Raw genomic sequence first — 71,005 nt, forward strand, 5'->3', positions numbered from 1 at the left:
TCAATGTAAATCACGTTTCTTCCTCTGCATTATATATGTTCAGGCTTGATCTGGAACTCTTGACAGTTTATTGTGAAGGATGGTAGGAAATATAAAATATAGGTCAAGTGTACAATTTGATAAGTTTTGACACATGTATACACCCAGGAAATCACAACCCCATTCAAGAATGTGACTCAGAGAGTGTGGAATTTTGTGTATGTCCTTCAGGAGCAGAGTTTCTGTTTCTAACAACCCCCCAGCTCTCCCAAACACAAGCTCCACTGGCCTTGTTTGAACATAACTTTTAACGGCTACATAATATTTTACTAAGTAGCTATGTTAAAGTTACTTGAAGATTCCACTACTTTTAAGCATTTATATTGCCAACGTTTTTTTTCTTGACATGCACATAACACATCCATGTTCATTTTTTTTTTAATTTTGAAAAAGATATTTTTTGCCTTCTTTGATCATGGTAAAATATATATAACATAAAATTTATAACTGTAACCATTTTAAATGTAAGGTTCAGTGGCATTAAGTACATTTACATTGTTGTGCAACCATCACACTGTCTCAAGAACTTTCTTATCCTCTTAAGTTGAAACTCTGTACCCACAAACATTAACTATCCACCCCACCTGCTCCTCCCAAATCCTGGTACTTTCTGTCTCTGTGAATTATTTAACTATTCTAGGTATCTCATGTAAGTGGAATCATATATTTGTCCTTTTGTATCTGGCTCATTTAATTTAGTGTAATGTTTTTAAGGTTCATCTATATTGTAGCAGGTATCAGAATTTCATTTCAATTCTTTTTAAGGCTGAAAAAAAAGTTTTATATACTGGACTTTTGGTAGAAGTGTTACTCAAAGGTGCAATTTCTTAGTCAAATGGTATGAATTTTGAAAGTCTTTTGTTGCTTTAAACTTGTTTTCCTCCACAGTTATATGGAATGTTTTATTTCACTATATTCTTGCTAGTAATGAGTATTATAAATTAAAAACAAAACAAAGCACTTTGCTATTTTCATGACCGGCTTAATTTTTTCTTTAATTTAACCTGCTATAAAAATTGGTTTGCCTTCTCCTTGAGGGTTCATAGCTGTATTGATAGCTAGGATATTCAATAAACATCTACTATGGGTGGGTGACTCTACCAGACATTCTGGGAGATAGTCATCAAGATGGAAGGCTGTCCTGGAGTGACATTTTTGCTTTGGATGACATACAAAATAACAAATCATTACATGGTTAATGGGGTGCTAGCTGCATTCCCAGAGGAAGACCCTAAGAGGGCTCTTGGCAGGAGGTGCACGTAGACTGTCCCTTGAGATTGTCATGCTGGCTGTGTGGCATCAAGGGAGATCAGGATGACAAAGAGATGTGCCAACTAACTCTGATGGTTGCCAATGAGTGCCTGAAACCCCGAGTTGAGAATAATTCCGAGGCTATTCCTTTGACCAGACATGGAGAGAGGATGTTCCTCAGTGGGCAATGGGTACTGTCATGGGCACAAGACTAGGGAGCGACAAGCCCAGAGATACCCCTTGGTTGCTATTTTTGATGTAGACCAGTCAGTTTTTTGGATGGCTGCATTTACTTGTAGTTCATCTGATGATTGTTGAGTATTGTATTTAAAAAAGAAAAGAAGAGGAGGGGAAATGAAAGGAAAGAAAAGAAGGAAGGAAGGAAGGAGTGGGGGGAAGGAAGGAAGGAAGGAAGGAAAGAAGGAAGGAAAGAAAAAGCACTTACAGGCTGAGCACAGCATTTTATCTAATCACACTGACCTCATCTTCTTCTCAGGTAGTATCAAAAGATACTTATTTTATATATATACACACACACACATATATATACATATATATATACACACACATATACATATATATACACATACACATACATATACATATACATATATATATATATCAGTCACCTGTGTCTGACTCCCTGGGTGATAGTCTTTACCCCCAAGGATTTGAAACATAAAATGCTAATAACCGAATTAGTTATAAGCAACACAAGACACAGGAAAATGATGCAAAGAAGTACAAGTGTCTAGTGAATGTTCAGACAACACATGCTGGGAGTACAGGATGGAGGAGCTCTGGGGTCTGAATTACCCTGGAGTTCTCCTCAAAGATGTAACAAGTTTCCCGTTTTGGTGTATAAAATAATTCAAGCATCTCTGTATCCTTCCACTTCACCGGCAATAACAGTTTGAATGACAACAAGTCAGTGATAGTGGGAGAAGAAGGAAGAGGGAAGGAGTGAAGAAAAGCATAGAAAGTTTGAATAGGTACACCGATTAAAAAGAGGGAAGAAATGGGTTGAGGGGCAGAAGAGTCAGAGAATAATAAAAGGGGGAAGAGAAGTAACAAAGAAAAAAGAAAAATTGAAAAGAGGGTAAAGGTAAAGGGGGAGGAGGAAAGGAATTGACAGTGTCGGGAGTAGGAAGAAAAATGGAGGAACAAAAGGAGAGGAGGGGGGAAAAAAAAGGGGAGGGGCGGGGGGAGGGGCGGGGAGGAAGAGGAAGATAGGGAAAGAGATCCTGAACCTCATTTCAAAGCAATTTAGAAATAACTCTAATATTGCTTCCTACACACTTTGTAAGCAGATTTTAGAAATGAAAAGAAATTCATAAAAATTATTCAATCATTTATCATACACATGCTAATCAAATACTTTCCAGTTATGTTTAAGAATGGAAGTTGTGTTAATAATAATTCTAAAAAATTTTTCAGCATTTATGGGAGAAGCGTGCGGACCAAAACTCTTTCTAGATTGTTAACCCATGAAAATTGAAATCACTTTTAGAATTGTATCTCAATTTAGTTAAACAAACAGTTTTTAAAAAATAATATACTGTTAGGCTGGGTCCCTTTCCTTTTACAAAGGAAAGGTTTGTTTTACAAAGACAGATTGAAGTGTTTTTAATGAGTATTTAGCTGATGAAATATTAGTGAAATAGTATATGTATTACTTTTTTCAACTTAATAAAAAATAGTAGCATCCCCTTTTAAGCACTCAGTAACATTTAAGACACCTCGTGAAAAAAAAAGTCCTAACTAGAAACAGGAGTAAAATCAATTAATTTCATCATCAGAAGTAAATTTTTAATGAAGCAAACAAAAATATTTTGCTTTCCAGATAGAAAAATTCTTTCAGTCTTAAAAAACATAGAAGTTATGCAGCTAAAGTCAAATTAACTCCATGCAGTTTGATGTTGTAACTGATTCATTTTGAATTAAAATCATTTAAATACCTAGAAGATATGTAGCTTTCAAGTACAAAATTGTCTTCCTACTATTCCCAAATAATATTGAGGTATGTATTCCCTCACTTTTGTTGCTTTTTACAATTTGTTTTATTTTGAAAAGTAACATTTATTTCCTTGTCTTTTCTTCAATTGTACAATTTCCCCCCAAACAAACCAATAATCTATTTTACATTTTGTGCAAAATAGGGACTAAACAAAGTTGTTCATTATCTTTTAACCAAATGATTTTGGAGTGAAATGCAGTATTTGTAATCTGAGGAATGTTATCGACCATCTCTTTCATATGTGTCAATAGGGGCTAGTGTGGTGCAGTTTAATTGACTAACAAATTGAATTTGGAAATATCCATTTTTTTTTAAGTTAATAAAATAAATGATTCCCTGCCTGATCCAAGTTTCTACATTGTAAACCTGGGCCAAAACCAAAAATTGAGCAGCTTTGTCACACACATTGTGTGACCCATACAAAAACAAATGATTGTTCTTCAAGTTCTTTTTCCTCCTTGAATCTCTTCTATCTCTGGAATAAATACATTTCTATTTAAGGCTTTAAACATTGAACACTTTTACATAATAATTTGAAGGAGGAAATTTCCTTTTCTGCTTAGAATTCTCTTACCTTTTATGAGTTATCTTAAACACATAGTTATCTTTATTTATTTGACAGGAGAAAATGCTGAATGTGCTTTAAAATTGGGACAAATTTACACTTTTTCAAAGTGTATAGGCATTGAAAAGAACCACACTAAGACTTCAAGTTGCAGGAAGAAATAAAATATCTGAAGACAGTAACAATGAAAAACAAGCAAACAACAACAGAATAAACAAAAACCAAGCAAACAAAAGACAAATTCTTTCAAACACTTTGAAGTCAAAGTGGCCATATATCAGTAAATGTGAAATTTTCTTTTTCTACATTTCATAGAAACCATAAGTTTATTTCAATATTGATTATGATTCATTAGAAAACAAAAAATGGAAAAATTATATTTTAATGTATTTTCCTCCTAACTGCTTTCCAGTTTGTGTGTGTGTCTTTTCTGTAAAACATGTGAACCTTTTAAAATAGAAAGTCATTGATAACTGTTAGATTTAAAATGCAATATATATTTTGAGGATTTATCCAAAGGAGCTAATCTAAAAGAGGAAAAAGTTATATGCCCTCAAATACCTATTCAGCACTAACAAAAGTAAAAAAAATTTGATGTAACATATATCTAAGAATAATGATTAACTTACATCTATTGGACTGATGAGAACATGCTGGCTAAAAATGATCATTATCGAAACTTGGAGGCAGCATGGGAAAATACGGCACAACAGCAAGTAAAAAATCAAGATATACAAATAAGATGACAAAATATAAATCTATTACAAATGGAAAACAACTGAAAAGAAATACTAAAATTAATTTTGTATGACAATGGTAGACATTGATTTTTTTTTACTTTATATTTAAATTTTTTAAGTTGTTTTATTCTCTTTTTTTCCTCTCTGCATGTATTTGTATGTTCACACTGAAGGAAAATGGATCAGAATCCCATCTTTAAAATGGAGTCAAGTTTCAGTGTTTCTGAATTCAGAGAATTGAATTATGTAACTAGACCAAACAGTTCTCCAGGAAAAAATAGAGAAGAAGGAGGAAGGGGGGAGGAGAACAACAAGAAGTATAATGATAATACTTTTAAAAATCATTATTCTTAAAGAAAACAATTTATCCTGCAGCTATATTTTTAACTCTCACAAACTAAGTTGAACTCTGCACTGAAGATTAAATTTTCCCAAAGAAGTTGTGTAGAAAAAAAAATATTAACAAATAAGTGTTGAGTAGTTGTCTTTAATTTTTAAAAAGCCAAAGAAAAGAATGATGATAAATTATGGAATCCCAAGTCATCCCATTCCTATCCCTAACCTGGGAATGTGAGTCTTGACAAGAAATAGCCCTTCTCTCAGGTTAATTTTAGAGCTGGACTCACTCAGAGGGGAGAGATGAAGCACCAATCAACATCATTCAGTCTCCCCAACCTCAGCCTAAAATAGCCAGGTCACTGAGGCAAAACTGATTTGGGGGCTGAAAGGGTCTGCATCTCAGCCCCAGCTGCCTCCTCTCTCTTGTGTTCTTGCAGCCTCTGACTATACACAGAAGCTCTTGGTGGGGGTGGGGGGAGGATTAGAATTCAGTGAACAGCTGATTTTTAAAAAGAACTAATCAGTTTCAATTTATCAGTAGTTGGTAAATTTTTAATTTAATACATTTATATTTTTTCCTCTGTCATTTTAAAACATTAAAGAAACTGAGTAATTTCAGCTAACATTTAGACTTCTATTTTTAAATGGAAAAAATCAACATAAAAGTGAACCGATTTCAATTATTAACTTAAATTTGTTTCCCTTTGAATTTAGGATAAGAAAAGGTGGGCTGCATTTTACAGGCGTCTAGAGATCTGAATGAAGATTTTTGTGGGGTGTAACTTGCTTTTGTTTTAGGAATAAAGAGTAGTGGACATGCTCCCCAGGGAGAAAACCTGAGAGGTGCTTCTATTAAGTCCTAAAGATTTAAATTAAATGAAGCAAACAGCACTTAAAGTTTCTGGGAACTGGAATGCCCTCCCAAGTACCCTCTTCCTTGTTCCCAGATACAACAGAAAAGGTTTCAGGAGATCGGGGTTCCTATATAGGGAAAGGCCAAGGAACACAACAGCCTTTCTGAGACCATCTTTTAGCCCTTTCAAAAGTACACACACAGCACCAAGAAGAGTCCCCGGGCAACAGACCCACACATTCTCGCCAAGATAATTTTTTTTTTCCCCTGGCCTCTTAATTTTCCTCCGAATGTTCTTTGCTCTAGTACAAAGAACATTTGTATTAGCTTGCTTTTCACTTAAGAAATTACTTCTTGAATACCTACTATGTGGCAGGCAGTTTCCAGTTCGTTGGTTTGTTTAAAATTGTTTATGGTCAAGAGCTGACTGAATATGAAGACTTAGAAACAGGGGGTAGAGTCGGAGGAGGTGTGGGGGGTGGAAGAGAGATATCGCCCACCTTCTTGGAGAGAAAACATTTTTTGTCTGCTCAGCAACTGATGGCTTATGGTATTTTAATTTCTGCAGACCCATGGAAAGAAAGAATATCACAAAAGTAAAAATCCGACAAACACGTGGCTGGCAAGAACAAAACGCGGATTTGGAGGGTGGGTTTTTAAGGTGGTGGAGATGGAGAAACCGAGTTGGAAGCCCTCCCCCACCCCCACCCCCAAGCCCCATTTCTTTTCAGCGCGCGGGGAAAACGGGGAGGGGGACAAAGGTGGAGCGTGCAGTTAACTCCTGACTTTTGAACGGTAGAAAATCTTCTGCCAGAAGGGCGGTGCGCCGAAGTCGGAATCGGCTCACTGACTCTGCAAACACAAAATAATAACAAGAAAAAAAAAATCTAAGGCATTCATATCGGTGCAGCCAACACGTGTTGCGGAGTCGGCCCGGGCCGCAGGCGACTGAGACAATGGGGTCGGGGACCGGGAAAGGGAGAGTGACCCCCTTCCTCACCTGCCCTCGCAGCACGCGTGCCCGCGACAGAATTATTTCTCCCTCCCTTAAAACCCAGAGCAAAACCCCAGCTTCCGCCCAGTTCGAAGAGACTCTGGTATGACTGGGGGTCCACCCCCGCCCCTTTCCCTGGTTCGCTGGGTAAGGGGGCTCCAGGGTCCCCTGGCTGCGCTCTCCACCACCCGCTGGCGCCATCCCAGCCCCCGCCGCTAGAAACTCGTTGGCCTCGCTCGCCCCTCGGCCTGGGATCCCGGGTGCTCGTGGACCGCACGCCCGGCTCTGCGTAGCGTAGCCGGGACTCCGAAACCCGCGGCCAACTGCCCCCTCCCCCACCGCCGAGACGGGGTGCGACCGCCCACATCTCGCCCCTTGCCCAGTCGGGTCCATCCCTCGGGTTCCCGGGGCTAGAAGATCCGGAACGAGTTGGTCAAAGGCGAGGGAAGGGACCAGGGCGGATCCGCTTCCCCCTCCCCAGGCGGGCGGGGGAGGGGCCGCCGCCCCCTCCTCCGAGCACAGCTCCCGCCCCTCGCTTCCCCGAGCGCCGAGCGGAAATTACCCCCTCCCCCTGCGGGTCTGACCTGGGGACGTGGGCGGGGCTTAGAGCTCGGCCCCCGGCCCTCGGCGCCTCTCCCGCCTTCCCGCCGGGATCCAAATCCCGCACCCCAAACAAAGTTCCGAGACCCGAACCCAGCGCTGGGAAATCTGCCGTCGCTGTTGCGGGTGGGACGGGGGTAGGGTACTCCACCTGTCTGCCCCCGCGTCAGGGAGGGAGAAAGGGATCATTTAGATCTCCACCCTGTCACTCCCTGCCTGAGACCTCCCCCTTTGGTTAGCCCGGGTCCGCTCACGCGACCACTCCTCTTCCTTCTCTCCACCCCTCCCTCTCTCTCGGGGTCATCTTGGGCCGGATCCGCGCTTTCCCCCAGGACCACGAGACGTTATAGTTCAACAGCCGAACCCCCGGTATGAACCCCGGGGGAATCCCGAAACATGATTTCCTGTGGATCCCTGGTTTCCAGCCACGATCCCCCGTGTTTCCAGCTTCCCAGTCCCGCGCTCGCCGGGCCCCTCGATCCTGTATCCCCCGAGGCGAGGGATTCTCCTAGCGCTGGGGCTGGGAAGGCCGAGACCCCCCCCCCACTTAAAGATGTAGGGGAATAGCGCTTTTCTTTTGAAATCATCGGCTCGCGCGACCCCCTCTTGAAGACCCCAAAGTCCTCGGCTTCTCTTTGTCTCTCTCGGCCGTCCCCCGCCTGTCAGTCGCTAGCAGTTAGCTGCGGTAGGGTGGGCAAACTCCCCCCACTCCCGGCCACTCGAATAAAAAATAACCGCACATTTTATCCAACCCATTAAGAGGTGGGAGATTCTGGGCCGGACCACTCTCCCCCCAGCTAGGGCCCGGGTAGGGGGATGGGTGGGGGGCGGGGCGCCTCCCTAGGGGCCAGATTCTTGCAAGGGGGAGGGGGCAAGTAGAGCTTCGGGAAAACAGCCCCCACCAGCCCAACTTACCCGGGGGGTGAGTTGAGAGGCACCCTCCCCCCGCCCCCGGCCGGGAGTTTGGTGGGCTGGGCCGTGTTGGAGGGCCCAAGGGCCCAGAGGCGTCGGGGGTCTTCCCCTGCAGGGTGGGTGGGGGCTTTCACCACGTGGCTTCGCCTTTTTTTTTTTTTTCCGCTCCATTTTTTTTTTTCAAGTCGATTTTATTTAGAGGCGGCGCCAGGGCGGCCGCGGAGAAACGTGACACACCAGCCCGCTTGGAGGGGTTTCGGACAGAAGGGAAGGAGCCGCGCCGCGTCGTCCGCCTCCCAGCGCGCCGCGGGCACTTCTCCCGGGCCTCCCCGAACTCTCCCGCGACCTCTGCGCGCCCTCCGGCCGCCTTCCCCTCCTCGGCTCCGGACAACTTCAGGGGTGGGGTGCAAAGAAAGTTTGCGTCTGCTGCCGCCGCCTCCCGCCTCGGCCTAGGAGGCTCGCCGCCCGCGCCCGCCCGCTCGGCCTTGCCCAGGACTGCGTCCTGCCCGAGACCGCCACCATGAACAAGCTGTACATCGGCAATCTCAACGAGAGCGTGACCCCCGCGGACTTGGAGAAAGTGTTTGCGGAGCACAAGATCTCCTACAGCGGCCAGTTCTTGGTCAAGTCCGGCTATGCCTTCGTGGACTGCCCCGACGAACACTGGGCGATGAAGGCCATCGAAACTTTCTCCGGTAAGAGTGCACCCACCTCCCCGGAAAAAGCACCGCGAAATGCCTAAACTACGGGGACCTGCTCCTCTTATTTCCTTGCCCGCCAACTCCTCTCTGCCCCCGGCCTGCGGGGCTTGGCCTCGGTACCGACTCCCATCCACCTTCTCCGACGCCCCCTGCGTCCCCTCGCTGGCCCCTCGCGCGGAAATATCCGTCTTTCCTCGCCCCTTCCTCTTAGCCCGAGATGAAGAGCTGGAGGCTTTAGTGAGGTGATTCTCCTAGCCACCAACCGACGGGGCGGGAGCCCCTGTTGGCAGGAGTTGGGGGGGGCTCGCCACCGAGGCGAACTCAGTCTGGGCGCCCTACGTCAGTCCCTCGGTGTCCGAGACTGGACGCCCCCACCCCGTGCGCACCCCCTCGCCTTCCTCCGCCGTAGGCCTTTCCGGGCTGGGAAGGGGTCCCCGCTCCGCTCCCGACCTCCAGGGTTTCCGTGGGGACGGCAGCCTTCGGGCCTGACCTGAGAGGAGCGGGGTCCCGCCTACCGCCCAGGGCCCGGGGCTTGAGCCATTTTGATTTGAAAGTGGGGCGTGAGCGGGGTGGCGCGGCGGCGGCGGCGGCGGCGGGTCGCCATGCTGCTTCCCGAGACGCCCAGGCTGGGCCGAGAGGAGCGCGCGGCGGCCGCCGGGGACCCTCCTCGCGGGGCCCAGCTCCGTTCCCCCGGACCTCGCCAACCGGCCGGCCCCGACAGGTGACCACCCCGCCGCCCGAAGCCCTTCTCCCTGGTTCGACAGGAAAATAAAGTTTCATTCTGCAGCCCCACCCCCACCCCCCGCCACAGACTTTGGGAGAAACGGGGGAGCCCTTTCTCGGCCCCTTCTCCCCACATCTGGGAGCCGTAAAGGCAGCCGGCCCACACGGACGGACGCCCTCGCACCTCCCCCAGATCCGGCTCCCAGAGCCGTCCACTACTCGGCTACCTCAGTGAGAGAACAAAACAAAAATTCAGAAAACACGGTAATGAATTTAGAGAGTCCACCATTCCCCAGGCGACCTTTTCGCATCCGGCTGCGGAACCCACTACCTGGATTCCTAGGAAGATCTTAAATCCCAGTAACTCCTGAATTACTCTGATTTCTCCTTCCTTTTGCCGCCCCCCCCCCCCCCCCCCCCCGCTGTCCAAGCTCTCATGTTGTCTTTTTCAATTTAATCTTTAGGGAAAGTGGAGCTGCAAGGAAAACGCCTAGAGATTGAACACTCCGTCCCCAAAAAACAAAGGTAGGAAAGAGCTCTTCTCTGGGGAGGGGGTCAGCCTGGGGGCGCTGAGAGGCTGTGTTCAGGGGTCCATAGTGTCTCCAGTGGAAGAAACCCATTACTGGCCTTCCCACCCCCAACTCCGGATGTTGGGGGCAGGGAGGGAAGATTGGCTAAGGTCTTGTAATGGGTGGTTTACAGCTTGTAAAAAAAAAAAAAAAAGCTGAGGCTGGGGTGGGCTAGGAGATGTTACTTGGAGAAGTAAAAGCGAGAAAAATCAATAGAGGAGGAACCTTGTGGAGTTTGTTCATGGTGTGTGGGACCATTTTTGCGGGGAAGCTAAAAATCTTTAGAGAGTTGAGACTCATGGACATTCAGCAAGTTTCTAGCAGGACTGTTTTTCCCCCCCTTCCCTCACCATAATTCTTAAGTGGATTGGGAGGGGGTCCCCTTTGACTCCCTAGGGGAAGTGGAATGAATTCCTGCCACCCAAAGAATTCTGTGCTTTATTTATATAATTTCTGCAACAGGCAAAGACATTATTTTTTCACAGACACCTATCTCTAGTCCCTCCCATCACACATCCTCCCCTCCCAACTGGATTTTGCAAATATGCTTTGGCTGTACTATCCTTTCTGAGCCCCCCACCCCCACTCCTTCAGTCCATTGTTGCAAGGGGACCGACCATCTGGGGTGAGAGCTTTGTGTTCAGGCTGTGAGCTGGGGCTCTTTGGAGGGTCTAGAACTCCCTGGATGAATGGGTGTGTGTGTGTGTGTGTGTGTGTGTGTGTGTGTGTGTGTGTGTGTGTGTGTGTGTGTGTGTGTGTGTGTGTGTGTGTGTGTGTGTGTGTGTGTGTGTGTGTGTGTGTGTGAGAGAGAGAGAGAGAGAGAGAGAGAGTGTGTTCCAATACCTTCCTATCCTCACTTCAGGAAAGGGGGTAACTCTTATGTTATCCCCAAAGCTGATTCATGGTTCAGATCTTTCATTGAACTCTGGCTGGGAAGTATAAGGGCAGTCTTTCTGCTTTCTCAGACCTGACTTTAAACATGTTGACAGTGCAGAGTTTTCTCTCATGTTGCAGCCCCCAGTAAGTCTTTGATCTTCTCCTCGCTTTCTCCCCTCATTTCAACTGGAAACTTGCTACATTTTAGAATAGTTCCTGGCCTTTTCTGGGTGGGAAGGTGGAGGTGGGTGGCTGTGTTTTTCTGAAGGCAGTTAAGAGAGTCTAGAAAGTTTAATGTGAGAAAAATCTGTTCCGTGGTTTAGCTTGAGACACTTAAGTAACTTGGAACTATTGTTTCTATAGATGATCAATATGGCTTGTAACTATGTTTATAGAGCTTGTGATGTAACCTCAAGTGCTTGAAATACTTTGTTATTGGAAAGGCAATTAGAGTTAGGAGTAAAGAGACAATAAAATCGGAAGAAAGAAAAAAAGTCTTATTTATTATTTGGAAGCATTTCCTGGAGATGGGAATGAGAGAGCTATGTACACTGACATCAGTAGATCTACTGAGAAGATAGTGGATATTTGACCTGAAAGCTAAGTGTTTGAAACATGTTGATGGACAATAACCAGAATAACTGGAATTCTGAAATATATGGAATTTTTTTCTTTTGCTCTAAAGGATGGTTTAAATTTTAAAGGGAATAAAGTGATAAGCAAGAAAATAGCAAAATGTGATGAAATGGAACGCAAAACATTTATATTTTAATTTTCATGGTGCACAGTGTTTATGGATCTTTTCCCCTAAGCCATCTGCTTGCTTTAAAGCCATTTTTAGGCTCCTTCTTGTTCCCTCCAAAATGTATTACTGAGGGCTCCTTTGAGTTGGGAAGGGGTGGGGTTTGTGAGGAGTGGGTACAAAATCTTCCCTTCCACACCCATATTCAATCTTTTGTGTATTCTCCCCCCCTTCCTGAAATAATTTTTGAGCACAAACATTGAGTCAGTTGTGTTTTTTTTTTTTTTCTGAGTGGTGGTAAGGCACTTCATTTTTCTAGAATGAATCAATTTTTGAAGTTTTAGGATTTAAAAAAAGAAAGTTTGTTTTCATGAAGTCAGTTTGCTCTCTATCATTTTGTGTTCTTTGAGGAAGCATGTTGTGGTGTGTGTTTTTAGTCTGTCTGAAAGTATTTCTTCAGTTGGTTTGTTCCTGGCGTTTTCAGTCTCATGATGTATAGAACAGGAACTAGTTAATTAATTATGACTAATATATTTTAAGCAAAATGAACAATGGTGCATATATATATTTTGTGTATATATATATTGTTTTTACTGTTTAAAATAGTACATCTTCTTGATGTACTCAGTTCCAAATGAATTATGACTTTTTAAACATTTCTAAGAGATTCATAAAAACCTGGCAACCTAAATGTTCCTCTTTTTTTTTTTTTAAGAAGGGGGTTATCAAGAAAATGATAAAATATTTTTTAGCAGTTAACTCTAACTGATTTTGAAGTATTAATATATGTTGTTTTAACCTTGTATCTATTTGCTAAATATAATTTATTCCTTTTTAAGAACTCAAGAGACTGAACTTTAAGTTGAAAAACTGAAAACATTAAGTTGAATTTTTAAAATGGGTGGCGTTAAATTTCTCTGAGATCACCTTCCCAAATACCCTCTTAGTCAGTGTTGGAATTTTGGTCAAGAGTTTCAGCTTATTGTTGAGAATTTGTATATATTCACTGTCAAGTATTAGGACAAAGGAGGAAAACCAAAAGCATTTTAAAGACAGTTGTGAAAAGGATTTGTATGTTTTTTTTGTTTGTTTGTTTTTAAGACACTTGAGTAGTTAAGGTAGAGGGGTATCATGTTAGTGAGGCTTGGGTATTTGGGGAGAAAATTCCTTAAAAGGGAATTAAATTTTTGTTTCATTTGCCACTGTGTGTGCCTTTTTCTAGAGGAATGTGGCCTAAAGATAGCATACCTCCTGTCCACTGGTGTCATCAAAATAAAAGTTGTTGCTGTTAAGAAAAGTAGTGAAGAGATGTACTGCATTTCTCTAGGTGAAATGTGTTCAAGTTAAAGACTTTGATTTCCTTAGGCAGATTAATGGTTGTTTTCTCTGACTTAAAATGAGGTGGGCTAATAACACTTTCCCTTAAATTTCTAAATATCAAAAAGCACACAAAAATTGGTCTCCTAGCCCTATAAGTGTGAGAACTCTCAGAAGAGAAGTATTCAAACTTAATTCTGATTTTATGGTTTAATTTTCTGAAGTTAGTTGCTTTAAAAATCTCTGCAAAGGGATGTCTCGTAAGTGGCAAAAATATTTTTAAGTGATTTGCGGAGACTCTGAAGAAATAATTGGATCACTAAATGTTTTCAAAACAGACAAAAATTTTGCCTTCAGAAATGGGTTTGCCTTTAAGGAAAATTGTTCTTATGGGCTGAAAATTAATTATGGGCGTTGTTAAGAAACAAGGGAATGTCTTTAAAAAACAACTGTAAAGGAGGACAAGTACTAGGGTGGGAGTACTTGCAGGCACTTTTGCCTTAGTGGTTATGGTTGAAAGATACGTCTGACCAGATAATCAACTAGTAAGTTTAAAGTAGAAACGGTTTGTGACACTTTTAGTAAAAAGGTTTTCTTACTAATATCAAGTTTTTGAATTTTAAATAAGTTGATTCTTAATTTTTCTGCGTTCTTTGGAGGAAAGGTGGAAATCAATTCACTTTACCCATTTTAATTTTCACCTAGAAAATAAATGTTTACAAATTCATAAATTAAGTTTTTTTCACTGCTAGAGAAATCTTTAACTTGTTATTTAGTGCTCAGTATTTCAAGGTGACTTTCCTAAAGACAGTGGTATATGATTATCCTTTGGAAGAGTTGTAGGTTTCCAGAACACTTTATTTTCTAACCCAAAGTAGAAAGATGAAATTTTACTCCAGTGGTTTCCCAGATGGAGAACTTTTGAGTAAAGAGGGGGAAGAATTGTAATTCCCATCACTAATTTATTCAAAGTATAGTTAGCTGTTTCAAATGTAAAGTTTTAATGGCATAGATTTTGCTGGAACAAGAGCAAAACATTCTTTCTTGTAATTATGTTTTAGAGACAAAATACATGACATTCCCATTGGAAGAATCTTGATTCAAAGGTCCAGAGCTTCTAATCTTTTTAAATTACCTTAATATATGTTATTTGAATCATATTTTATGTGTTTGGGTACTTTTAAGGCTTATTTTTTGAGCTTATTTATTCTATAATGTGTAACAGCCAGTTGACAAAGATACCATTGAGATTGGCTAGTGAGTATAAAATTTTAAAACATTAAAATTTTAGTTAAGTGAAAAGAGGGAGACCTAAGTGCTATTTGTGGAAGTCTAAGGGTTTTTGTGTTGAAGAGATATGTATTGGTTGTACCTGTGTTGGTTTTCGTGTGTGTGGGGGGGGTGGTAGTGTTGGTGATGTTGTTATTAGAATAAATGTATGAAGCAAAGGCGTTTGAAGAACAGACATTTTGCCAGCTGTTAGAATTTAAATTCAGTCTTGTTCGCTCCCCATCCTCTTAAAAGATTCTTAAAATGTGGCTAATGCCTTCCAGAAAGTGCAGCTTAGATTTTGGGATGGGAGTGTTTGGGAGAGAAAAGAGGAGGAGGAAAAAAGCAGCAGGGGAGACTGGAAAAATCAGACGAGTTAGTCCTGGGTTGGAAATTCCAGACGGGGAGAAAAAAAGAGAGAGAGAGAGAGGGAGAGAGAGAGAGAGAGGGAGAGAGACAGAGAGAGAGAGAGAGAGAGAGAGAGAGAGAGAGAGAGAGAGAGAGGAGAGAGAGACGGAGAGGGAGAGGGAGGGAGATGGGGGTTGGGGTGGATTGCCCGCTTCCCTTTTAAAGAGGAGCGGCTAGAGGCGCACAGCGACCCACGGGAGGAGGGGGTCGCAGACACCAGGTTTGGAAGACGGGTGGTAGATTCAGACCAGGGCAAGGCGATTTTTGCTTTCGGAGTTGCCTGCCTTCCCTTCGCTTTTTCAAAAAACAGAGAAAGTCGCGGCGGCGCTGGAGGCGCTTCCTGGAGAGCCCGCGCCGGCCCCGCTGCCCTTCCCCGCCCGCCGCAGACCAAGCCCAGCCCCGGCCTCGCAATCTCTGCCCGCTCCGCGCAGGGGCCCTCGCCTGCCTTTGAACCAGCCCCTACCCGGGAACATCCGCAGGCCTGGGTCTCCGACGAGGGCTTCCTTTCCCAGGGTCCCGAGACCCCTGGCTGCGGCGCGCCGGCCCACAGCCTCGCCTTCGTCCTGGGAGCCCCCAGATCCCAAACCTCGCCGCGGCTTCCCCAGCCTTCCCCACTGGGAGAGGTCCCAGGCCCCGCGGTGCAGACCTTCCAGCGCCCGCGCTGTCTCAAGCCCTTTACATTCTAAGGCAAAAGCTAAAGGCTGGAGGGTGATTGTGGAGTGAAGAGTCAGGGGAGGGAGGAAAAGAGCAGGTCAGGGGAAAGTAAGAGGATGGAGAGGTGGAGAGAAAATGGAAGTCCATGTTAACTGTTGCCCTCTCCCAGGAGCTGAGGCCCCTTGGCCATGGGGCATAGAACCTTGGAGAGTTAACAGCGTCGCATAATCTGTAATCTTCAGTAGATAGACTGTGTGTCCCCATGTTCCAAAGGCTGACTGAAACAATAACAAAGGGAGTAATAGTAACCAGAGGTTCTATGATGGGTTTTATTTATGTTGTAAAAGATTGACAACAGGTCTTCCATTTGGCCACTGGTGAGGCTTTGAAGATCTTTCTCAGGGTCTCAGTCAGTGTTTGACTCCATGTTAATGTCAAATTTGCATAATACCATTTCCACCTGGGCCCAGTCCACACCTTTTTAAATGTCTGTCAAAACAAATAAGAAAAGGTCTCTCCTCAAAAAACGTGGAATCAAAATGTATGCTTTTTTGGTTATTGATAAAAGTTTGATTTAGCTAGAAAATGATCAACCAGGAGAGTGCCTGTGACAACACAAACCGTTTCAAGGGCGCATCGCCAGCAGGGAGATGTCCAGTCCCCAGTTTGTTAACTGCATTCTAGTAGAAGAACTTGAGTTTGTTCAAAGGGGGCTCTGTACTTTTTAGTGGGTCCAAGGGGTCATCCTAGTATTGAACAAGCAGAGCCAGCTTTGTAAGACCTGCTTCTCCTTCGCAGGCAGTAGGTTTGCAATAGATAGTCATGGAATGAAGGAACAACAGGCTGGAACAAGCTTTCACCCTAAACGCAGACTGCTGAAATCAAATGTGTGTTGATAGTGGGTAAATCACAGGAGAAAAGTAGGTCTGGACCTCATCATTTTAATATAGTTGGAGAAAACCTGATTGCGAAACACTGAAATGTAACTGTATACAGAACAAACACCACCAGAAATGCAGTCCCAGTGCAGAAGTCCAGGCTTCCAGGATTTGATGTTCTGGTCGTGTGGCAGAGAGCAGAGAGCATGGCGAGCCCACCAGTAAACTGCTTTTGTATGAAATACAGAGCAAGAAGCTGGATGAGTAAAAGAATTTTTGACTGGATTGTCCAGATATTTTCAACACCCCTAGGACAAGTCTGATTATTAGACAAGTGGCATTTTGGTGGCTAAAGGCGTATAAGTGACCCATCAGGATGGGTGGGAATTTTGGCCATAGTTTAGGGGGAAGGTTGTGGAGACAGGAGAAGTGGAGGATCTCTCTTCATTTTCTCTTTCCCTCTCCAATGTATCTGTTTTGTGGATTCCAGTCAGTTCTTTCACCGTTTCCTTAGGAAAAGTGGGTTAAGGAAGGCTTCAATTTTTATTCATTTTGCGTTAGTTTCAGTTAAAAAATTAGTCCTTCATCCAGATGTTTTGGCCACCTGAAATGGAAAATGTTAAGTCTAAGTGAGGTGTGATTGCATAGTTTAGTTGATTGGATATAGTTAGAATCTTTAAGAGGAGAAATCGGAGAATTTAGAAATTTTTAAAAAAATTGTCTTGTGTAAAGGTTGTTTGTGGAGTCTGAGTTCTTTGGCAACAGGAGCAGGGAGGACAGGAATCATTTTCAGAATTCTTGAGGCTCAAGGAGGGAGGAAGCTCTATTATTAGGTCAGAGTCTCATGACCTACCCTAGGTCCCTCACTCAGTCCTACAGGAGTGTGGAGGAAAGGTCTCTCCAGGAGAGCTCAGTGCTCAAAAACAAGAGTTTTGGAGTCAGGCAATGACCGGGAAACTGGAAAAGTTACTTAACCTCCTTGAGCCGTCATTGCCTTAACTGTAAGCTGGTGCTATTACACATTAGCTATTATTTGTTTCCCATGTGGACCTGTGCCTCCTGTCTTTGGACTGTGTGTAACAGCTTGGCCATATATCTAAGGCAACAGGTACGGTGTTCAGGTACACTTCTGTGAATATGGCGTGTAGTTTATGTGGAACGATGATGGATAGGCATATTGAGGGGGATTGGTGTGCAGGATGCTTTTGATCACCTGTGTGCTGAAAGGAAAGGCCACCTTTTGGGAGAAGGAGGTGAAGCTCATCAGGGCAACCCTCAAGAGCCCCTTACCACTGTCTCTTAACCATCCTCTTAGGAGAATGGAGCATACATTGCAACGTTGATGCCCTCAACCTGGGCCAGGTTCCTCGCTGAAATTTCACACTTTTGGTGCTCCTGTCAAAAGTGCATGTAGGGTAGGACTTTGATGAGAGGAGAACTATCCTAATTCTGCAGATGAGGTGTTGTAAGAATTCAGGATGAAGGGGACTGTGTAAGTCCTTTTGGGGGTCTGAGGAAGAAGAAATGGGCAGCTTCCCCTATCTGGTAGGAGATGGGCATGTTTGTCTTGAAGTTCCCTTCTTGCTTAAGCTAACAAAGTAGGCATTCAGGAGTTGGGGACCCTTGGATGCGGAGGAAGTGACTGCCATGGCTCCCCTTCCCGTGCCTCTTAGATAGCAAAGCCACAGTGGTCTCAGTTTCTCTACCTGGTCTGGAAACAGTCCCCAAAGGGGTGCTCAGGACCCACTTTGATGTCCACTTGCTTTTTTCAGCCCTCCCTGCCCCAAAGGTACAAACTCACAAACCCACAGACATATAGCCCCTTTCCACATCTCAGTCCAGGGAATGAAGGTTGAATCTTCTCTCAGTGGGGTGGGGAGAAGGGCTTCCAATCCGGATGTGGTTTTAAGGCCATTTAACAGGCTTGTGACTTTATTCAGTTACTATAAAGGGTTTTACAATTAGTTTATGCGGAATGATGTGTGTTGCCTCTTTTCTGGAGTGGCATTTGGGATTGCTTGGGGCTTGTCACCTTTCCATCAGGTACTCTGAGGAGGAGAAAATGGGGGGAGAGAGGAACTGGAGTGGGGCTGTTGGGTGGAGTAAGCTTGGTGAGGCTATCTATTCAGAGTTAGACGTATTTATGCCACTTCCTCCTCCAGGTCTCTGAGTTGCTTGGGAGGAGAAGTCCAACTGTAATAGAGAGCAGTTGCTTTGGCAGGATTTGGAGACAGAACCCTAAATTAAAGGGCAAAGATGATCCTTCACAGACGTGGCTGTTGGTGGCTGCAGCCAGTGTGTTCTGAGCGAGGATGAGATGTAAATAGGATGTTGGCTGCGGAGACGGCAGGGTTAAGAAGAACAGTCTCTTCACTTTTCTAGAGTGTCCACTCCAGCAACCTTTTATTTAATGTAGAAGGGAAAATCTAGCTGACTGAAGTTATTTTATATAGAGAGGTTTCCTCCCAACGTTTATTACCATTTGATTCAAAGCCGCTTCTGCTGACTTTTTAGAATAGAGTGGAGTGGTATCTGTCCAGAATAAGCTGTGGGAGGCAAGAGGTGGAATAAAATGATCTTCACGAACCTCATAACCTCACAGATCTCTCGGATCATCTTTCTTTCACTTTCCCACCCTTGCCCCTGACCATCTTGAGTAGTTTCCTTTAAACTTTTTTTTTTTTTTGCGGGGGTGGGGGGCATGCCTTACGGCATGGGGGAGCTTAGTTCCCCGGCCAGGGATCGAACCCCTGCCCCTTGCATTGGAAGTGCAGAGTTCTAACCACTGGACCGCCAGGGAATTCCCTACACTTCTAACTAGAAGAGGAATGATGCCTGTCTAGGCCTGAGTTCCTTTGTTCTCCTCTTCAGAACATCACATGGTCAGCCACTTTAGCCTGGGTGTGTGGGGCTCTTGCCAGTCAGTCATTAGCCATTTTTTGGAGATGGAGTGGGGTGTTAATTTTAAAAATATATATTTACAACTAAATCATGCAAGAAAATATTTAACATGGTATAGACATTTGATAGCTTGCATATTGCTCCAAAGCTTGGTACTTCTGATCATGCATTCATTCACACATGTATGCGTGCACCCACTTATTTTTATCTATTCAGAGTCTACTATTTATTTATTTTTAATAAATGTATTTATTTATTTATTTTTGGCTGTGTTGGGTCTTTGTTGCTGCGGGCGGGCTTTCTCTAGTTGCAGCGAGTGGGGACTACTCTTTGTTGTGGTGCCCGGGCTTCTCATTGCGGTGGGCTCTCTTTTTGCGGAGCATGGGCTCTAGGCGCAAGGGCTTCAGTACTTGTGGCACGTGGGCTCAGTAGTTGTGGCGCACGGGCTTAGTTGCTCCGCGGCATGTGGGATCTTCCCTGACCAGGGCTCGAACCTGTGTCCCCTGTATTGGCAGGCGGATTCTTAACCACTGTGCCACCAGAGAAGCCCCAGAGTCTGCTACTGACATGCCCTCTGCCAGGTTATAGAAATATAATGAAGAACAAACAAAAGACCTTGGTCTTTACAGTGGAGATGGCAAAGAAATACAATTTATCAGATCATTTTTCTCCAGGAGCTTTTAGGTTTCCACCTCTATCCTTTTTTCTTTTTTTATTCTTTATTTTGCTAAGCTGAATGTCACAGCCAAAAAATAACCCACCTAAATTTAAAATTAAATTTTTATATTAAAAATTAAAATTAATATGAAATAATTAAAATAATTTTACATAGTAAAATACACATAACATAAAATTTACCATTTTTAAGTGTACAGGTCGGGTGTATTAAGAACATTCACAGTGGTGTGCAACCATCCTCTCCGTTCGTCTCTAGAACTCTTTTCATCTTGCAAGATTGAAACTGTACCCAGTAAACAGTAACACCCCATTCCCGCCTCCCTCTGGCCATATTTAAAGATCACCAATTTTGTTTCTTACATGGTGGCCACCTCCTCATTCTGTATAAAATGGGGGTCTTTGCCTGACCCCTCTCCTGAATTAAACATTTGATTATTTATTGGGTTTTTATTTAGCATTATTGGGTCTCTTTCAGGGCAGGGAAGGGAGACATAGGGAGGAGGAGCTGCACAAAAGAGGTGCAAGATAAAATTCCTGCCCTCCAGTGTTTTCACTTTAGATCCAGGAAAAGCTGTGGGACAGCAGAGGCTAAGAGACTGCAATGAGAGGCACACAACCTCAGGAACTAACAGGAGGTAGGCTTTGAGTGAGCTTAAGCTGTGTTTTTGGAGGACAGGCAGAAAAAATAGGAGTGGATTCAGGAGAGCACTGTGGACAGGCAGGGAGATGTTTGTGGGAAGACAACTCTTCTGGAAGAGAGGGATGGCATCCTAGTGGGGAGAGGCCCCCAGGTAAGTATGGCAGATGTCCGTAATTTCCCTTATTGAGCATCTTCTTTTCTCTAGACCTCTGTGTGACGTGCTGTGGGTCAAAAGACGAGTTCCTTCTGCCATAATAGGGAGCACAGGGCTTCCCTGGTGGAGCAGTGGTTAAGAATCCGCCTGCCAATGCAGGGGACACGGGTTCGAGCCCTGGTCCGGGAAGATCCCACATGCCGTGGAGCAGCTAGGCCTGTGGGCCACAACTACTGAGCCTGCGCTCTAGAGCCCGCGATTCACAACTACTGAGCCCACGTGCGGCAACTACTGAAGCCCTCTCACCTAGAGTTCGTGCTCTGCAACAGGAGAAGCCACCGCAATGAGGAGCTCATGCACCGCAACTAGAGAAAGCCCACGTGCAGCAACAAAGACCCAACGCAGCCAAAAACAAATAAATAAATATTTAAAAAATGCTTTAAAAAATAATAGGGAGCGTTTATTGAGTATCTATCTACTCAGAGCTAGGCACTGTTCCTTCATTGAATCCTAAGAACGCTGCAGGCATTAGTCTTCATTCCACAGAAGAAGAAGCTGGAACTCTGAGTGGTTATGGTAACTTAGCCAAGGTCATACCTTGAATACTGGTGCTGGGTTTCAAACCCAGGCCTTTCTGCCTTCAAGGCCGAGCTCTCTTAGAAGGTGGGAATAGCTGATCCTCTAACATTCAGAGAAGTTGAATGTTTTGCGGGGGAGAGCATAAGGCTAGCAAATAAAAACATGCCCAACATTAACTTCTCCCTGCTCTGAGCCTCCTTCCTCCGTAGGTGTTTCATACTCGTCTTGCATTATTTTTCCTCTCACCATTGCGATGTTCAGGCAATCTTGAATGGTTGAAGAAAACTAAGAACATTCTCCCCTTGTCTGGGCAGCTATCATGGGAGATGGGAATTCTGCTTTTAGTGAAAAACCACGGAAAGGGGGCTGAATGAAGTGGAGAAGGACTTGAGTGGTTTAGGATTCAGGCGTCAACCTCAGTTTGCCCTTCTGCCAGATGTGTGCACACTGTGGGATCTGGGGTCAGTATCTTCCTGGGCCTCGTGTCCTCATATGAAGCCTCCCCATCTCCATGAACCCCGCAAAAAAAAAAGCTGGTAGCTATTTTGAGTTCTAAGAGCTTCCATCCTTTGGCATTCCTCTAGGTGCCAGGGCTGGCGCTTTGGGCTAATTTTTTTTTTTTTCCCTTCCCCTTTCCTTTTGTTTGGGTTCAAACCTGGGGAAAATGAGAGGTTGGGGGGAAGGGCGCAGGGATCGAGTGGCTTCCCCTCCCATCCCCCCTCCTCCTAGCAGGAAGGGACAAAGAGTTGACCTTTGTTACAAGCCTGCAGAATCATAATTCATAGCTCATACATGCTTTTGAGGAGCGAGAACCCAGTTACCTTTCCCTGAGGAGCAGGAGCCGGCTTCATGGTGTGGTGACAGTGGCTGGCTAGTGTCACCTTGGGACTAGGCACTTAACCTCTCTGAGCTTCTTTTTGAATTGCAGAATGGAAATAAAAATATTCTCAACCTTCTGTGGTTTAGAGGCTCAAATCAACCTGTGTTCTAGGCTCATAGGAGAGTGTGGATTGTAAACCTTAAAGTACTGTGTAAACGTGAGTTATTAATAAGACTATCAGTAATTGATGACACCCCAAGAGGGCAGACAAAAGAAGGTCATTCGCATCCCCAGACAAATACCCTACTCTGCATGGAGGTGTGACTCTTCGATTATAAATTTTCTGTAGCGGCTCCCAGAACGCCCTGGGAGAGGAGGGTCTTTTTTTCGAGGCCCGGAAGGCGTCTTGGTTCCGCGCCCCCAGCCCACCCCACTCCCAGGCCTCAGTTCCTGCCTTCTCAGTGGGAGGCCTCCCGCCCGGGTCCTGCCTCCTCCCACAGCCCAGCCGAGGTCTCCAAGGAATGCCGCCTCCCGGGCCATTTTCTCCCCTTCTGCTTCTGCGGCCCCACTTCCAGCCCCCTCCCAGCCCCCTGCCCCCAGCCGGTTCCCACTTAAATGCTTGCAGGCCTGTTCGCAGGCGGGAAGCCCCCTCCCCCACAGGACCACCTCAGTCAGCCCTGACCACGGGGAGGTCGGGTCTGGATTTACTAAAGGACCCCGGAGGGGGAGCCTGCCCCTCGCTGGCTGCCTGGCTCACTGATGGGGTCGGGTTTCGGCCGGTGGCTCTGGAGAGAGAGAGACAAAGGGCAAAGTCCTGGTCCCCACCCCCACCCGGCAGCCCCCGGCGCGTGTCCCCTCCCCCTCCGGGCCCTGCGCGCGTAGCCCAGGGCCCCCTGGGCCGGGTGGGACGGGCTGGGGAGAGTCGGGACGCCGAGGGGGTTCTGGCGGCAGAACGTTCTAGACCGCCGGGCCCCGCAGCAGAGGGGGCCCCCGGGGACATCCTCTGTCTCCCTCCTTGTGCTCTGCCGACTCGGCCCACCCAGCGGCCGGGGTGCGGGGCCGGGCGTTCAGCTTCCCCTGGGTGAGGTGAGAGGGGCTGGGGGAAGGGGCCGGCCCACGTGGGGCACAGGCCCGGCGACGCCAGCCCGGCCGCTCAGCTGCTCGGCCCTTCTCAATTGCCCGTTCATGAGGACTCCCCTCCTCCCCCCCAGCTGCTGCCAGCCCTCCCCCACTCTCAGCTGCTGCCGCCCTTCCCCGGCACCTCTTTCTCAATTGCCCTGCCCGCGCCTGCTTTCCGCCGGCCTCCTGAAAGGCCGTGTTCGCCGTCCCTTGGGCTGTTAGAGACCTTGCCCCTGCTCCCCCCAGGATGGATGAGAACCGTCTCGAATGGTGCTGTCGTGACGCCCTGGCAGAGGCTGGGGCTGGGGAGAAAGACCTCTACAGAGAGGGCATTTTGCTCCCGCACAAGCGAGGGCAGAACTCAGGGTAGGTGTCCATGTCAGAAGAGAGTTATTCTGATGAAGACCTACACGCTGGAAAGAAACAAACAGCAGCTTCCTGAAGTTTTCGGCCACCAACAGGTCTGTGTTGGCAGCCGTGGAGAGGAGACAAGGCTTCCGTGAGGTTGTTAAACCTCCTGTTGGAGGGTCACACCAGAGCGCCTTTCCACTAGTAGGGTGAATTCGTATTTTTCAACGTATGCTGGCATGCATTCTCATCCTTTAGCAGGAACACTGACAATTCCAAGAAGTACCCAAACTCCACTAGGGTCTTTCTCAGTGCAAATTGTGAGTTGCAGAAAACTGATTTCTCTTGAGTCTGGTCTAGTATCCTTTTCTTTGCTTCCCTGCCTCCAAATCCTAGCCTGGAGCTGTGCTTCCAAGCTTGCCGGTCCCTCCTGAGGAGAGAGCCTCTTGCTCCATTTCCGAGGCATGCCCCGCAGGGCTTTCCTCGGGGTGTCAGCTCCACCCTCAGCCAGGTCTCTGGGCCCCAGAGTGCCAGACCTTTTGTCTCTTAAGCTTTCTGGAGAGATGCTGACACCTCCACTGGGGGGTGAGCTAAACCAACGTCTCTAGTGAGGCTGGGGCAGGAAGTGGTCTTTCTAGGTCCCCTCCACCTTACCCTCTGTCAGAGCAAATTAACACCCGCGCCGCTGCCCCACCCCCCCACCCCCCGAAGAAGATCCTGGAAATGCTTCCCACTGCTAGCCAGAGAAGGCAGGTGAGCAGTGTCCCCAGTGGTTAATTTCTTATCCACACCATCGCTGCCTGCACCAACAGGGTTGCACTGCTTACACTGGGTCACTTCTCCTGTTTGTCTCCACGCATGAGGTTGAATCTGATGGCTTCATCACACCTCGCACTTCACACTGTGTAGGGCTCAGGAGGCCAGCTCTGGCTCTAGGAGCCCCTCAGGTGAAAGAGCACGGTTCTAGGCAGAGAGAGCACGGTGGAGGGAGGGAGTGGCAGTTGGCCCAGGCTGACTTGGAATTTGACTGGAAAGAGCTCCACTGTCTCAGCTTCTGTTTTGGCTTCCCCTGGCACTGCCTAGATGGGCAAGAAAAAAAACCCGTGAGCTCTCTCTAGTCAAACGGTGTATTTCCGAGATGAGTGAATTGAGCAAAGGATTTATTCCTCTTCTGCTTGCTTTCCAACATCGGGTGGCGCCTCCCACCGGCCTCTCACCTTTGCAGCCCTGCCTATCCCAAACCAACGTGAAATTTTTCTAGACAGAATTTTTGGTGACTACACTTTTTCCCTGCTAACAAATCTCTCTGACAGTCATCCAGCCGTATTATAGTACAGTTAGCTCTTCTGCAAGTTAAATCCTGTGCCCAAATTGGAGCCGCATGCAGTAAAAGCCAGTTGGCATGCACTTAGCCATACAGGATATGGGCATCTTTCCTGCTGCTGACATCGGGGCTATACAACTTCTGCTGTGTTAACACTTCTTGTCAGACAGAAAGGAGCGAAGTTTGGTGAGATGAGCATAAACCAGCCTGGGAGGAGGCTGGTATAAGCTCATCATAAACCAGGTAGGACTAGAGCTCAGCATAAACCAGCTGAGTTCCAGTCCTACCTCAACGTTGCCAAGTCTCTCTCCTTTTCCTGAGCCTCAGTTTCTCCATCTATGAAATGAAGGTGACTATTTAAGACCCTCTCAGACCTCGGTGTATGAATCTTATTCCCTCAATGTAGGAATCTGATTTTCTTCAATTGGAACTTCCGATTGCCAGGTTCATGGGGTGTGTGTGTCCTTGGTCATGTAAGAGGCCTAGTGAATCCCCCTCTTCTTCCCTGACTCCAGGTAGGCCAAGAGCACATTAAACACAGCACAAGAGCCTGCCAGAGAGGGAATGTCGTCCATCCCAGAGTTTCTCCCCGAGATTTGCTTTTCCTTCCTATCCTCAGAATTGGTTCAGGAGCACATGTGGGACAGTGTGTGTGTGCCTCATACCTTTAAAAGACCATGTTCGTGGGACCACAGATACATTCCAGTGGTGTCCCTGCTTTCCAGCTCCTCCCCCCGATACTTTGACCCCTTGGTGATGGCATCTGCCCTGCTTGGTCCTGCACCTTCCAGTAGGTCAGTGTTTTCCTTTCCAGCCCCTACCTTGCTGGTCAACCCACCCGACTGCCTGCCTGTCTGGCTGCCCTGCCTCTGGATCAGCCTGGCACGGAGCCCTGGGCATTGGGCCAGCTCCTCCTCCCCTCCCCAGCCTGGCCCGCTTTCTCAGCTACTGCCATGCTTGGAGCGTGCCAGGTCCGCCCCCTTCAGAAGCTTTCCTAGACAATTATTTTTTTCTCCACCTCTCCACTCTACAGGGATAAGGAGGCAGGGTGGAGAGGAAGGACTAGGTCAGTGGTGATCTTATGGAAAGGGCAGAGGTTGGCACGTTAGGACATCTTTTATGTGTGATTTCCAGCTGGGGGAAAAAAACTGGGATGGGAGCCAGCTTTGGGGGGGGGGGCGGTGCTTATTCTCCGGTGTCAGCCGCATGGGACTCTTGTTGAGGAGTCAACAAGATCACCCACTTCTTTTCTTTGGCCGCACTGCGTAGCACCCGGAACTTCCCCGACCTGGGATCGAACCCACACCCCCTGCAGTGGAAGCATGGAATCTTAACCACTGGACCACCAGGGAAGTCCCAGGATCACCCACTTCCGAAAGGGTACTGTGGCCAGCCCACCTCCCCAACCCACTTAACCTTGTCTGTTCTCTTCTCCCATCCCAAACCAAACTGAGGGGAATTCCCTGGCAGTCCTGTGGTTAGGACTCCTCGCCTGCACTGAAGGGGCATGGGTTCGATCCCTGGTCGGGGAACTAAGATCCTGCAAGCCCCGCAACATGGCCAAACAAAACAACACAAAACAACAACAACAACAACAAAAAACCAAACTGGGGTCCCCTGCTGGACTGTAAACTCCTGAGAGCAGGAGCCTTACCTGGCTTCTTCATCCCTCCATGCTGTGTACTGCAGCGTAGTGCCTTGCACTGTCCAGTAGAAGTGTGAGGCAAGCCACGTGTGTAAGTGTAAATCTTCTAATAGCCACATTAAAAAAGAAAAAAGTGAAATTAATGTAGAAGATTAATTCAAAATTACTTTTAAAGTTAATTCAAAAGATTATTAGTTCAATATGGAATCAATATAAACGATTAATGAGATCGTTTACTTTTGGGGGGCTACTAAGTCTTAGGAACCCAGTGTGTATTTAATTTTACTGTTAGAGCCTGTCCCAATTCACATGCTAAATTTTCATTGGAAACAGTTGATCTGTATTTAGAGTTCATAAAATATACAGAAGAAAAAGTTACATTATACAAACATTTTAATTTTAAGAAAAAATTCAGTTGCTGCTTTGAAGTGCTCAGTAGCTTACACGTGACTAGACTAATGGCTACTGTAGTGTGGACAACACAGGCCCAGTGCCTAGTAGGTGGCAAGAAAATCTAGAATGATGCCACGTCAGCTGGACACCAGAAACCTTGGGGGAGTGGCGGTGACCTTCTTGACTGCCGATCAGAATGGAAAGAGCATGGTGTTACTGCAAGTTTGAAAAATCCTAGTTGCTCACTCTTAAAATTGCCAGGTAATAACCCCAACTCCATCCCCAGTCAAGCTTAGCTTTCTAATTGCCTTGGGCTAGTTTCTTCCCACACTTTCGAGGAGATGTCTGCAGGCTGGAGTGAATTTTGCATTTTTCTGGTGGAGAGTGTTCTTAGCTTTTATCATATTTCCTAATGGGAACCTAGTCTCCAGGAAAAAAAAAAGCGGGGTTAAGAACCACTTAGGCAGACCATTGAGGCACAGAAAATCACTCTAATGAAGAAAGTGTATCGCTATAGGTGGACAGGGTTGATCTCTGTCTGGGGACACAAGATCCAGTAAAAAGGACTAATCCTAATCCTTTGGTCCCTCAGGTGAGAGAAACTGAGGTCTAGGGAGCTGAAGGCCTAACTTGCCCTAGAGCAAGCAGACTGCTAGTCAGAGAATCACGGCCCGGGGGAGGGGTGGAGGTAAAGGGTCTAATCTGGAGATCCTGGTTTAATCCTAGTTCTCTGGAGAGATGAAAGTCCAGGTTTGACTCTGATAGTGACCTCTGGGGGTTGAGGCCCCAAGCCTGAAAAGATTTCCAAAACCTACTATTGCCTCTGTCCTCACAACTGGTCTGCCCCACCCTGGTTTAAAGGAACGCTTCCCTCTCGGGCAGGGTGAGGCCCACGAGCGTGATCAAGACAGCACGCTACCCTCTGGGAATGGGGGTGGAAAGAGGAAGGAGCTGGTTTGCAAAGGTTTAGAAAAAGAAGACTCCCTGGGGCAGTTTTTAGCTGTCCTCCGGAAGACCTGAAGACCGTTTCCAGGGTGCATTCCGTCCAGGTGTGCATTCTGTCATATGGGGACCCCCCTTCTGAAAAGTGTCCCATCTATGCATCTGTTTCGCTCTCCGCTGGACCTGAGGCCCGTTCTCCCTGCCCTCAGCCGGCTCCTCACCAGGGCCTGGATTCTTGCTAATAAAAATAAAAGAGGAAAAGCTCATTGGCTTAGACCCATTCATTTTGAATCTGTGATGACTTTAAAATTGGGTGAGCTAGAATTATCTTTTTATTTTTATTTATTTATTTTTACTGGAGTATGGTTGCTTTACAATGTCGTGTTAGTCTCCACTGCACAACAAAACGAATCAGCCACACACACACAGATATCCCCTCCCTTTTGGACTTCCCTCCCACCTAGGCGACCACAGTGCATTAGGTAGAGTTCCCTGTGCTATAAAGTATGTTCCCATCAGTTGTCCATTTTATACATAGTATGAATAATGTATACGTGTCAATCCCAGTCTCCCAGTTCCTCCCACCCCACCCCTTTCCCCCATGGTATCTATACGTTTGTTCTCTACGTCTGTGTCTCTGTCTCTGCTTTGCAGATAAGATCATCTATACCATTTTTCCAGATTCCACATATATGCGTTGATATACGATATTTGCTTTTCTCTTTCTGACTTCACTCTGTATGACACTCTAGGTCCATCCACGTCTCTACAAATGACCCAATTCCATTCCTCTTTATGGCTTAGTAATATCCCATTGTATATAAGTACCACATCTTCTCAGAATTATCTTTTTATTTAAAGTTTTTTGTTATGGAAAAAAAAACTTTGAAATAGGGAAAGGATAATTAAATAATTCCACCACGTACTCATCACCTAGCTTTAAAAATTACCAAATCGTATCCAGTCTGTATTAATTTTCCCCCTAATTACTTTAAAGCAAGTCCTAGACATGCCATTTTATCTGTAACTATTTCAGTATGTATTTCTAGAAATCAGTATGATTTTATTTTATTTTATTTTTTGGCCGTGCCGCACGGCTTGTGGGATCTTAGTTCCCTGACCAGGGATTGAACCTGCGCCCTCGTCAATGAGAGCGCAGAGTCCTAACCGCTGGACTGCCAGGGAATTACCTGATTTTAAAATATTAACAATATTATCAAATGTCTAGTCAGTGTTCAATAAGCACAGAATCACTTTTCCACTAACAATGGAAGTATGAGTCTTAAGGAGTTATAGGTGGGATGTTTCGACTTATTGGAGAGCAGCACCCACTCAGCAGGCCCGCTCTTCACTCTGTTGTGTGAACTCTGAGTATTTTAAACTCAAGCGAAAACCTGAATATATTTTGGCGAAGGCTTTCTGCCATCGTCAAGGCAGCGCAGGGGACTGTGCAAAGAGCCTGGAACCAGACAGTCTTTGGGTTCAAATACTGGCTCTGGCTCTTAGAACCTGTGTAACTTGGCAGATACTCAAGCCCTCAATCTCAGGACCCCAGTCTGTAAAGTGGAGCCGTGGTTATCGTGCTCATGGGTAGTGGGAGGCTTATAGGAGGTGCTGAATCTGAGCCTGGCATCTGGTAAGCACTCCTCACATGTTAGCTTCTTCCTTAATGAACTGTTTTCCTTCCCATTCAGTCTAAGTCAATGACATTTCTCTGAAAAGGTGAAAAGGACGAGAGCTTCCTGCGCAGGGAGCACTCCCAGCCATCCTTCCGGGTGCCTCTAGCTCCTGTGCTTCCTGAATCTCTTGTTTTCCTACTTAACTCCTTACGACGCTGCTGCCCAGATTCTCTCTCCCTCCGTTCTCTCCTGGAATCTCCCCTGGGCTTGAATGGTCACTCGGTCCCTGTGGCCCTGATGTCCCCTGCTTGTCCCCAGCAACATTAGAAAGGAGCATCCCTTGTGATTGCTCTGTATCTGGGGAGCTGCCCCAGGACCTGGTAACTGCCCTGCTGGTCGGGGCAGGCAGAGAGGGTAAGAAGCCTCCGGGTATCAGCCACTGGGGAAATCATTTGACTGGCGCAACCATTGCCTTCAATTGCCAGGGGCTGGAGGCTTCATTCTTTCACTCAACAGGTTTATCAGCTCCAGGGTGGGTGGTGGCTCCTGAACCTCTGGGAGTTCCCTTGCTTTTCTAAACAACGGGTGCTAGAGTTGAGGGTCCTGCGCAGAGTGCAGCGCCCTATTGCCTGTAGGGCGAAGGCTCCCCTGGAGCCTAGTGGAAGCCCATCCTCAGGAGTGCTGGAGTGGGGCCCTTTGGTTGTCACGGGAGGTGGGAGCGCGGGGGCTCTCTCTAGGCTGTGGTATCTCCCGCTATTTCCCCACCAGCGCAGAAGCCTAACCATTTCACTATCACAGGTAGTGGCTCCTGGGGACTGGGACTGAGCACCACGGCCTGGCAGGCACACCCCCGCCCCCGCAGCCCGCCTGCTTTAAGCCCTCACAAAAGCCCAGTCAGCTTTCCACAGGAAAGTAAGGTACTGAGCAAAGAAGTAAGCAGTTAGGGTCTCTTAGCGTCCATGCTGATCCCCCAAGCCCTCAGCACACTGCCCCGGCCCAGTATGAGCTAGGCATCCAGAAATACCTGTAGGGTGAGTGAGTTACCCATGGGCTCCTGGAAGGGGGTACTGGGTCCAGTTCTCAGCATGGTCACATGTGCTTTGGGCCAGAAAGAAATTAGGTAGCACCACACTTCACACAAACCAGGCCAACTGCTTAAAAGACAAAGGTTCTTCTTGGTCTCTGTATGTTTGTCAGGGTTGGGGGCTTTGCTGGCCAGGTTTGCAGGCCTCAAGGGGCCTGGCACAGGTTCCCAGGATTGGGTGTGTGCCCTGGAGGGCTGGGTGAGTCCCTGCCTGTTGGGGGTGGGGGAGGGTTGCCAGGATGTCTTTTCTTCCATTGGTTGGGTGTCCCTGCCCTCCTCCCCCTCCTGGAACATTCCAGACATTCCAGACTGCCATTGCTTTCAGGATATGGATTAACATCCCAAACTGAGATTTGATTTCACCTCCCCATCCCCTCCTAATTCCTCCCTACCCTGAAGAGGAAGCCCTTAAAACTGGGAGTTTGAAGTAGGAAGAGGGTATTTTTGACCCTTGACCTGAGATTATAGTAATCTATAGGACCATCTTGAAAGAGGGCTCTTCAAACTGAACTTTTGCAGGGGACTGCTTTAAGCTCTTACTGATTGGAACTCCAGGCAGGCACCGCCCATCTCCTTGCAGTCCTTCCAGAAGCCTCTGCTTGAGGGAGGTCCTCCCTCAGCTTAGGTAACCCCCCCGTCACTAGCATTAAGGTAGATCAGTATTCTCAATCTTCCGACGGTATAATCATCTCTTCAGTTCACCAAGAGTTTGATTTTCCTCATGGGAGGGCCCCTGCGTTTTCTTTGCCCATTTCATCACGAAATGTGTTGTGTGTGGGTAATCCTGTACACCATGTCATGCAGATGCCACGAGGCTCCTCCCTCTTGGCCAGTGAATTGGATCCCAAGAAGAAACCGGCCCGGTGTGGGACCCGAGGACCTGGAACTGGACTTGTTTCTGACCCTTGTTCTTTTGTCCTCCTATAATCTAACCTCCTTAGATCAGGTTCATGAACCAACCAAAGTAGAAAACCGTGGACATAGATTCTCCAACACTTACGCTACATTTCCACTTCCCTTAAGTTATTTTAACCCGGGAAAAGATTTCATTGATAAAGACTTTCTACCCTCAAAGCGGCAGAGCTAGAAGGGATCTTAAAGACCCTTCTGCTTCCATTTTATATCTCAAGATACTTGGTCACAGGGATGAAATGAGTGACCTGGCTGAGGACAGAGCCAAGATCAAAAACATTTACAGTTAGAGCTTAGCATCCCTTCCCTTGCTCTCGTGTGTTTTGAGTACCCCTTCCCCCTAGCTTGGCAAGAACTGCCTTGGGCCCTGTTGCATGTCAGCCAGGAATACGGGGGCCTGAAGCTTGAGTGGCTTAGTCAGAACAGCCAATCGGGGGCAGTTTAAGGGCTAGAACTGGATTTTCTTGCTTCCTAGTTTCATTTTCCCTCGTGCCACTAGAATTTTGTTGGACCATGTCCCTGAACTAAGAGTTTGTGATCAAGGATATGCAAAGACATAAGTGACCATTGACCAATGCAGATCAAGTCAGTTGAAATGTTTTAAGCCCAGGGATTAGGGCATTGATTTGGGTGGTGAGCAGTTAATCACCGTGGGAGTCAACCTTGAACCTGAAAGCCTTCCTCAGGGAAAATTACGTTTTTAAGAGGTATTGGAAAGATGGAAAGGAGAAACCGTAGTAAACTGGGAGGAGGGAAGGGGTTGGTCCTAATGCTGGGTTGCGTGTGTGTTAATTACTCCATCTTAGCGTCCACACATGTGTCTGTTATTACATTTTAAGTACTTACTCCAAGCCCTTTGCTAAGCTCTTGATAATATTATCTGACATTACTTTATACCTCCCTGTGAATAGGTATTATCCCTGTTTCACAAAGGAGAAAATTGAGCCTCAAAGAAGTTAAATAACCTTTTAAAGATCAGTGCTGTTAAGTGGAGCACAGGTTTAAATCCATATCTGTACCGAGAAGGAGCCGAGCTGCTGCCAATTATCCCGCTGTAATTTGTTTGCATATATGTTTCCCCTAATAAATTGTGAGCACCTTGAGGCCAGGTACGTTGTCTGTTTGGCTTATCATTGTGTCCCCAGCATGCAGAACAAAGTCCAGCATGGAGTAGACACCGATTGAAAAGGTATCAGGTTAATGATTCGTGTAATAATTCACACAGCTAGCTCTGTATTCCTAGATCCTGAAACACGGTGGGTGGTAATAGATGGTTGCTGAGTAAGAGAACTGGTGAGGAGAACCTAGGAGAGACAAAGCAGATGTGACTGGTATGTGGAGGGGGGAAAACTATGTTATCCCAGTGCTTAGGGCATCTGATTTTGGCTTTCCTATCTGTGGTAGCACTCTATTTTGCTTTCTAAAACGCAGCGAAATAAATCTCCATTCCCAAAGGTTGTCGTTCTCAGACTCTTAAGTCTTTGGTGTTGAGCAGAAGTTTAGGAAGATGGACTGGAACAGGACTGAAAAATGCAAAAGGTCACAGGCGCCTAAAGTATCCAGAGCTGTCACTGATGCTGTTCTCTCTAATTTCAGGAGTCGAAAAATACAGATCCGAAATATTCCACCCCAGCTTCGATGGGAAGTAAGTGATTGGGGGAAACTGTCAGTGGCACTGGGAAAGAAGTCTGGGTCAGCCTGAGCTGGCAGAGATGACTGGGAGGTGTCCTGGGGGTTTGGGGCTAGGCCAGAGAAGCTGGAGCTGAGGGGAGGCCGGTTGGATCGCATCCTTAACCTAAGACTTCCAGTATTAGTCCTTTGGGCAGTCCCTACCGTGAGAGGCATTAGGGAGGTGGGAAGGGTATCCCCTGAACCCCAAACTTAGTGATGACAGAGGATCAGCTAGGGACTCAGGTGGCACAGGTCTGCTTCCAAAAAGGCCCTTAAATGCCTTTTTGAGCTCAAGTACATTCTGTGAAGACACCCCGACGGATTGCCGTCAGCATTAGTACCTGAGAAAGGGCAAACTGAGCCGGTGATGTGCTCAATCCCCACCAAAGGCTCTGCCTGTACCCCGGTGCTTTGGGGTGAGGAGTGTCTAGTGATGCTTTGTGAGTTCCTGGGATGCCCAGAGCAGCCGTATTCCCTTCTCCCTGCTCCCAGGTACTGGACAGCTTGCTGGCTCAGTATGGGACAGTGGAGAACTGCGAGCAAGGTAAGAGTGGGCAGAGGAGTGGGGCGGTGGGGTAGGGGTGGGTGTTGGAGTTGGGGGCGGGGGCGTGGGTGAGGAAGAGGGCTCAGTAGTTGTGGCTCGCGGGCTCTAGAGTGCAGGCTCAGTAGCTGTGGCGCATGGGCTTGGTTGCTTCGCGGCACGTGGGATCTTCCCGGACCAGGGCTTGAACCCGTATCCCCTGCCTTGGCAGGTGGATAACCACTGCGCCACCAGGGAAGTCCCATCAGATGCCACTTTCTAAGCAAAGTCCTCTCTGTCCACCCTTTTACTTTTTTTCAGGGAGAGAATGACTTTATTATTATTATTTTTAATTGAAGTATAGTTGATTTATAATGTATTAGTTTCAGTTGTGCAGCATAGTGATTCAGTATTTTTAAAGATTATACTCCATTCAGAGTCATTGCAAGATAATGTCTATAATTCCCTGTGCAATATATTTTTCTCAATTGTCTATTTTATTTAAAAATTTTTTTTGGCCACACTGCGCGGTTTGTGAGATCTTAGTTCCCTGACCAGGGATCCAACCTGGGCCAATGGCAGTGAAAGCGCAGAGTCCCTACCACTGGACCGCCAGGGAATTCCCATCACTTGTCTAATTTTATACATAGTAGTTTGTATCTGTCAATCCCATACCCCCCCACCCTTAAGGTTCTCCCCCTTCCTCTTGGGTAACGGCTAGTTTGCCTTCTGTCTGAGTGTCTGTTTTGCACATACATTCATTTGGATTTTTTAGATTCTGCATATAGGTGATAGCACACTATTTGTCTTTCTTTGATATTTCACTAAGCATAATGTTCTCTAGGTCCATCCACGTTCCTGCAAATGGCAGAATTCCATTCTTTTTTATGGCTGTGTAATAGCCCTTTGTCTCACCGTCTTTTACATTTATTTGTTTGTTTATGGCTGCGTTGGGTCTTCGTTGCTGCGTGCGGGCTTTCTCTAGTTGTGGCGAGTGGGGGCTACTCTTCGTTGCGGTGCGTGGGCTTCTCATTGCAGTGGCTTCTCTTGTGGCAGAGCACAGGATCTAGGTGCGTGGGCTTCAGTAGTTGTGGCACGTGGGCTCAGTAGTTGTGGCTCACGGGCTCTAGAGCTCAGGCTCAGTAGTTGTGGCGCACGGGCTTAACTGCTTCGCGGCATGTGGGATCTTCCCGGACCAGGGCTCGAACCCGTGTCCCCTACATTGGCCAGGCACATCCTCAACCACTGAGCCACGAGGGAGGTCTCTGGTAGATTATTCTTTCAGAATATTCCTCTCCACTGAGGTGGGAGAGCTGTACCGCTGAGGTCAGAAGGGCTGAGAGTGGTCTGCGTTGCAGTTTTGTGGCTAAGTGCTTTCAGTGTCCTCGGGCGGCGGCTTGATTGTTTTGATCCAAGTCCTCCATGCCAGGGGCTAAGCAGGCCTAGGCGACCCATAATCACAAGACGAGGCATAAGCGGTTAATTTTATCAGTCCCAAAAAGGGGAAGAGTATGTGCCCAGATCGCCTGGAATTCTAATGTCCAACCCAGGTCCACTCCCACGTCCTTCCCCCCGGGCTCCGTGGCAGCCACCCTTGTCAGCCAGGTCATGATACACCTACATTTGATCGTATATCCTGGAGGATACTCTAAAATGCTGTTGGGTGTTTCCCCAAATCTCTTCAGCCGTGTCCTTGCAGACCATTTCTTGGTCCAGTCTCACTAGGTGTGTGATTTTAACTAGTTAAAAAAACTAGGGGGGTGTGTGTGTGTGTGCGTGTGTGTGTGTCTTTTCTCCCTGCTGCATAACTGCTGAATGTGTTGACTGCACACCCTTGTGTATTCCTGTCTCTCTTCAGGGCTGGTAGGGGAATCAAAGGAAGGCACGTAAAGTCTAATTTGAATTTTCCAGGAGTTGTGGTGAACGTGGTCTATAGGGGAAAGGCTTCATCATTCAAGTATTTCCTTCCTGATCGCGTAACCATCAAAGATGAGCTTTCTACAATGTTTACACCATTGGTGCCGTCTCCAGATCTCGCTGCTCTAACCTTGACCTCTGTTTTGCTTCCCCAGTGAACACCGAGAGTGAGACAGCAGTGGTGAATGTCACCTATTCCAACCGCGAGCAGACCAGGCAGTGAGTGGACCCAAAAGTGGGGCAAAGGAGGGTCTTTGTGAGTGGTGGGAGTCAGGTGCCCCTGCTTGGGCAGGGATGGGGTCCAGGTGGGCACGAGTCCACACCTAGCCTCTGATTTTGTGGCAACCAAATCCAGACTCTTGTCTTTTGGTTCAGGAATCTCAGGTTCAGAAACCTCACCAGGATTGATAGCAAATACTTTGAAGGGAGGGACCCAAAGATCTCCCGGGGAAGGTGGGACATCCTTTTTAGGACAAGATACTGGCTTTTAATAGGTCTCTGGTTGCGGGAGAACCCATGGGGTCCTTTGCTGTGTTGATGGCGCCATCTAGTGGTGATGAGGAGGAACTAAGACCTAAAGGGTTTGTTATGATGTGGCGGAGGCAGACATTTTATCTCGGGGATTGCCTTGAGTCCCATCACACCCACAGTTTCTGGCTCCTTAGCCTGTTTGGTTGAGTCACACTTCTCCACCCACTGGTACTGACAGACTTGTATACTTTGTGTACTCATTTATGCTCACTTATAGGCCATTTTGCTTTTGATGGCTTTCTTGTCCCTTCAGCATGTTGCCTCTATCATATTTGTTTCCTCCAACCTAGTGTCAAATCCACCCACTTTCTCAAGCCATTCAGTTTTCTTTTAGATACCTGCTGGACTCAGAATTTTCTGGAGGTCCCTGTGGCTGATCTATGGGCCTTGACCTGGCTTTAAGTCAACACTTGCTTCCTTCCTACTGCGTATTGTTGCCTTGTTAACATTTCTAACCAGCATCAGCCTTGGGAATGCACGGCGCTTGCCCCCTCCCTCCAGTGTTCATCAGTCCCGCTTTTCAGACATTCCAGACAGACTTAAACTCCTGCAAGCCATTCTGTCTCCACCTCTTCTGTTTCCATGGAGTTTGCTTAAACATGGACAGTATCATTCTCAAGAGGTGACACAACAAACCTTGTTCTGGCATGTTTTATTTATTATTCACGTATCGCGAATCACATGTGGTTCTCCTGTGAATCCTATGTGATAGGTAGCTCTGGTCGAAATTCCCAAGCCAGTTCCAGAATTCAGTGGAGATAACTTATTTGTGTTATGCTACCTTACTTGATGTCTTATGCTACTTAGACTGGAAGCTTCTCTAAGGTGGAGGTGGGAGTGGTGCACAGGTGGTCATCTCCCTTTCTTCTGGCATGTTCCGCGTTGTAACCCAGCTGAGTGCTGTACACCTGGAGGGCATTGGGTGTGATTGGCATGGATTGGAGTGACCAGTAGATTCCCCCTCTGTCCTCAGAGCCATCATGAAGCTGAACGGCCACCAGCTGGAGAACCACGCCTTGAAGGTCTCCTACATCCCTGATGAGCAGACAGCACAGGGTCCCGAGAACGGGCGCCGAGGCGGCTTTGGCTCTCGGGGTCAGCCCCGCCAGGGCTCTCCTGTGGCAGCGGGAGCCCCAGCCAAGCAACAGCAAGTGGACATCCCCCTGCGGCTCCTTGTGCCCACCCAGTACGTGGGCGCCATCATTGGCAAGGAGGGCGCTACCATCCGCAACATCACGAAACAGACCCAGTCCAAGTGAGTCTTGGCTGCAGGGGAAGGGGAGGTGGGGCCAGGGAACAGTGGCTGGCGCCCAGGAGGCGAAGCCTCTCCTGGAAGCACGCTGAGGGTCCTCAACTCAACTTAACCTCTTAGGAAACGTTGGGGAGGTAGAAGAAGCCTGGGGGGTGCCATCTGGTGGCAGTGGCTGGGCCACGCACTTTCGTTAGTAAGAAGGGTTTGTTTCTTGTAGAAAGTCTCACCGAGCAAACCTAGTCTCGGTAAGGCGGCCACTCCTTAGTGCTCTGTGATTTCAGCACCGCTTACTGGCGGCAGCAGGATGGGGCCCGTCAGGGACCTTAGTAAGAGGTCACAGTTCTGACCCATCTCCCATTCCACCACAGCCACCCCTCTTCGCTGATCTTTGTAGCTGATCGTCGTGTGTTCTGTGGAAAGAGAACAGGTCACGTCGTGTCCTTATTCATAATGCATCCTTTTATTATTTACTTTTAATTTGGGACAGCGTGCCTTCTCTTTATAGTTCTTTCAAGGGGGAAATCCAGAATTCAAGGGGAAATGCAGCTTCAGAGCTGAGGACTGTTGATCCCCCAACCCTGTATTCCCATGATAGATGCCACCATTCTCAGCCACCACCTCCTGGCTGAGACAGAATCCATAGCAACAGGCTGGCCCTTTTCTCTGCCCGTTTCAGCTCTGCACTTGGCCTTGTTCCAAAAGGAGCCGGACTGTAGCTTCGGCTGAGGGTTAGCTAACGTCCGTGTGCTTGTGGCCCTCAGGATCGACGTGCACAGGAAGGAGAACGCAGGCGCTGCCGAGAAGGCCATCAGCGTGCACTCGACCCCCGAGGGCTGCTCCTCTGCCTGTAAGATGATCTTGGAGATTATGCACAAGGAGGCAAAGGACACCAAAACGTAAGGCTTCAGCTTCTGGGCACATGGGGACTGCCACCTCCTCGACTATAACACAGACTTTTTTTTTTTTTTTTGCGGTACACGGGCCTCTCACTGCCGCGGCCTCTCCCGTTGCGGAGCACAGGCTCCGGACGCACAGCCTCAGCGGCCATGGCTCACGGGCCCAGCCGCTCCGCGGCACGTGGGATCTTCCCGGACCGGGCCACGAACCCGTGTCCCCTGCATCGGCTGGCGGACTCTCAACTACTGAGCCACCAGGGAAGCCCTAACGCAGACTTTTTAAAAGCAAGAATAGAGACAGATAGGAGACACAGAAATTGTACGAAAGGATAAAAGCTGAGAAAATGAATCCTCCATGTAAATAACGCCTTGTGTATCCTAGCAACGCTGTGCCCTCACAGGTGTGTGCACGTGTGTGTATGTGCGTGTATTTTAGCACAAATAGGACATAATGAACACGCTGTCCTACAGTTCGCTTCTTTCCATCTATAAAACCATCACCACAGTTAGGATAAGGAACATACCCATCGCCCTTATTGACCTTGTGCCCTTGGCCACCCATCCCTGCTTCCCATTTCTCTCCCTAAACAACCACTGATCTGCTGGTTTTCTTTGAAAACGTCATTTTGTCTCGGGGTTTACCTTGGAAACCCCTCGTCTGCGGTGGCCCACCATCTAAGAAGCTCTTGTCCCTCGCTTCTTCCCAAGGGCTGACGAGGTTCCCCTGAAGATCCTGGCCCATAATAATTTCGTGGGGCGTCTCATTGGCAAGGAGGGGCGCAACCTGAAGAAGGTGGAGCAGGACACAGAGACGAAAATCACCATCTCTTCGTAAGGCACTCTCTCATTTCCCTCTACGAGTGGGATGCCTGGGCACCTGGGGTGGCAGTATCTCATCGCTGAGCCTTAATATCTGCCCCTTAAGTTGGATGCAGTTTCTGCTTGTTGAAGAAGAAGAGTCAAAGCAGCGGTAAAGAGCGTTTCCGTAAGGGCTGGAGCGTTTATTATAGCGCCCGTCACCGCTCTGGGCTGCTGTTAGCCTGCTGCCTCTTCAGTCCTTTGCTGCCACATCCTGTCTCTCTTGCTCTGCATCTGGAGGAGAGAACCTGTGGCCAGGAGCCAGGGCTTTGGGGTTTCGGGAGCATTTGCCAGGCCATGGGATGTGGACAGACCCAGATCCTTTTCTGAGCCCTGAGCACCTGCTGTGCGTGGTGGTTTGCCTCACTGCGGGGGGAACCAAAGTCATGCAGCTGGACTGGCAACTCCGTGAGCACTGTGCCTCTTGATGTCGTCAGAGACTTACCCGTGGGCAAAGTAACTGCTCTGTTCCTGAGGGCACAGGAAGTGGAGTGCTCGGCACCATTGGGGACCAGCTTCCACTTATGAGCATCCTCCTTGCCCTACCAGTCTGCTCTGAGTATCCTCACCTCCCTGTGGGGAATCCTTGCCCCGGTTACAAACCGAAGGCCAGAAGCAGAGAGCTATTTGCCCAAAACTAAACAGCCTGCAGAAATGGCATCGTTTGTCGGCCCCAGCCAGGACCTGTGTCCCGGTCCTGGCCTGTCAGTGGAAGGTTGACACTGCTCTGCTCCCCCCGCCCAGGCTACAGGACCTCACCCTCTATAACCCCGAGAGGACCATCACCGTGAAGGGCGCCATCGAGAACTGCTGCCGGGCCGAGCAGGAGATCATGAAGAAAGTTCGGGAAGCCTATGAGAATGACGTGGCTGCCATGAGTGTGAGTGTCGGGTGCCTCTGCTTGCCCTTCTGTGAGCCTGAGCCATGGCAGAAGTGGGTCTCCAGTGAGGTGGGCATTCACAGGCTGGGGGGCCTTTGTGGTACGCAGGCCTCTCACTGTTGTGGCCTCTCCCGTTGCGGAGCGCAGGCTCAGCGGCCATGGCTCACGGGCGCAGCCGCTCCGCGGCACGTGGGATCCTCCCGGACCGGGGCACGAACCCGCGTCCCCTGCATCGGCAGGCGGACTCTCAGCCACTGCGCCACCAGGGAAGCCCGGGCCTTGGAGCTTCTGCTTTGCTTTTTGGACCTCGATTCATCAGAATCCTTTTTAAATTAAATTAGTAGGGATTCTTCATTTGATTCCTGGGGTGCAAGTGGGAGTCCAGTCTTGGGCTTTGAGGTCTGTGATCCTCCTGTAAAGTTTGTGTTTACGTGCACTTTAGTGGGGAGAGGGTCCATAATTTTCATCTGGTTTTTAAAGGGGAGTGAGGATGTGGGGCACGTGACCAAAAAGGTGAGTCCTGAAAGTCAGAGATGTGTCTCTTCCTTGTCATCGGCTGAGTCCGACGTATGTCTCTGTCAGAGCGCTGTAAACCACTAGAGAGGAAGGACGTCTGAGGGTCTAACGCTGGGCCTTCTCCTCAGAGCTGCCGGTTCTTAGTCCAGCGAGAACCCTCGGTGTACATGTGAGTGTGTGTAAAAACCAGAAGGGCAGGCAGGTTTGGGGCAAAAGCACGTCATTCCGCTGTTGAGGCCCACTCACCCTCTTGTTCAGCCGGGGCCACGTACAAGGGCCACCAGGTCCTGTCAGAATGAGCCGACCTCTCTCTCTTCACCTTCCTTCCCCAGCTGCAGTCTCACCTCATCCCCGGCCTGAACTTGGCTGCTGTAGGCCTTTTTCCAGCCTCCTCCAGTGCAGTCCCACCACCTCCCAGCAGCGTCACCGGAGCTGCCCCCTACAGCTCCTTTATGGTAGGTGCAGGGTCTTATTACAGGGGACCGTGCGGCTGCAGGGTCCAACTCTGTGGCAGCCTGACGCTTGGGGATTTGCGGGGAGAGGGAAGGGCTCCCAGCCACTGGCGCCAACCCTCTGGAGCACCAGCCCTGTGCACGGCAGCCTCAGATGCTGGCAGCACTCTTCCTGTTTGTCTGGCCCGGCTTCTTCCCTTTGTCCCTGCTGCAAAGAGCTACAGAGCACGTAGCCCAGGGTGGCCGCTGGGTGCCTGCACCCTTCCCTCCTCGAGGATGCAGGGCAGGGCCACGGAGGGCTTCCGGGCTGTGTCCATTGACCTGCGTTAATAACACGTCCTGTCTTGGCAGCAGGCTCCAGAGCAGGAGATGGTGCAGGTGTTCATTCCTGCCCAGGCAGTGGGCGCCATCATCGGCAAGAAGGGGCAGCACATCAAACAGCTCTCCCGTTTCGCCAGCGCTTCCATCAAGGTGACCTGCCCTGTCTCCTTCCGGTGCCCGGGCTGGGAGAGCGCTCTGCTCCCATCACCCTCCGCTTTTGTTCTCAGACACCCCGTCTGCCCAGCGTTGGGCAGACGCTTTGCTTTTGACCTCGCTTAGTCCTCCGGGGGATGCCTTCCAGGCTCCTGGGCTTTCAGGCTAAGGGAGGAGGTGGTATTGTAGCACAGAAGAGAACTTCAGTTCAGACAAGACCGACCGGGTTCAGATCGCAGCTTCTGAGCTCTAGGTCCTGAGCCTTGGATTCCTCGTCAGTACAGTAGGGATGATGATACTCTGAGGCGATGCAGCCAAAGCCCCTGGCTCAGTGCCTGGTGCCCAGTGGTTGCTCAGTACATGTCAGCCGTCTTTCCACCTTCCCTGGCCATGGAGAACCTGTCACAGTGAACAGATGTTTTGTTAAATTTCTGTGCCCCTCCCTCTTGGCAGGACTCTGCTGAAACCTGCTGGGGAGTGGGGGAGATGGGGTGTGGGCGGGGCGCCCCAACTTAGAATACGTCAAGAAACGAACGCACCCACGCCCTCCTATAAGAGTTCTGATGCAGGTGCAATAGCCTTGGGGTTCGGGGTCTCTGTTCTCCCCTCCCCTGGCCGTCCCAGGTGGGGAGTGGAAGCAGGGTGGTGGTAGAGGTCTGGAGGAGGTGGAGGTAGAGGGCACCTCTGACGGGCGTTTGCTTTGTAGATTGCTCCTCCTGAAACTCCGGACTCCAAACTTCGTATGGTCATCATCACTGGACCCCCAGAGGCCCAATTCAAGGTTCCGATCTTTATTGTCTTTCCAAGTAGGACCCAGAGGAATCGAGTTTGGATGGGAGCGCAAATCTGCGTCCTGTTTTTAAGCTTCCCTGCAAAACAGGGCTGCAAGGCTGCTCTCAAATTGCCGTCAGGCGGGAACTCTGTTGCTCTCCCTCTTTGCCTCCTGAGAGTGAATAGGCACGTGGGAAAGAAGGCAGTCCGAGGGCTTCTTCCTCGCCCTCTGCCTTAGTGACTAAGGAAGGCCCTTCTCTCCTTTACGTCCCTATGACGTGCCGAGGTTCTCGAACTTCCGGGCAGACAGTCAAAGAGCTGATAGCTTATTCTGACCTAGGGAGGGGTGGAGAGCGGGGACAACTCTCTAGACTGTGTGGAGTGACCAAGAGCCCGCCCTCTGAGTGGGTGACTTCCACCAGCTGCCACTCAGGGCCTTGACTTGCCAGCCACAGCTTGTCCAAATCCATGCAAGCATCCCAGACCCCATAGGTCTGGTTTGTAGCTTAGGTGCTGTGTTCCTCTGGGGAGCTACGTACTCATACTCAGTTACTCTGCCCGGGCTCCCCAGTGTTACAAGTGAGCAGGTCAGTCCTGTGCACCTTTTGTTATCACCTGGCCTAGATGGTGACCCACCCCGAGCGGGCGTGGGCCTGTGGGCCAGAGGAGGAAGGGGTGGGGCTTGGGGAGCTTCCCTTTCGTCATATGCATGTGGCCCGCTGACACAACAATGACCTCCTCTTCTCAGGCTCAGGGAAGAATTTATGGAAAACTCAAGGAGGAGAACTTCTTTGGTCCCAAGGAGGAAGTAAAGCTGGAGACCCACATCCGGGTGCCAGCGTCGGCAGCTGGCCGGGTCATTGGCAAAGGTGGCAAAACGGTGAGCCGTGAGGGTCAGGTTGAAAGCTCTGGACACTAGTCCCCAAACCCAACAGCTCTTCCCTGGCCCCCAGCTCCTCCGCCCGGCTCAGCCTGGGTACTCCCGATTTGCCCGTTTACTTGATTCCACTTCCCAAGCCCAGCTCCTGACTCCTCCAGGTTCTAGCTGCTAGTGACCACGCTCTTGAGCCTCCAGTCCCATCCCTGTTGGACATGGCAGCGCCCTGAGCTCCTCTCTGACCCGTCCTCCCTGCCCCTGCCCCCAGGTGAATGAGCTGCAAAATTTGACAGCAGCTGAGGTGGTGGTGCCGAGAGACCAGACCCCTGATGAGAACGACCAGGTCATCGTCAAGATCATTGGGCATTTCTATGCCAGCCAGGTACGTATGTCACTCCCCCATCGCGGGAGGGCGGCAGGGCTCCGGGAGCATGACCTCGACAAATCCCGTGCACTCTGCCCGCCTCTGGGCTGGGTCATTCTTTGCTTCCAGGTGTAAGGGTGTGAGGTGTAGATGTTCTTTTCCCTCTGAAGGCTGTAGGGACAGTGATTTGACCATTTTCATAGGTAGTCTACATTATGTAGTAACTATGGTGTATCACGTTATATGTTAATAGTCTTCCCTGTCGTCTAACCTTAGTCCTTCTCTTTTGCACTGGATAAGGAGAGAAGTGGATCTTATCTACCACCCAGCCTTGTTCATGGAATAACATCCTGGGTTGCCCGTTTGCAGTGCAGTTCCTTCACCTTTCCCAGAACCACTGCTCCGTCCTTGCTTCCAGTTCTTCCACCCTCCTGTTCTCTTCCTGGAACTCACCATCTATCCCTGCACTGCTTCCAGTAAAGCCAGTCAGTGCCCAGCATTGGGACTGACCCCAGAGTCTAGAAAGGAGGGCAGGTATCGGGTTCGAATTATAGGATGATTGGAAGCTAGTGGGGTTTTCCTAAAACCCCTTAGTGTTGGAGCTAGAAGGGGTGTGGAGACTACTGGATACGGTCCCTTCCACTCACAGAGGATAAGCACGTCACATCAGGCTTGTGGCCCACCTGAGGCTGCTCACGCAGTCAAGGGCAAGACAGGAACCCAGACCCCAGCGTAGCGTGACAACTTTCTCTGACAGCCCTTTGGGAGCCATTAATAGCCACAGAAATATTTAAGATTTGTGGGTTCTGCTGCTACACCAAGCATTCTATGTGGTCTCTATTAACTCGTGTAGCCCTCATAACAACCTCATCGTACAAGTGAGGAATGTGAGATTTAAATGATGTATCCAGGGATGCAGAGAACCAGGGTGTATTAAATACCAAAGTGGTGACATTTTTCATTGGTTAAAATGAGAACTCAGTGAAAAACTAGTAAAACGTCAAGCACAGGGCTGACAGAGTAAGAATTAATGTGTAAACATCGACTCCACGTTCTTTCCCCAACCTAGACCAACTTTCTCTTCAACCAAGAAGTCAAGCACTCAATTTATGGAAAGGAGACATTCTGGTAAATTTCTGTCAAGAGAATCACATTCTACAGTTGATTTCCCTTAGACAACTTTGTTCATAGGGAAGACACGTTTAAGAAGGAGAGAGTAGAGATGCCGGTCCTTCGGTGTTCTGTCCATTTCCACAGTGGGGCTTCTTTCACTGCCTTTTGGTTATCCCAGTTCATCCCCTTTCCTGGGATGTTTACATGCGTAGTGGAGTTGGGATTGGTGACGAGGTCTCCTGCTTTTCGACCTTCTGACGACACATGCTCCTGGAAACTCTGGGAGTTCCCCCTCGAGTTCAGTAACGTGTGTCAACTTGGTCATGTTTTAAATTCTGATGAATGAGTTTATACTACTGTTTATCCTCCCTTCCTCTGTATGAATCCAGTGGGTGCTCAGGGTCTGCTCGGAGGCAAAGAAACTTATGGTCACTCTAATCCTCAGTCTTCTCTTACCTTTCTTACAAGTCCAACATGACCCGTGGTTGCCGCTGGTGTCCAGACCCCGATGGCTTCTCTCCGCACGTAAGGCTGTAACTCCTTGCCTTCGGAGACCCTCACTCTCGTTTGTTCTGTCTGCAGATGGCTCAGCGGAAGATACGAGACATCTTGGCCCAAGTCAAACAGCTGCACCAAAAGGGACAGAGTAACCAGGCCCAGGCCCGGAGGAAGTGACCGGCCCCTACCCATCACGTCGGCTCAAGGACAACAGGCCGAAATCGAGAGCACGTTCTCCCCAGCAGGCCTGAGAATGAGCGGGAATCAGGGACACTTGGGCCGGGATGTAGATCAGGTTTGCCCACTTGCTTGAGGAAGTTGTTCCAGTGAGGAACCCTGATCTCTCAGCCCTAAACACCCAACCGATTGGCCCAACACTGCCCACCCCTGAGGGTGTCACCATGGAAATTCTAGCTCAGGGTGCTTTTAAACGTGGATCGTTTAAGTTCTCTAGGTCCCACCGAGAGGGTGGGTCAGACCCCAGTGGGAAGAGAAAGAAAATTTCCTTCAGGCTTTTAAAACACGCAGAGGGGTGTTTTAATCAACCTCAAAGGATGGTTTACTTCTTGACCCTAAGATCCTTCCAACCTTCTACTTGGTTTATTGATGAAAATACCTCTATGCTTGTGCCCTGACGTAGCCTTCTCGTATATTCACGCTGGTTACGTTACCTTTCTGCTACTGGCAAAAGTGAGAACCAATCCATTGCTTTGCTTACGTTATTGACTCGAAGGGAGAAGACACATTGGCATCTGTAGATTAATTCCAATCCCTTCCTAACCAGCCAGTAGGAATGGCAAGGAATGGGGGAGAAATGGGGAGAAAGGTGATTGAACTATACAGTAATCCACGTTTAAAAGGAGTGCCCTTGTGGCTGATTGATTCCAGATCACCACCTTGAAAAATTGGCACAGTTCAAATTTCCCGCTCTGTTGGGGCTTCCCCACTAGGATTCCCGCCCCGTTCATGTCCCTCTAACCATGTAAGTCCCACGTCATGTCCAGGTGCACATGGGTGGTACTGACTGCTCAGTGGGATAGGGGCTGACCACTGTACTGTCCCTGATTCCTATCATTCTCAGGCAGATTTTATATTTTTTTAAAGTCTATTTTAATGATTGGATACGAGCACTGGGAAGGGGACACTAACGCCCCTTGATAAAGTCTCAGTTCCATGGAGGACTTGAGTGGCCCCAAAGGCTGCCACTGTGCCCTCACGCCAGCCCATGTGCTCCCATAAGGGCTGGTTCCCAGAAGCAGGGGTTGCGGGGCACTCCCCCCCACGGCACTGTTCCCTTGGTGGTGGTGGGACGTGGAACCCGACCCTCGGCTCCTGATAAAGCTGAAGTCCATCATTTGGCATCTTTCATGACTGTTCAGTAAATTGGAGAGAAAATTTGCTTCTGTTTCTATCCTAGAGGCCTATTGAACTGATGGCTTCTGCCTCCACGAGTCGTTGGCATGACGTTACGTGTGCCTAAAAAAAACAAAATTCAAAATACCAGCAACGTTGTGCACAAAGGGGTAAACAAGCTTAATTTATTAATTTTCCAGGCTCAGCAAGATCCCGTTTTCAGTTCAGCCCTTGTGGAAGACTTAGCAGCCATCAGTTAAATGAGGTTAGGCCTCCCCTCCAGACGTACTGACCGTCAGTGCATGTTAGCCAGGTGGTGCACTTTAGCTACCTTGGACAATGCTATCAAGTGTGCTGGGAAGGGAGGAAGGCCTCCCGCATGTGGACGAGCCCATGCTCTGGACTCCCCTCCTTCCGACATTGCAACAACGACAGTAACAACCAGACAACCTTGACATGTGGGCGGAGTCAGTCAGGTAATGCTGTGCGCGAAGTAAACTACCTCAAGGTATGAAGTTACCTCAGCAATTACTTTCCTCTTTGTTCCCCCACCTCTTTTTTTTAATCTTTTTTTTTCTTTGCGGCTTGCTGATATTTTATATAAAAAAGAAAAGAAGCAAAAGAGAAGCTGATAGTCTTGAATATTTTATTTTTTTAATGAAAAGAAAAAAAAACGAGAAAGTTATGTTTCATAATTTCTTACAACATGAGCCAGTGTAACCCTTTAGCAACTCTCTATGGAGAACAGGCCCTGTGGGAAAGGCAGCTGGAGCTGCCCCTTGGACGGAGGCTGGGCCGAGTGGGGGAAGGCCCACGCGTGTGAGAGAGCCCAGGGCCAGGCTCTGATCTCCTAAGCCACCAGCCTCTCCCAGGAAAATCCTGCCTGATGAGATTAACAGGCCCAGCAGAACTGTGGCCCCAAGGGCGAAACAACAGCCCCTCCAACGGCCGGCCTGTGGTCTCCCCTCCCCGCTTTGGTTAAAGGGCACCCCAGTCGGTTTTTCCCACCAGTGGTGCTGTTGAGATATTTAAAAATATTGCCTCCGTTTTATCGAGGAGAGAAATAATAACTAAAAAAAGATACCCTTTAAAAAATCTATACTTCTCTGTCTAAAAATATGGGAGCCAAGATTCCATTAGTGGAAGAGACAAAGCCATCCTCTCGCCCTCAGAGAGGTCCGCCTGATTTGTTGTTGCAGTGCTTTTCACTTTTTGTTCTTGTTATTTCATTTCAATCCCGTCTTGCTATTCTCGGTCTTTTATCAACAGACCACGGGGCAAACAGTTAACCGCCCCCTCTGTCTCCCCGTCTTCTTTCGATTGATCTGATGGACTCTTAACCGTGGACCCAAACTTACCAAATTCTTGATTTAGGGTGGTGGGTGGCAAGGAGGGGCAGGGGATTCGGGAATGTGACTGGGGACACGTTCCTGCCTCATTTGTGTCTTGTCACTCTCTCCCCATGACATTCCTGGATAGCCCCCAGAACTGTCTACCCCAAAGAGGAGGAGGCAGGAAAGCATTTAGGGATGCTATCAGGCCAGTATAATTAAGCTTCCCACCTGTCCAAACCACAAAAAAAAAAAGGGTCTCCCAACTTCTCTTTCTGGCTCTATACGCTTTATTCCAAGATGAAGCAGATAACGTTCAGACGTCGGCCGTTTAGTGATGTAAGGTGAATTTCCGGCAGCAAGCATGCTTTGATATCCGGTTCAAACGCTACCATCGGAATAAAATCCCCACAGTACCTGAAATGTGATTGTTGCAGTGTTCAGTTTCCTTGGGATCCGGCTCCCTTCACACCTGAAGCCCACTTCCTTTCCCTTTCGCTGACTCAGCTCCCAGAAGAGACCAGGAGTGTGGCAAGGGACTGTCAGACTTGACCTGGATTAGGCACGGCTGATACTCGCCCAGCAGGAAAATGGTGGAAGTTACGCTACCAGAAAGCAAAGGAATATGGTTTGGTGGTTAAGGTTTAGCAGGATAAAAGGCCTGTCTTGGTGGGTCTGCCTTTGACCTATAGACGAGGGCTTTGGGCACCTCATGCCCGCCTGCACATCACCTCCATTTCCCCATCCTTGGTGAGATAACGTGAAACGCACTTGGGAGGTTTGGTTGATTTGAGAAAAACGACTTTGAGGAAAAAACAGCTTCTGTGCTCTGATATGTGTGTGAGCTACATATATATTTTGAAGAAAGGACCATCACTTTGGGATATATTGTTTAATTCTGTGGAACACGTAAAAAACCAAAATGGTTTTGATTCCCTGACTTTGAAGCTGCATCTGACAGTGACACCCAATGGCTTGAATCCCCTCGAGGGTCTGCTTGCCTTTTGCAGTTTGGGTTGTGGACTTGGCTCTTAGGGAGGGGTCTGGGGAGGAGAGAGCTGTTTTTAGGGACAGGGAGTTTCATCACCTTCTCTTTCCTCCCCTTCACCTGGTCCTTCTCAGTCTTTTTCCCTTTACCCTGAGCTCTCCACTTCTGGGGGGCGGTTGGGGGCTGTTAAGTTATGCCTCACGATTGGCAGAAAAGACCCTGTGTAAAACCCAGAGAACACTGGAGGGGAACACTCCAGTTGGTTCTGTGTGTCCGTTTTCCTCTGTGCCAAAGACAGACAGACAGAGGCTGAGAGACGCCATTTCTGAATCGAAGCAATAACCATCTTTTGACGTAGACCTGGGCTGTCTGAGTGGGGGAGGGCTCCCGGACGCAGCGTGGGCTTGGAGACCCGCCCCTTCCCTTCTGAGGCTCCTGGGGGATTGGGGGCGGTACGTGCCAGGGGGCGGGAGCTGAGAAGGGGGTCCGATGGCTCCTGGTTGCACTTTGGAGAAGGAGGGGAAGTTCGGGGCTCCTCCGAGTGGGGCTGTGCTCTGTCCCCTGACCCCACTGCAGAGGCAGCACTGCGAGTTCTCTTCAGGCCTGGCAGACTGGCAACGAGGAGGGGCCTCAGTTAGCTCTCAAGGGTGCCTTCCCCTCCTCCCACCCCAGACATACCCTCTGCCAAACTGGGAACAGCAGTACTACGTAACTACCTCACAGAGCCCCAGAGGGACTGCCCGAGCTTCTGCCTCCAGTCCAGCCTTCCCTCCTCCTCCTGGCTCAGGGGTGGGGAGTCCCCTTTCCCCCCTGAAGTGTGGGTGGGGAGATCCTAGTGGCTTTTGATGTTCAGATCCTGCCAACTTTTGCCTATTTGTTGAAAACTGGTAGGAGGAAAACAGCACAGCCTGCCACCGTAGCTGCAGGAAGATAGGAGAATCCTCGATGCCAGGGGGCATAAAGCCATTTCCTCTCCAAACTCTTGGTGATTTAGATGCGGGACTTTTCTCTTGTGTTCAGACTTAGAGGAACACCAGCTAAAAACTTCAGTTTCTTTCCTTTGGATACATAAGGCTTTTCTGTCGGGGTACAGAACAGGGAGGGGGCCTCATGACCGAAGGTGGATTTAGAGGGTGAGGGCGGGAGCCCCAGCCCTGGCCCTCGGCCCCGTGCAGCTCCTTGGGGGCACCATTCCTGGTGCCGTAGTCTGGTTGCATCTGGATGGACAAGACAAAAGAGAATTTCTTTCCTTAAATGAAATAGCAGGAACCTCCTCGGGGCATGTGTTCTGAGTAACCACAGGTGACGGATGCTAGGAGTATAAACGCATTAACTACCTCAATCCTCACAGAGAGATTAGAACCAAGGGCTGGGACTGGCGAGTAAGGGTTTGGATCCCAGTCAGGAGGAGTGAGCTGAGGCTTGTGCCACGAAAGGTTTGTCCTTGAGGAACAGGCATGCCTGCTAGATACTCATCGGTTGGGTTGGGAGGACTGGCCATTAGGCCCCCCTCTCTGCCTTCCTTGCCCCCGGGGTCCTATGCTTCACCTTGTTCCCCTCAGCCTGTCCCTCCCTCACCTGCTGTATCTTATTGGACCAGAGGGTGAGGAGAGGACTTGCCTCCTCTCTTCCCGCAGAGGGGGCTGCCTGGAGGTGAGATGTGGGGCTCAGCCTGGAACCCGCTACTCAGCCCCAAAGCCAGGAAGCCTGGGGAAGCCGGAGCTAAGACCTCTTCAACAGGGTTTCTTGGAGATGTTCCACCTCCTCTGTACCCCTTCCCAGTCTTCACAGGGACGGTTGGCTCTAGAAGGACAGGTGGTGCAGGACCCCTTATCCTGAGAGTCCGAGGGCCTGGTCCTCTGGTCACTCAGGAGTCTTTGTAGTCGGGGAGTTCCACTGGGCGATCCCAGCCCCTCCCCACCCTCTAATGGACCTCCTCATAGAAGCCCCATTTCACTTTTGTTTTATCTACCTCTTAGCAAGACAATAGAGATAAATTAGGTAGTGGCAACTCCACTTGCTTAGATTAGGGGGGGAAAAAGATTTCTTTTTCCAAAGGAAAAGAAAAATATTACCTTAAAAATACTTTCCAAAAAATTAAAAAAAAAAAACAAAAAAACCAAAAAAAAAAAAATTTTAAGAGGGAGACATTTTCCAGTGACTGCTGGAGTGTTTTAATTCCCCAAACTTTTCTCTTTTTTTCCCCCGCAAATAAGTTTCACTCTTCGGCGATTTTCTCCACTTGTTTAAGATGATGTGCTCTTCTAACAGGTTCAGCTTTCACAATCTGCCCCCCGGCTTGCCCCACCCCAGACGCCATTCCTGCCAGTGAGTTCCTACCTGTGCTCTCCCTGTTGCTTCTCAGCCAGGTGACTTCACTCACCCCCACCAAGAACCAAGGCTTGTGTATGTTGGGGTGCTGAAGTCTGGTCTCACCATTTCAACCTCCGGGGGTTGGGGGAGCACCTGTAACACTTCCATGCAAAGTTTCTGTAACCTGCCGCAGTGCAAAGGTGTTCGAGACGAATTTCAGCCGATAATGAGTTAGCAGGAGGAATAAAAACCCTCTGCCACCGTTTGAGGTCTCCCCCTTTCTCCAGCATCTCGATCCTGGTGCCAGAAACCAGAATAAAAGAGCCCCCTCCCCTGAGGCGAAGTGAATTGGTGTCTGGTCCTGAGACATCACTCACGTGGGAGAGTGAAAAATGTATTTTTATAAATGCGAAACATGGGTGGGGGCTGGAGGGGGGACTCACGCCTGTGATATGTGTAACCGTATTCTGTAACTGCGGCCACTTTGAAAACTGTACTTGGCTGGGAATCTGCCGGCCCGTCGCCACCGGGTTTTGATTGTACCCTTCCTTCCACCCTTTAACCTGCTCTGCGCTTGGTCTGGGGAGGTGGGGCGGCTGCCTCCGACTCTTGGGGTTTGTTCTTTTGCTGGGTGAGCGCGCTCCCGTTTTCTTTCCTGTGAAGGTTGTTTCAGCTACAAATCACTTCATTCCGCTGTTTCAATTTCAAAATAAAAGGAAACATATTGAAAGCTGTGAACTGTGTCTGTGTTTCAGGGAGGGTTTGGGAGATCTGGTAGCTGAGATGCTCAGACTTCTGGGGGGCTGAGCTCTGGTCTCCAGGGACCAGAGCCACTCAGATGCAAAGTAGGCGGTTTTTCTTATATTTACAGGTTAGCAAGAAAGGAGTGGCTTTTAAATGGCCTTGCTCCTAATTTACTTTGCATATTGGAGTAAGGCCTCCACCGTTAAAGAAGATGTTGGATAACGTCTGCAGAGGAGTTGCAGTTGCTGTTCCTGACACCTGCCCTAAGAAAAACGGTGCCAATGGCTTTTTGGGGGGGTTTCCTGGAAGGGAGCTTGGTCATCATCTACTGTGACCCTGCCCTCCCTTATTTTTTTTTCCTTTTTTGAAGCCCAGATTGGTTGAGGGACAGCCTTGTGTGACAACTTGGACCCGAACTTGGCTCTCCTGATTCTCGGTCCAGCCTTTTCCACTCTATCACCCATGCTTAAATGGTACTGGGCAACGCCACACTGAAAGAAACATTCCAGGTTATCTTTTGAGTGAATAGATGCGGCTACCCCCAGAAATCTGGTGTAGAAGGAACACACTAAGGACTGTCCCTCCCACTTAGGCTTTTTAGCAGCCCTGGATGTTGAGCAGATCAGTGAAAACTTGACTTCCACAGGGGACAGTGAGGGATATTTGCTAAGTATGGTGATCCCATACTTAACCCTCTTCCTCTGCAAAGTGACTGGATGGGGGAAGGTCACTGGGCTAGATTTAGTGTTGCTGTTGTAGTGCCTTCCCAAATAATTGGATAAATGTTGGGACATGATTTTCAAGTCTTAGTTTAAGCTTTATATAGGAGATTAATATTTATTGGCTCCCTGACTTTTTTTTTAGGAATAATTAAGGTGGAAAAAAAAAGCAGCTTAGGGAATTCCCTGGTGGTTCAGTGCTTTCACTGCCGGGGCCCAGGTTCGATCCCTGGTCGGGGAACTAAGATCCTGCAAGCCACTTGAGGTGCGGCCGAAAAACAAAAACAGGAAGAATTAAGGTGGTTAAACATGGGAATGAAACCCTGTGGATACTTTCCTAATGGTGGCCAGTGTTTGTCGAGATAAATATTGTGCTTGTTACACGTTTAAGGCATTAAGGGCTTTACGTGATGGATTATTTATTTAACCCTTAAAACAATTCTAAAGTGAATGTTATTCCCATTTTATAGATGAAGCAACTGAAGTTCAGAGTGGTTGTTACTAAAGTCACACAGACATTTGATTCTAGAAACTACCTTTCACAGCAAGGCTAACCAGCATCTCTGCGAGAGAAATCGTCATTGGTGCATGTGAGACAAGACGAAAGGTTTACTGGAAAACATGCATGTAAGTAATTAACTGTAAATCTCTTTGTATCTTTGCTGGTCAAGTCCGTTAGACCTTGACCTTGGCCCTGCCTTGTCACGTGTACATGAGTTTGACAAATTGGTGCCCAGTGTGGAGCTCATAAAGTTAAAATGCCCTTAAAAGAAGACTGGAGGCTGTGTGGACCAGGCTAGGGAATAATATACTTGCCCCCGGACCTGGTAACTCAGCGGTTGGCAAGAGGGCAGAGGTCCTATCTATTCAGGGGCTGTGTGCTTCGTGGGTCGCATTAGAGGACAGGACTTCCAGGGATCTGATAGCTAATGCCACTTGATAAATGTTGGAGGTCAAGTGGCCAGAGGTAGGATTGGAGCTTTCAGGTGTTAAAAGTGAGTTTGAGACTGAATTAATGATCACTTAAAACCCAAAGTAAGTGCAAAGCTGCTTATTGGTGCAAGTTGCTCCCTCAGCTTCCAGCTACTGCAGTGCCTGTGTTAAAACTCCTTGGTCTCTGTTTCTGTGAAAAAGCACCTAATAGAGTTTGGGCCGAAAACTTGCAGTGAAGACAGGAAAAACAACGGTTAAAGTAACTTTGCAGGCCCAGGGTCCAGCCCATTCATTGTATGAACTATTGTATAAACATGCAATAGGTATTGAAATGTGTCACCTGTTTGAATTGTGACTGTGCACGAAGTGTTAGAAAATTCCTCTGGTGTCCAGAACATTCACTCTATGCAGGTATCTTGTTTGGTGAGTTTAGAGGTCTTGTTCTTAGTGGCCTTGGATGCCTGCCAGTGGCAGCGACCACAACCCGTGGGCCTCAGCGAGACTCAGGCCTGCTTGCCAAGTCAGGTGTCTTGAAACAATGACTTTCTCTGACAGTCAAGGAAAAGCTGCTTTTTTTTTTTTTTAACAAGAAACTCCGTGTCCTAATTCAAAACTTGTAACTCTTGGCAAAAGTTGGTTGAAGTTGGCCTATTCATCTTGCTGTAAAAGAGGCCATATTAGTTTCCTTGGGCCGCTGTAACAAATTACCCCAAAACAAGTCAGATCAAGGTGTCAGCAGGTCTGTTCTTTCTGGAGGCCCTTAGGGACATCCATCTCATGCCTGTCTTCCAGCTTCTGGTAGTTAATAGCAATCACTGGCCCTCCGTGGCTTGAAGACAGATCACTCCAATCTCTGCCAACATGGTCTTCTCTGTGGCTCTGTCTCTGTTTTTCTGTCTGCTATAAAGACAGTCCTTACTGGATTTAGGGTCCACCCACATCCAGGATGATCTCATCTCGAGATCCTTGCACATATCTGCAAAGACCCTTATTTCTATTAAGGTCACATTCTAAGGTCTGGGGTGGGGATATCTTTTGGGGGGACACCATGCAACTTACTACAGAAGACATACTACTTGGGCCTACCTGACAGACTGCCTACATGGGTTTTTTGGGGTTTTTTTTAAGTTTATTTTTGGCAGCGTTGGGTCTTCATTGTTGCGTGCGGACTTTGTCTAGTTGCGGCAAGCGGGGGCTACTCTTAGTTGCGGCGCGTGGCCTTCTTGTTGCCGTGGCTTCCCTCGTTGCGGAGCACGGGCTTCAGTAGTTGCAGCACGTGGGCTCAGTAGTTGTGGTTCATGGACTCTAGAGCGCAGGCTCAGTAGTTGTAGCACACAGGCTTATTTGCTCCACGGCATGTGGGATCTTCCTGGACCAGGGATCGAACCTGTTTCCCCTGCATTGGCAGGCAGAGTCTTTTTATTAAAATAAATTTATTTATTTATTTATTTATAGCTGTGTTGGGTATTCGTTTCTGTGCGAGGGCTTTCTCTAGTTGCGGCGAGCAGGGGCCACTCTTCATTGCGGTGCGCGGGCTTCTCACTATTGTGGCCTCTCTTGTTGCGGAGCACAGGCTCCAGATGCTCAGGCTCAGTCGTTGTGGCTCACGGGCCCAGTTGCTCCACGGCATGTGGGATCTTCCCAGACCAGGGCTCGAACCCGTGCCCCCTGCACTGGCAGGCAGATTCTCAACCACTGCGCCACCAGGGAAGCCCCAGGCAGATTCTTAACCACTGCACCACCGGGGAAGCCCAGTTAGTGGGTGTCCGCCTCCACAGTGAAACAATGGCCTACCCTGCAGGAGCTTCCCTTGTCTGGTAAGCATCCATGGGTGATAGAAGGAGAACCTATACATTTCCTTAGGGTTACTGGAACCCCAGCCTGGAATTTCAGTGGAAACCATGAGGGCCGAGGTGATGAGATAGTTACTCAGGGTCAGACTGACTGGCTTGGTCAATTGGCACCAATCGTCGGGGACAATTAAGTCCAGAAAACTATTTAGCTACTGGGCAGCCAACTCCACAGGTCAGAGGCCTGACACAGGTTGAGGTAAATGCCCTTCAGACTAAAGAGGAGAGAAACGGATTGAACATCCAGTCTGTAGGACAATGTGGACCTAGCATTTACGTCAGGGAGTTCCCAAACAGGAGGTTGATGACTTGCCCACGAAGGAAATTATCACTCTTGGGCCATTAGAGGGCCACAAATTTTAAAGATCTGGGCTGTAGCAGGTGAAGATGCCTGGCCAGCTGTGACATTTACTGTGGACAAATAGGAGGACCAGGAGGGCTGAGAGGCCCTGCTGAGGTCTGCGCTGCTTACACTTGTGTTGGTCTGATGCCTTCACTTCGCCCGTCTAACCAGACGTCACCCTTCAAGAACAAACAGGACTATGGCAGAAGCCAAGGTCCCGTCTTCCCTAAGGGAGGCTGGAGGCTGTATGCACTGGTCAAGATGTGCTGGGGACCTGATGGCAACCAAGGTTGCCAAACATTTTCAGTCCTTTTGGACACTGAGGTACAAGTCTGTGGTGCCAGGAAACACCCAGGGACATGGCTGGAAAGCTACTGCCACTGGATTTGGGACTAACTCTCAGCTTGGACAGTGGACAACTGTAACTCGATGAGTGGGCCCTTTGGCCAATACACACTCAAGTGGTTGTCACTGATACTGCTTTTGACTACAAAGAATGTTCCCAATGGGGAAATGCCACAATTAGAACAGTGGTAGTGGGACAAGTCCACAGTCCGGAGCCCAACAGGCTTCCCTGGCCTACTCTTATGACTGTGAACCAATACAGGATGCTATGAGGTAGGGGCCGAAGAAGGGGTAGGAGGTCACTATACTGACCAAGAAGCTAATGGAGTCAGAGATGTTTAAGAAGTGTTATCGGGGCTTCTCTGGTGGCTCAGTGGTTGAGAATCCACCTGCCAATGCAGTGGACACGGGTTCGAGCCCTGGTCTGGGAAGATCCCACATGCTGCGCAGCAACTGAGCCCGTGCGCCACAACTACTGAGCCTGCACTCTAGAGCCCGCGTGCCACAACTACTGAAGCCCACGCGCCTAGAGCCCGTGCTCCGCAACAAGAGAAGCCACTGCAATGAGAAGCCTGCGCACCACAACGAAGAGTAGCCTCCATTGGTGAAAGTGGGTTGCTAAAGTCCCCTACTATGATTGTGTTGCTGTCGATTTCCCCTTTTATGGCTGTTAGTATTTGCCTTATGTATTGAGGTGCTCCTATGTTCAGTGCATAAATATTTACAATTGTTATATCTTCTTCTTGGATCGATCCCTTGATCATTATGTAGTGTCCTTCTTTGTCTCTTATAATAATCTTTATTTTAAAGTCTATTTTGTCTGATATGAGAATTGCTACTCCAGCTTTCTTTTGATTTCCATTTGCATGGAATATCTTTTTCCATCCCCTCACTTTCAGTCTGTATGTATCCCTAGGTCTGAAGTGGGTCTCCTGTAGACAGCATATATATGGGTCTTGTTTTTGTATCCATTCAGCCAGTCTGTGTCTTTTCGTGGGAGCATTTAATCCATTTACATTTAAGGTAATTATCGATATGTATGTTCCTATTACCATTTTCTTAATTGTTTTGGGTTTGTTATTGTAGGTCTTTTCCTTCTCTTGTGTTTCCTGCCTAGAGAAGTTCCTTTAGCATTTGTTGTAAAGCTGGTTTGGTGGTGCTGAACTCTCTCAGCTTTTGCTTGTCTGTAAAGGTCTTAATTTCTCCATCAAATCTGAATGAGATCGTTGCTGGGTAGAGTAATCTTGGTTGTAGGTTTTTCTCCTTCATCACTTTAAATATGTCTTGCCACTCACTTCTGGCTTGCAGAGTTTCTGCTGAAAGATCAGCTGTTAACCTTATGGGGATTCCCTTGCGTGTTATTTGTTGTTTTTCCCTTGCTGCTTTTAATATGTTTTCTTTGTATTTAATTTTTGATAGTTTGATTAATATGTGTCTTGGCGTGTTTCTCCTTGGATTTATCCTGTATGGGACTCTCTGTGCTTCCTGGACTTGATTAACTATTTCCCTTCCCATATTAGGGAAGTTTTCAACTCAATACATAAGGCAAATGCTAACAGCCATAAAAGGAGAAATCGACAGTAACACAATCATAGTAGGGGACTTTCACCAATGGACAGATCATCCAAAATGAAAATAAATAAGGAAACACAAGCTTTAAATGATAGATTAAACAAGATGGACTTATTGATATTTATAGAACATTCCATCCAAAAACAACAGAATACACATTTTTCTCAAGTGCTCATGGAACATTCTCCAGGATAGATCATATCTTGGGTCACAAATCTAGCCTTGGTAAATTTAAGAAAATTGAAATCGTATCAAGTATCTTTTCCGACCACAACGCTATGAGACTAGATATCAATTACAGGAAAAGGTCTGTGAAAAATACAAACACATGGAGGCTAAACAATACACTACTTAATAACCAAGTGATCACTGAAGAAATCAAAGAGGAAATCAAAAAATACCTAGAAACAAATGACAATGGAGACATGACAACCAAAAACCTGTGGGATGCAGCAAAAGCAGTTCTAAGAGGGAAGTTTATAGAAATACAATCCTACCTTAAGAAACAGGAAACATCTCAAATAAACAACCTAACCTTGCACCTAAAGCAATTAGAGAAAGAAGAACAAAAAAACCCCAAAGTCAGCAGAAGGAAAGAAATCATAAAGATCAGATCAGATCAGAAATAAATGAAAAAGAAATGAAGGAAACGATAGCAAAGATCAATAAAACTAAAAGCTGGTTCTCTGAAAAGATAAACAAAATTGATAAACCATTAGCCAGACTCATCAAGAAAAAAAGAGAGAAGACTCAAATCAATAGAATTAGAAATGAAAAAGGAGAAGTAACAACTGACACTGCAGAAATACAAAGGATCATGAGAGATTACTACAAGCAACTCTATGCCAATAAAATGGACAACCTGGAAGAAATGGACAAATTCTTAGAAATGCACAACCTGCCGAGACTGAACCAGGAAGAAATAGAAAATATGAACAGACCAATCACAAGCACTGAAATTGGAACTGTGATTAAAATCTTCCAACAAACAAAAGCCCAGGAGCAGATGGCTTCACAGGCGAATTCTATCAAACATTTAGAGAAGAGCTAACACCTATCCTTCTCAAACTCTTCCAAAATATAGCAGAGGGAGGAACATTCCCAAACTCATTCTGTGAGGCCACCATCACCCTGATACCAAAACCAGACAAAGATGTCACAAAGAAAGAAAACTACAGGCCAATATCACTGATGAACATAGATGCAACGATCCTCAACAAAATACTAGCAAACAGAATTCAACAACACATTAAAAGGATCATACACCATGATCAAGTGGGATTTATCCCAGGGATGCAAGGATTCTTCAATATACGCAAATCAATCAATGTGATACACCATATTAAGCAACTGAAGGATAAAAACCATATGATCACCTCAATGGATGCAGAGAAAGCTTTTGACAAAATTCAACACCCATTTATGATAAAAACCCTGCAGAAAGTAGGCATAGAGGGTACTTTCCTCAACATAATAAAGGCCATATATGACAAACCCACAGCCACCATTGTCCTCAATGGTGAAAAACTGAAACCATTTCCACTAAGATCAGGAACAAGACAAGATTGCCCACTCTCACCACTATTATTCAACAGAGTTTTGGAAGTTTTAGCCACAGCAATGAGAGAAGAAAAAGAAATAAAAGGGATCCAAATTGGAAAAGAAGTAAAGCTGTCACTATTTGCAGATGACATGATACTATACATAGAGAATCCTAAAGATGCTACCAGATAACTACTAGAGCTAATCAATGAATTTGGTAAAGTAGCAGGATGCAAAATTAATGCACAGAAATCTCTTGCATTCCTATACACTAATGATGAAAAATCTGAAAGTGAAATTAAGAAAACACTCCCATTTACCATTGCAACAAAAAGAATAAAATATCTAGGAATAAACCTACCTAAGGAGACAAAAGACCTATATGCAGAAAATTATAAGACACTGATGAAAGAAATTAAAGATGATACAAATAGATGGAGAGTATACCATTTTCTTGGATTGGAAGAATCAACATTGTGAAAATGACTCTACCACCCAAAGCAATCTACAGATTCAATGCAATCCCTATCAAACTACCACTGGCATTTTTCACAGAACTAGAACAAAAAACTTCACAATTTGTATAGAAACACAAAAGACCCCGAATAGCCAAAGCAATCTTGAGAACGAAAAATGGAGCTGGAGGAATCAAGCTCCCTGACTTCAAACTATACTACAAAGCTACAGTAATCAAGACAGTATGGTACTGGCACAAAAACAGAAACATAGATCAATGGAATAGGATAGAAAACCCAGAGATAAACCCAGGCACATATGGTCACCTTATCTTTGATAAAGGAGGCAAGAATATACAGTGGAGAAAAGGCAGTCTCTTCATTAAGTGGTGCTGGGAAAACTGGACAAGTACATGTAAAAGTATGAAATTAGAACACTCCCTAACACCATACACAAAAATAAAATGGATTAAAGACCTAAATGTAAGACCAGACACTATAAAACTCTTAGAGGATAACATAGGCAGAACACTCTATGACATAAATCACAGCAAGATCCTTTTTGACCCACCTCCTAGAGAAATGGAAATAAAAACAAAAATAAACAAATGGGACCTAATGAAACCTAAAAGCTTTTGCACAGCAAAGGACACCATAAACAAGACCAAAGGACAACACTCAGAATGGGAGAAAATATTTGCAAATGAAGCAACTGACAAAGGATTAGTCTCCATAAAATACAAGCAGCTCATGCAGCTCAATATCAAAAAAGCAAACAACCCAATCCAAAAATGGGCAGAAGACCTAGACATTTCTCCAAAGAAGATATACAGATTGCCAACAAACACATGAAAGAATGCTCAACATCATTAATCATTAGAGAAATGCTAATCAAAACTACAATGAGATACATCTCACACCGGTCAGAATGGCCATCATCAAAAAATCTAGAAACAATGAATGCTGGAAAAGGTGTGGAGAAAAGGGAACCCTCTTGCACTGTTGGTGGGAATGTAAATTGATACAGCCACTATGGAGAACAGTATGGAGGTTCCTTAAAAAACTACAAATAGAACTACCATATGACCCAGCAATCCCACTACTGGGAATATACCCTGAGAAAATCATAATTCAGTAAGAGTCATGTACCAAAATGTTCATTTAAGCTCTATTTACAATAGCCAGGACATGGAAGCAACCTAAGTGTCCATCATTGGATGAATGGATAAAGAAGATGTGGTACATATATACAATGGACTATTACTCAGCCATAATAAGAAACGAAATTGAGTTATTTGTAGTGAGGTGGATGGACCTAGAGTCTGTCATACGGAGTGAAGTAAGTCAGAAAGAGTAAAACAAATACTGTATGCTAACATATATGAAATCTAAGAAAAAAAAAAAGGTCATGAAGAACCTAGGGGCAAGATGGGAATAAAGACACAGAGCTACTAGAGAATGGACTTGAGGATATGGGGAGGGGGAAGGGTAAGCTGTGACAAAGTGAGAGAGTGGCATGGACATAGTATACACTACCAAATGTAAAATAGATAGCTAGTGGGAAGCAGCCGCATAGCACAGGGAGATCAGCTTGGTGCTTTGTGACCACCTAGAGGGGTGGGATAGGGTGGGTGGGAGGGAGGGAAACGCAAGAGGGAAGAGATATGGGAACATATGTATATATATACCTGATTCACTTTGTTATAAAGCAGAAACTAACACACCGTTGTAAAGCAATTACACTCCAATAAAGATTTAAAAAAAAAAAAAAGAGTAGCCCCCACTCGCCACAACTAGAGAAAGCCCGCTTGAAGCAATGAAGACCCAACGCAACCAAAAATCAATCAATTAATTAATGAAGAAAACCCGAAGTATTATCACCTTATAATAAGCCTTGTGGTCAGTGAAAAAGCCATTGGCACCTGGCATCTTCCTGTGGACCCCTACAAGCTCAATGTGGCCTAGTGCCCCACTGTGCAGACTGGAGCGGCCTCATACACCGTGGGGGAGCGATGCTAACGCCGACTCCAGCATCCCACTGCTTCCAGATGATCAGAGCCGATGTGCCTCCACGTGGCTTAGGTTACAGTGTTGTCACTGGGCTGCTGCAAGGCGGCCTGATCTCTCCCACAACTTGTCACCAGTGCATAGATCGAGACCTAAAAAGGCTGACATCTCACCAGCAGGGTCCAGTACCATTATATGGAGACATTATTCTGACTGGAAGGGCTAAGGACAGTATACCGACTGCCTTAGATAAGATGGTTCAGTTTCTGAGTGAACAGGGCTGGAAGATGAACCCCATCATGAATCTGGGACCAGTAACCCAACCAAAGTTCTTGGAAACTGTTATGGTCTGAATTGTGTCCCCTTAAAATTCATGCGTCAAAGCCCTAACCCCCAGAATTCCCATGCAGGGGTGCAGGGGTTCGATCCCTGGTTGGGGAACTAAGATCCTGCAAGCCACGTGGCACAGCCAAACAAAACCCCTGACCCCCAGTACCTCAGAATCGGATTGCATTTGGAGAGAGGGGCTTGAAAGAGGTGATTAAGTTCAAATGAGGGTGTTAGAGCGGGTCCTAATCCAGTCTGCCTGGTGTCCTTATAAAAAGAGGAAATTTGGACACACACAGGCACCCGGGATGTGCAACACAGAGGACAGGCCATATGGACATACGGTGAGAAGGTGGCCGTGTGCAAGCCAGGGACCGAGGCCTCAGAAGAAACCAAACTCGCTGACACCTTGGTCTTGCACTTTTAGCTTGTAGAACTGTGGGAAAATAAATTGCTGCTGTTTAAGCCGCCCCGTGTGTGGTGTTTTGTTGTGGCAGCCCTAGGACATGGTTGCAGACTGCATGGGCAAAGGGATTCTGCCCAGTAGGCAGAGTGCAGACTTCGATGCTTGTCTTGAAAACAGCCCCCCAAAAATGTACCTTGTGATCTATTTATTAACTCATGGGACTGGCAGTGTGGTCTGGTGCCTGGCCGGAGTTGACCGGATCAACACGTCTCAGGCCCCGTGGGGCCGAACACCATGGCAGCAGATCGCACAAGAGCCACACCCCCTGTTCATGACCCCTGGGGAAAGAGACCCTTCGAGGATGAACATGGGTGGAGTCGACAAGCTGGTCTGCACTGCCCAGGTGAGGACCACAGCTTTGTGCATATACACGGTCGCACAGGGTGTGGTCATCCATGTACAGTTCAGAACTGGGCCCTAAAACAAGGCCTAGTGATTCCAGCCCAGGAGGCTAAGGAAGCCTGGAAAATGTGCCTGGACTGCCAGCTACATAGTTGAGTAGCAACGGGGACTTCAGAGTGTATAGTTAGGGGTACCAGGCGGGGCTGGCCGTGGCAAGTAGACCACGTAGGCCCCTACTCTTTCTTTTTTTTTTTTTTTTTTTTTTGCGGTACGTGGGCCTCTCACTGCTGTGGTCTCTCCCGCTGCGGAGCACAGGCTCCGGACACGCAGGCTCAGCGGCCATGGCTCACGGGCCCAGCCGCTCCGCAGCATGTGGGATCTTCCCGGACTGGGGCATGAACCCGCGTCCCCTGCATCGGCAGGCGGACTCTCAACCACTGCGCCACCAGGGAAGCCCCCCTACTCTTTCTTGAGGGCACTGGCTGCAGGAGACTTGTGTTCTTTCCCTATCGCTGCTGTAACAAGTTGCCGCACGTTTAGAGGTTTAAGTCAACATACAGTTATTATCTTACAGTTCTGCAGTTCAGAAATACAAAATGGGTCTCACCGGGCCCACATCAAGATGTTGGCAGGCCTGCATTCCTTCCTGGAAGCTCCGAGGCAGAACCCTTTTCCCTGTCTTTTCCAGTTTCTGGAGGGTGCTCACACCCTTGACTCCTGGCTTCTTCCATCTTCACAGCTAGCAATGGCCGTTCCAGTCTTTCTCACGCGCATCATTCTGACGCTGACCCTCCAGCCTCCCTCCTTCACTTACAAGGATCCTTGTGATTTCACTGGGCCCACCCAGAAAATCCAGGATAATCTCCTCACCTCAAACTCAGCAACCTTAATTCCGTCTGTAACTCCAGTTCACCTTCCCAGGTAACATATGTTCACAGGTTCCAGGGATTAGGATGTGGATACCTTTGGGAGTCCATGGATATCTTCCTGGGGTGGCACAACCATCTCTGTCTGCACAAGAGATGGGTGCCGACTGTTCAAGGACTCTTAGATGGACTGAGTAACGTTTTTGGATTCCCCGAACACATACAATCAGACAGTGGCATTGCCTTTGCAGCAGAAAGTACAGCATCAGTGGGCAGCCCCTGGAACATTCACTGGATCTTTCGTGCCCCATATCACCCCCTGGCTGCACGTGCCGTTGACGCCTAGTATGGACTCCTTTTTTTTTTTTTTAAATAAATTTATTTATTTTATTTATTTATTTTTGGCTGCATTGGGTCTCCGTTGCTGTGTGCGGGCTTTTTCTCTAGTTGTGGTGAGCGGGGGCTACTCTTCGTCGTAGTGTGCAGGCTTCTTATTGCGGTGGCTTCTCGTTGTGGAGCACGGGCTCTAGGCGTGTGGGCTTCAGTAGTTGTGGCTCACGGGCTCTAGAGCGCAGGCTCAGTAGTTGTGGTGCACGGGCTTAGTTGCTCCGCGGCACGTGGCATCTTCCCGGACCAGGGCTCGAAGCCGTGTCCCCTGCATCGGCAGGTGGATTCTTACCACTGCGCCACCAGGGAAGCCCCCCTACTATGGACTCTTAAAGGAAAAACTGGAAAAGACAACTAACCAGACAACCGAGGTTCAGTTTCCAGCAAAGCACACTTAAGAAAGGCAGTTTGGTCTCTGAATGTGGCAATTTTCTAGAAAGTACCTCCCGTTTAAATAAATTGCTTAATTATGAGGTTGGGGAGGAGGGGCGGAGACCCAGAATGGCTGTAAGAGACCCAAACCACATAATGAACCGTTCTCAGGTCACACTTTTCCTTTCCACATCTACCCCTGGGAGACTGGACCACTGGAATTGGAGAGTAACAGAGAAGATCAGGCACCGCCAACCCAACCCGGTGATTCTTTTGCCCCCACCCCCCACCCCCTGCCCATGCTTGCTGGATTTGGACAATTATGGACACCGAAGTTAATGATCAAGAATGCAAGTGACAACTCCTAAGCTAGTCCTGGCATAGATCACAGAGTGGTGGAGCTCACACAGTGGGTAAGGTACAGGGTGAGATGGTCTAGGATCGTACAAGTTATATAAGAAAGAAATTGCTGAGCCACCTAGGGATGAGGCTGAGTGTGCGATGCAGGCAGGACATGGGGAGGACTAGATAAAGGGTGGAATGATCCCTGCAGAGACTGGTCATATAATCACGTGGCTGTGGAAGGCAGGGAAGAACCTGGGTCGGTGGGAGAGACAATCCTAGACCTCGAGAGGCTAGTCAGTGAGGCTCAGGCAGTGTGACAAGGCAGAGTGGGGCAATCCCACCAAGTGGGTCTCGCCGCGCTCTCGGCAGGGAGAGGGGTGGTACCTAAGTGTGCAGATTCTACCTCCCGTCTTTCCACCTGAGAGCCTGACCCGTGCAGATATGTGATTCCAGGTGCTGCATCTTTCATTCCAATCAGCTGAACTGTTGTGTCTTTCCTTTCCTGACCGAAGCGGAGAGCCCAGGGCAGAGTCCTGACAGTTCAGCAGGGGAAGCGGTAGATGAGGCAGGGAGCTTTGAGCAGACGCTCCTGCAGGAGGCTGGAAAGAACAAGGAAGTGGCAACATTCCCAGCAGCAATGGTTTCCAGGGCAGAGACGAATCTACCCATGTCACTGAGCACAAACTGAGCCTCAGGAAGGGAAAATAAGGTGATAACATCAGATCTGGGAGGGGAATTGGGGTGGGGGACAAAATGGGCTAAGAAACTGATAAAGACTGGAAACTTAATCCAGAGAAGGGAGGAAAGAGAGGGAACTCAGGATGGGTTTACGTATTATTTTCACTCTCCAGGATTAAGGGTCTTGCTCAGAGGGTCCTTGGTTTCTGGACATCAAGTGGAGGTGAAACCGTACATTTAGATGCAAACACCTAACTCGTTTGCCTTCTCTCCTCCTTGCCGAGATGGCTTTTATAGGTTTACTAATTGTTTGAAGCCAAAATTCTAAGCCAGTCTCAAGGCATGGCTTGGAAGGCGGGTCCAGAAACTGTCCAAACAGCTGTCTACTAGGCCCCGCTCTCCTGTGAGAGCATCTGCAATCTTCTCCTGGGACAGAACCAGCCCTGCCGCGAGGGAAGAGCCCCTGCACCAGGAGGAGAGAAGAGGCCTTCTTTCTGGCTGTAGTGTTCCGACAGAAGAGTGAAACCTTCCCAGGGAGAGTCAGAGCTGATATGCGACCCTGACCCCAACCCCAGGGGAAGAGCTAAGATGCCCTGACACTGCGGGTTGGGGGGAGGAGTCGGCACCTGGACTGGGGCCTGAGGAGACTACTGAGTTTAGGATGATTATCTCTGCCGCCAGCCCCATTTTTTTTATGTCCCCAAGCTAGGAACTATTTTCTTGACCGGACTAGAAGAAACCAGCACCTGTTTCTTCCACCTGGACTCCCAGCGTCAAAATCAGCTCTACTTTCCCTGTAGGCTCAGCCTTGACTTAGGCTCCTTCAGACCACAGCCTCCTTCCTGCCGTGCGCTAACCCCGGGTTTGCAATCACTCAAACTCTTAGGCAGAGTGCGGGAGCCATGTAGACCTAACCTCAAATCCACAACTGTTCACTCATCTGCAAGATAAGGCTATTAATACTTAAGTTCCAGGATTGCTTTGATAATTAAGAAAACAACCTACCATATTTAATCAATGCCAAAATGATATCAGTTGTAAGATGCAGCATTAATCACCATGAAAAGAAAGTCCCGTCATTGCTTCTTTTTTTTTTTTTTTTGCGGTACGCGGGCCTCTCACTGTTGTGGCCTCTCCCGTTGCGGAGCACAGGCTCCGGACACGCAGGCTCAGCGGCCATGGCTCACGGGCCCAGCCGCTCTGCGGCATGTGGGATCTTCCCGGACCGGGGCACGAACCCGTGTCCCCTGCATCGGCAGGCGGACTCTCAACCGCTGCGCCACCAGGGAAGCCCCATTGCTTCTTTTTGTTTGTTTGGTTTTGGTAACCATATAGTCCCATATACCCATATAATTCCATAACATAAAATTCACCCATTTAAGTATACAATTCCATGGTGTTTGTATATTCATAGAGATTCATATTCATCTATTACCACAATCTAACGTTAGAACATTTTGGTCCCTCCCTCCAAAGAAACCCCATTAGAGGTCACATCCTCTAGCCCCTGGCAACCACTAACTTACTTCCTGTCTCTATAGATTTGCCTGTTCTGGACATTTCATATAAATGGAGTCATACAATATGTGGTCTTTATGACTGGCTTCTTTCACTTAACATAATAATGTTTTCAAGGTTCATTCATGTCGTAGATAAGTTAGCTTTTCATTTCTTTTTATTACCAAGTAATATTGCCCTGTATGGATAGAGCACATTTTGTTTATTCAGAAGTTGATGGACGTTTGGGTTGTTTCTACTTTTTGGCTGTTATGAATAATGCTGCTGTAAATATTCCTGTGCAGGTTTTTGTCTGGACATATATACTTTTTTCTCTGGGTATATACCTATGAATGGAAGTGCTGGGTTGTATGGTAATTCTATGTTTAACTTTTTTTTTTTTTTTTGCGGTACGCGGGCCTCTCACTGTTGCGGTCTCTCCCGTTGCGGAGCACAGGCTCCGGACGCGCAGGCTCAGTAGCCATGGCTCACGGGCCCAGCCGCTCCGCGGCATGTGGGATCTTCCCGGACCGGGGCACGAAGCCGCGTCCCCTGCATCGGCAGGCGGGCTCTCAACCACTGCGCCACCAGGGAAGCCCTATGTTTAACTTTTTGAGGAAGTGCCAAACTGTTTTCCAAAGTAGCTGCATCATTTTATTTTTCTACTAGCAACGTATGAGGCTTCCAGTTTTTTCACATCCTCACCAGTACTTGTTACTTTTGTCTGTCTTTTTGCTTACAGCCACCCTAGTGGATGTGAAGTGGTGTCTCAGTGTGGTTTTGGTTTACATTTCTGAGATGGCTGATGGTGTTGAGCATCTTGTCATTGCTTCCTTTCACTTAGAAATTTTATTTTATTAAAAGAGTCTTTTAAGACTTATTTAGACATTTTAAAAATCATATTACTATTATGCACACGTAAGAGTGAAGCTATGCAGCTTTTCACCTAATGTTTTTAGCAGCTGCTTACAACCCCTGCCTAGTTTCATTATTCCATTAGCCATTTTCTAATTCTATCATTCCTTCTTTATTTATTAACTGGAACGTTTCTATCAAATAGTTTCCCTCGCCAACTATTTGGTGGCCCTGAGGAACAGTTCATACAGGAAAGACAGGATAAATGCTTAAAATTTCACCTTTATTTACCTGTTTTCTGAATAACAAGTTGGTTTCTAAGCATTCTCCAAAGTCAAAGATGTTTTTGAAAAGTATTATTATGAGTTCATGAATTTTGACGTAATTGATGTGTTTCAACTCACTGCTGTTGTTATTCTTTTTGCTGCTGGTCCAGTGAGGAGACAGAAATCTTAATAGTTATTTGAAAAGATAGAACTTAATATAATTGTTATTAAGAATTGTTATCATGCGCCCCTACGTTCATTACAGCATTATATATAATAGCCAAGATATGGAAACAACCTAAGTGCCCATCAGTGGATGAACGGATAAAGAAAATGTGAGATACACACACACACACGCACACAACATAATATTATTCAGCCGTAAAAAAGAAAGAAATCTTGGGGACTTCCCTGGTGGCACAGTGGTTAAGAATCCGCCTGCCAATGCAGGGGACACGGGTTTGAGCCCCAGCCCAGGAGGCTTCCACATGCCACGGAGCAACTAAGCCCGTGCACCACAACTACTGAGCCTGCGCTCTAGAGCCTGCGAGCCACAACTACTGAGCCCGTGTGCCACAACTACTGAAGCTTGCGTGCCTAGAGCCCGTGCTCAGCAACAAGAGAAGCCCCTGCAATGAGAAGCTCGCACACTGCAACGAAGAGTAGCCCCCACTCTGCAACTAGAGAAAGCCTGTGTGCAGCAATGAAGACCCAACGCAGCCAAAAATAAATAAGTAAATAAATTAATTAAAAAAGAAAGAAAGAAAGAAATCTTGCCATTTGTGACAAGGATGGACCTTGAGGACATTATGCTAAGTGAAATAAGTCAGACAGGGGCTTCCCTGGTGGCGCAGTGGTTGAGAGTCCGCCTGCCGATGCAGGGGACACGGGTTCGTGCCCCGGTCCGGGAGGATCCCACATGCCGCGGAGCGGCTGGGCCCGTGAGCCATGGCCGCTGAGCCTGTGCGTCCGGAGCCTCTGCTCCGCAGCAGAAGAGACCACAACGCTGAGAGGCCCGCGTACTGCAAAAAAAAAAAAAAAAAAAGAGAAAGACAAATACCATATAATCTCACTTATATGTAGAATCTTTAAAAACCTGAAAAACAAAGAACCAAAAAAACGTATTCATAGATTCAGAGAACAGATTGGTGGTTGCCAGAGGTGGAGGATGGATGGTGGTCAAAATAGGTGAAGGGAGTCAAAAGGTAGAAACTTCCAGTTATAAGCAATGTACAGCATGGTAACTATAGCTAATAATATCCTATTGCATACTTGAAAGTTGCTAAGAGGATAAATCTTAAAGGTTCTCATCACAAGAAAACAAATGTTGTGACCGTGGATGGTGACAGCTGTTAACTACTTACTGTGGTGATCATTTTACAATATATATAAATACTGAATCATCGTGTTGCACATCTGAAACTAATATGTCAATTATACTTCATCATGTTATATATCAATTATACCTCAACAATGGGGAAAAAAAAGAATTGTTAACTAGGTGAAGCTAGGTATAAAATGGTAAAAGAGGTAACTCAAAGTGTAAAAAGAGAAGTCTAGGGTATCATGGAGTGAGGAACTGAAGTAGCTACAAATAAAATGAAGAAGCTGCTTCTATTGGCTTTTAGCTACAGGTTATGAGTTACTTTCTTCCTTCTCATGTCCAGTAATTTTTTTTTTCATTTTACAAATTTTTTTTAAAAATTTATTTCATTTATTTATTTTTTGGCTGTGTTGGGTCTTCGTTGCTGTGCAGGCTTTGTCTAGTTGCGCGTAGCAGGGGCTACTCTTCCTTGCGATGCGCGGGCTTCTCATTGTGGTGGCTTCTGTTGCAGAGCACAGGCTCTAGGCGCGTGGCTTTAGTAGTTGTGGCGCATGGGCTCAGTAGTTGTGGCTCACGGGCTCTGGAGCGCAGGCTCAGTATTTGTGGCACACGGGCTTAGTTGCTCCGCGACATGTGGGATCTTCCCGGACCAGGGCTCAAACCTGTGTCCACTGCATTGGCAGGTGGATTCTTAACCACTGCGCCACCAGGGAAGCCCCCATGTCCAGTAATTTGTATTGTGTATTGGACATTGGGATAATATGTTGTAGAGGTTCTGGATTATTTTATCTTCCCATAAAGAATATTACATTTGGTTTTGGCAGGCAGTTAAATTGCTAATAGGTAACCCTGACTTAGGTTTTGTTAGAGTGAGTCTGTTTAATTTTTTACTTTATTCCTAGAGTGTGTGTAGCCTTACTTCTACGACATGGTCTGTCTGGGATCTCAGATTGTTCTCAGAACAGCTCAGATTGTTTGCCAAGCTCTTTTCATTCTGGATGGGGAAATTTGGGCTGACCACAAGAAACCATATCTAAGAAGCATGAGAATAAAATAAGATTTTATGGGAAATTTGCTGCCTTCAGCTGGCCCTTCTAGAGAGAAATTTTATTTTCCAATTATATATTTCACTTTTCATTTCTCAGGATTGGGTTTTCGTCCTCAAACTTTGAACAAGAGTAGAAACAGCAGACAGAACAGAACAGGCATAGTTTGGGAGTTGAGGGTGTTAAAAATTCTGGAAGAAACAGGGAACACACTGCAGTCTTCAGTAGAAGTTTTGAACTGCTTATATTAGAAAAAGCAGAAGTTAGGAGGGTAGGGGAAGAAATAAAGCAAGTAGAATTTGATAGAAGAACGAAAGCTGTTTTCCCCTTTACTTCTTTTTTAATAAAAAATTGGGTTAGTTAGTAAATTGCTTTAGGCTAGGCATTAGGAGTCCTGAGATCTATTCTCACTGATTGAACTATCATTAGGGACATTTATTTCAGCCAAGTCTCTTAGTTATTTATGTTATTAGGGAAGACCTATGCATAATCAGAATTTTAAACCTTCACCCGAAGCAATATCTTTATCTGCCTTCTCTGTCTT

The 71,005-nt window shown here is 47.4% G+C and overlaps 1 protein-coding gene across 3 annotated transcripts; it reads left to right on the top strand.

Moving 5' to 3' along the window:
* Positions 1 to 8,791: 8,791 nt before the first annotated feature.
* IGF2BP1 (insulin like growth factor 2 mRNA binding protein 1) lies at positions 8,792 to 45,372 on the top strand. Of its 3 annotated transcripts, none has more exons than XM_059998485.1 (15): positions 8,792 to 9,005; positions 10,199 to 10,259; positions 33,202 to 33,250; positions 33,769 to 33,820; positions 35,869 to 35,932; positions 37,218 to 37,499; positions 38,258 to 38,392; positions 39,101 to 39,223; positions 39,995 to 40,130; positions 40,979 to 41,101; positions 41,450 to 41,569; positions 42,279 to 42,353; positions 43,092 to 43,223; positions 43,489 to 43,602; positions 45,280 to 45,372. In XM_059998485.1, the coding sequence occupies exons 1-15, from the start codon at positions 8,831 to 8,833 to the stop codon at positions 45,370 to 45,372; spliced, it is 1,734 nt and encodes a 577-aa protein (XP_059854468.1). In that variant the 5' UTR covers positions 8,792 to 8,830. The 3 variants fall into 3 exon arrangements, with proteins under 3 accessions (XP_059854468.1, XP_059854469.1, XP_059854470.1); XM_059998486.1 differs by having other exon boundaries at positions 41,453 to 41,569; XM_059998487.1 differs by lacking the exons at positions 37,218 to 37,499; positions 38,258 to 38,392.
* The last annotated feature ends 25,633 nt before the right edge of the window (positions 45,373 to 71,005 follow it).

Source organism: Delphinus delphis, chromosome 19 (assembly GCF_949987515.2).
Source record: "Delphinus delphis chromosome 19, mDelDel1.2, whole genome shotgun sequence".
Taxonomy (NCBI): Eukaryota; Metazoa; Chordata; class Mammalia; order Artiodactyla; family Delphinidae; genus Delphinus; species Delphinus delphis.

Bases quoted from the DNA above. Each gene is read 5' to 3' on its own strand.
- IGF2BP1 (XM_059998485.1), top strand. From the start codon at position 8,831: ATGAACAAGCTGTACATCGGCAATCTCAACGAGAGCGTGACCCCCGCG. The intron at 37,500-38,257 runs GTGAGTCTTGGC...TGTGGCCCTCAG, and splicing joins ACGAAACAGACCCAGTCCAA to GATCGACGTGCACAGGAAGG. The intron at 39,224-39,994 runs GTAAGGCACTCT...CCCCCCGCCCAG, and splicing joins ACGAAAATCACCATCTCTTC to GCTACAGGACCTCACCCTCT.